At 39.1% G+C, this 67,962-nt stretch overlaps 6 protein-coding genes and 1 pseudogene across 6 annotated transcripts; 2 read left to right on the top strand and 5 right to left on the bottom strand.

Moving 5' to 3' along the window:
• Positions 1-14,139: 14,139 nt before the first annotated feature.
• Positions 14,140-15,171, top strand: LOC102529846 (trace amine-associated receptor 7a-like). The gene has a single exon (XM_015252561.3). The coding sequence runs from the start codon at positions 14,140-14,142 to the stop codon at positions 15,169-15,171; it is 1,032 nt and encodes a 343-aa protein (XP_015108047.3).
• A 5,906-nt stretch (positions 15,172-21,077) lies between these two features.
• On the bottom strand, positions 21,078-22,115 carry LOC102538130 (trace amine-associated receptor 6). The gene has a single exon (XM_006200058.2). It carries the CDS (start codon positions 22,113-22,115, stop codon positions 21,078-21,080), a length of 1,038 nt encoding a protein of 345 aa, XP_006200120.2.
• Positions 22,116-33,174: 11,059 nt separating this feature from the next.
• LOC140697743 (trace amine-associated receptor 7a-like) lies at positions 33,175-34,206 on the bottom strand. Its single transcript, XM_072965936.1, has one exon. The coding sequence runs from the start codon at positions 34,204-34,206 to the stop codon at positions 33,175-33,177; it is 1,032 nt and encodes a 343-aa protein (XP_072822037.1).
• A 4,820-nt stretch (positions 34,207-39,026) lies between these two features.
• LOC102538392 (trace amine-associated receptor 8) lies at positions 39,027-40,114 on the bottom strand. The gene has a single exon (XM_006200059.3). It carries the CDS (start codon positions 40,091-40,093, stop codon positions 39,062-39,064), a length of 1,032 nt encoding a protein of 343 aa, XP_006200121.1. The 5' UTR covers positions 40,094-40,114; the 3' UTR covers positions 39,027-39,061.
• Positions 40,115-50,138: 10,024 nt separating this feature from the next.
• Positions 50,139-53,541, bottom strand: TAAR5 (trace amine associated receptor 5). Its single transcript, XM_072966313.1, has 2 exons — positions 53,529-53,541; positions 50,139-51,232 (listed from the first exon to the last, which is right to left on the bottom strand). The coding sequence occupies exon 2, from the start codon at positions 51,219-51,221 to the stop codon at positions 50,208-50,210; it is 1,014 nt and encodes a 337-aa protein (XP_072822414.1). The 5' UTR covers positions 51,222-51,232; positions 53,529-53,541; the 3' UTR covers positions 50,139-50,207.
• A 3,078-nt stretch (positions 53,542-56,619) lies between these two features.
• On the bottom strand, positions 56,620-57,663 carry LOC140697878 (trace amine-associated receptor 4). The gene has a single exon (XM_072966314.1). It carries the CDS (start codon positions 57,661-57,663, stop codon positions 56,620-56,622), a length of 1,044 nt encoding a protein of 347 aa, XP_072822415.1.
• A 474-nt stretch (positions 57,664-58,137) lies between these two features.
• On the top strand, positions 58,138-58,238 carry LOC116281675 (U6 spliceosomal RNA; annotated as a pseudogene).
• Positions 58,239-67,962: the final 9,724 nt, after the last annotated feature.

Here is a 67,962-nt window from a genome sequence, read left to right on the forward strand (position 1 = left end):
TACTCCCTTGACCCTAATCTTCCAGAGTCTAGATCTGTGCTTGTTTGCTCCCCTGCTTGGCAATAAAACTTTTCCAATCGAAGCTCAGTCTTTGGTCTTGTATTCTTAATTATTTGTTTTTCTTTAGCACCCCAGAATAAAGTAACAAATAAATCAAATCAAAACAAAACAAAAATAGTAACATGGATATTCTCTGAATCTGTCTTTTGATATCCACTAGGTGTCGCTTTTCCTCTTCACATTGGCTTATTAAAATATCTGTCAATGCTTACTGTTTCCTTGCCTTCTCTATCCATTCCCATTCATTCTCAGTCCACTGCAATTTGGATTCTATTCTCAACATTACACCAGAAGAGGTAGAATCATGTTCATCAGTGGTCTAGTTGTAAATGCCAACAAGCAGTTCTTGATTTTTACTTAACTTGATCCGTCATTAACATTGGACACTTTTGGTATGCCCTCCTTCATGAGCCTCTTTCATCCCAGGGGGGTCTGTAAGACCACTTTTTCCTATTTCCTTATCTATATTTCTGTCCACTTTTCAGGCATAACTTTGAAATTGGTACACATCTAGTTCCTTCTATTTTCACTGCATCCACTCTAAACCAATCAAAAATATTTACTGAGTGTCTGATATAGCCCAGGCATTATGTCAGGTGTGTACCAGACAATCACATTTACTCCTATGGCCTCAAAATCACCATTATGCTGAAGAATCCCAAATGATTATATCCAGCACAAATTTTTGTCCTGAGCTGAAAATGTAAGTCTAAATTACTTCCTGAAGAACTCCAGTTTTATGTCCCTCCAATCAATCCCAACTTAACCGATCATCTTTCTCCCCAGATATACTCTTTCTGCTAGATACTGTATCTTTCTTGTTGGCAAACTAAAAACCTGAGAATAACCCTTTATTCCTGCTTCCATCACGCAGCCCTAAACCTCCACGTCCTTTCACTCTTTAAATAATGTATGTCATATTTTCAGAAAATAAGGAGGCAAGGTTACTGAATAAGAGTGGAGTGAAATCAAGTTAGGTTTGAGAACTGAAAGAGAAGAAAAGATAGTATTACCAAGAAGAATTTGGTAGATGATTAACCAAATAATTGTTCTCATGGAACATCTTTACTATCTGTTTTACTTTTATTCCAATGCATTTTTTAAATCTTAATCCTAAATGGCAGATCATATTTCTTATTCAAGTAATGAATATATTGTAAAGGAAAAAATTCTTCATCACTTCTTGTTTGTTTTGTAGGGTCCTTCCTATATACCTTACAGGATCAATGCGAGCAATTTTCCTCAGACTTGAAATATTTCGATGGGGTTTTCAGTTTTTAATCTACCTCTCTAGTTCTCTGAATTCCTGCTAATATTGCAAGGGCAAAGACTCAGTGTCAGGAAAGGCTGGTACTGTCAGCACCGCCTGGCCCTCGGCTCCCGCACTCTCCCATGTGGCAGTTTTGCAGTGGCCTTCAGTTGATTTTCTTTGCTTCATCTCTTAGTTGCTATTACAACTTAGATAATTCAATCTCTGAAGTGAACTAGGCAGGGCCTTTTCTTAGGCTTGTCCATTGGCATAGAGCCCTGCTCTTGGGCTTTGAGGCCTGATTTTTGTAGTCATGGAATTCTTAATCATTTTGTCTTTGAATTCGTGTTTTCTATGTGAAATCCTAAAGGGCAATGGAGCATGTGTGGGGGCTTGGACCCTGGAATCACATGACCTAGGACTGTCATCCATTACACCACCTCCCTTCCCCTGGGATGGGTTCTCAGCTGCCTGCCCCTGATCCCTAGGACTTTGGGCACAATTCAGCCTCTCCTCCCCACCCCAACCTACTAGCAGTGCCATTCCCTCCTCACCCTGTCTGAGGACTAGATATGATGCAGGGAGGGTTCGGGGTCACATGTGCACTGGACAGTCTCAGGACGAGGCATGGTACTGTCATCCCATCTCAGGCTGGTGGGGCTACAGCATATTCCATGGACTGAGCGGGTCCAAACCCCTCCCTCACCCCCAGTTCAGGTACCAAATGGGTTGTGATAGTTGCAGCCCTAGAAGGTCACCTGTCTCCTTTGGTTGAGGTGGCTGGCCCAGGAAGGGGGCAGGTACCTGGCTCAGTTTCCTTGGACCGACCTGGGTGTGAAATATTCAGTCAGCTCTTTGTGGGAAGGGGAGCCTGGCAGTGGGTGGGCACGTGCATACTGAGTCGCAGGGCAGGGTCTCCAGCACCTGTGAGGGGCTAAACTCGCCCTGCTAATATCTGAATGCCCAAGGCAGTGAGTAATCATTATGTATACTCAACTCTCACGTATCCTTAAATGCTCCTTCTTTCCTGGTCTTTTGCAGCATTGTGTTAGATTACTCTGGCTACCATAACAAAGTACCACAGACTGGGTGGCTTAAACAACAGAAATTATTTTTTCCTGATTTTAGAGGCTAAACTTCCAAAATCAAGGTGTCAGTAGGGTCGGTTTCTTCTGAGGACCCTCTCCTTGGCTTGTGGATGGCTGCCTTCTCCCTGTGTCCTCACACGCTCTTTGCCAAGTGAGTCTGGGTCCCAATCTCCTCTCTTATAAAAAACAGCAGTCATAGTTGATTAAGGCTCACCCTTAAAAACTCACTGTAACTTAGTACTTTTAAAAGACCTTGTCTCCATATACAGTTGCATTCTGCAGTGCTGGGGGATAGGACTTCAACATACGCATTTGCGGGGGACATAATTCAACCTGTAACAGCCGCAGCCCAGGCTTGCTGACGGTACCCAAGGGGCTGTTCATTTGCTGCTCTGCTGTGACTCTGTCTCCTCTGCACCTTCCTGGGGCTTCGGGGCAGCAGGTAAGCCTCTCCTGCTTAATGGCTGGGCAGAATCCTGGAATGTTCCCTTGTAACATGAAGGGACCAGTAATTCTGCCTTGGGATCAGGTGTTAGCTACAGACATGACACAGAAGTAGAAACCTGTGGAAAAATGTTTCCACAAAAAGACTGCCATAATGATCATTAGCCAATGGAAAATCTGCAAGTGCAAGAACTATCAGTTATCACTAGCAGTGGCCATTTCCACACCGAATGTTTTCTCTTGTAAACAATGTATAATTCACTTCCACATTCTTCTCAGCAGTTTTCTCACCTAAATAGAGTGAATACTTACTTCCCCTGGATGTTGTGGGGTCAAAAAATTTCATGCTTTTCCTGCCACAAAATGTATATCGAAAAGAGTATAAACAATATACACTGTTAATTTTATATTTTGCTCTCTGGAATATTTTACACTGTTAATTCAATAAAAGTTGAGAAACAATATGGGGTGGAAGGGAGACCTCTGCTGGCTTGGGACTGATGCCGACTCTCAAAGCCCAGAGTAGGCGTTCGTTTTGGGGCATGTCTTTCATGTAAATGTCTTTGAATTGGACTACTTACTGGGATTTACTGAGTAATTAGGTCCCTTCCCAACGAGGGGATGGGGCACTCAGCCACCAGCAAAAACTCCTGTGTAAAAGTAAATTTTTAGTAAGCGCCTTCTTTTTGGCCTTCTGTTGATCCCCGTTATTACACAGGATGGGAGGACAAGAGTCCAGGGAAATCAGTCAGCACAGAGTAGGTGGCTCCCTTATCTAACAAGAAGACAACTTTTTTACCTGCCACGTCAAAGGTTACCCAAGGCTCCTCCAGAGAAATGACCAGGTGTCCTGTGGGAGCCAGGGAGGGTTCCAGGCCCAGTCAGTTTTTGGTCATCTCAGCCATCATTGGTTTGGGAGCTCCAAGCACCCTTCAGGACTGGGGCCAGTCCCACTTCCAGTGGCCTTTTTGTTTGCATAGGGAGCAGGGTCCTGGTGGACTTTCCCCATACATGGGACATTTGTTTTTCCAGTGGCCCTCATGGCTGTACTTAAAATAGGTCCCTTTTCAGTGAGACAGTGGCCCTGAACCAGGCATCATGGATCCTGTCCTCGCCATGGGTCTCTGCGGAGGACCCTGAGGTGGAGCAGGGATTAAGGCTGCCACTAAGAATTGTGCCTTTTGCTGTTGTCCCTGAATCCTTTTTGCCTCTTTAGCCATGTCTCTATTGTTCAATACTTTAAATGCCAGATCCATGAGCTGATTCATGGGGATCTGGGGTCCCTAGCTTGGGGGCCTTAGGGTAGGTGATTGGGAGTCACAGGAGGTAAAAGTTCCTGGCTGAGGACCTCAGGGAGGTGCACCCATAAAGAGTCATCTAAAACATCGAGCTCCTGTTGGGGGAGATGCTTTGAAGGGCATGCGAGCCAGGCATACCCAGCAGGAGTTCCCTAAACCTGGGTCTTGAGATAGGGTCAGAAACATGTGAAAGTATTGGACTCCCCCCACCCCTCGTTAACCTCCTCTTTTACAGAACAGGTCTAGCTGTAAGATGGGGTCATTTAACAACCCATTCTTTGGCCAGACCTCTTGGTCCCCTAGTTTGTGTAGGGGCCATGCAGTATTACAAAGGAAAATTAACTCTGTTTTCCTCAAATTACCCTGTTTAAACTTTTCCCAGTTTATGAATATGTATCCTAATGGGGAGTTCTTTGGGGTACTTGTCCCCATCATGCTTAGGATATCATACCTGTGAGCCTGAGGTGGCTCCTTTGGATTAGTCAGGAGCAAGGGCCAGTGAGAGAAAAGGTGACTGGAGTCCCAGGGTCTAAATCCCTTAGAGGGAAGGAGGAGACCTAGGTCCTGAGTCAGTCAAGCTGATTGCCGGACACAAAATAGCTTCGGAAGGTAGAAATCTAGGACAAAGCGTTCCCGTTTTGTCCTAGATTTCTACCACAACGCTTCCTAGACTAGAGGTCCTTTGGCCCACTGAGGGAGTGCCCGCCTACGACTCCCACTCAGTGGGCTAACAAAATCGTGAAACCGTGACCCCAGGAGGGGTGCACAAACCATGTCCCATGAAGGAAGTGCCCACCTGCGACGCCCACTCAAGGGTACTAAATCCTGTGACCCCACCAAGGGGTGCTGGAAACTGCGATCCGAATGGGGAGTGCCAGCCCACGACTCCCGCCTACGGATGCCCAGGCCATGCCCCCCGAGGGCACTCGGGAAGGGCCGGGCTGCAAATTTTTAAAGGGGATCTCCCAGAGTCCCCTAACTTGGGCCCCCTTTCACAATTCCGGCATCCCGGAACCGGACCAAGGCCGTGCAGAGAAGAGGAATCGGGCTTAGGAACCACGGAGGGGAAGCTCACCTAGTCAGCGACTTGCCACATGGTCTTAGTTTGGATGTCTGAGTGGTCTCCTTGGTGGATCTTCTCAAGTCTGAAGAGATAGAGCCATAGAGGGGAGAATGAGAAAAGACCGAGGGGAGAAAAGCCTTGGGCTCGGTGGGCTCCTTCGCGGCTAGAGAGCTGGTCGCTGCCAGATCCTGCAGGCAGCGTCAGCCGCCACCTACAGGGCTACTTGAATCTGCGTGGCATGGGAGAAGCCCCCTGCCACCATCCGAAGAGAGGGAGCCGTAGCCCAACAGGCGGGTTGAGATTATGCCCTTTGAGTCCCGTTTCTTTATGTAAAAGCATCGCTTTGGGCGCCAGAGATATGATGTTGGAATACAGAAGTGGGGAGTGAGGAGGGCCCTGTCCCAGGTCTCAGCTGAGTCCCTGGGACGTGCTCCGTCAGGTGTGGGTCCTTGGCTTCACGCAGGAAAGAATTCAAGAGTAAGCCACAGTTGAGTAAATGTAGATTTATTTAGAGATATGTCAAAAGGCAAGAGAAAGGCCACGAGCTGTGGGGGTTGGGTGCTCAGATTAGAGTAAAAGTAGGTACACACGCCATAGACAGAGTGCAGGCCATCTCTGAAGGGGGATGGTGGCCACAAATCATCTCAAAGGATTAATTTCTCACCCAATCTGCCCCCGATATTAGACAAAAACTCCAAAAGGCAATGCAGAAACCCAGAGTTACTCTTGGTAAATGCTAACCATTGCTGCCACGGTTTTGTTTGTTTGTTTGTTTTTAATTGAGATCAGGTACAAGAGGCCAAGGCTCAGGAGAAGGGATGCAGGAAAGAGGCTGGGCATGCCCAAATGATTACAGCCCTCTGAGGGCAGCCACCATCCCTAAATCCTTGGCCCCCAGCAGCTTGAGACAAGCCTGATGATCAATACAACATCTGCCGCTGACCTGGTCAATGGGCCAAGAAATGTCCCCATAAGGACAAACTTTCAAGATCTGTTTGGGGTGTAACAAGCAAGGTCATTGGGTGGCCCTCTGTCCCTTGAGCCAAATGGCCCATGGGGGATAACCGGCCTGTCACCTGCAAATGGTTGTCTGGGACTAAAGAAGCCCCCCTTCAGTCAGCCCCAATACAAGAAATCTTCATCACTGGGCTGGAGCCACAGGTATAAACGGATGTGGCAGGTAGGACAGTAACTTTTTGGGGGGTACCAAGACCACCTCCTCTGTCCTAACTTCCTTCTCTGGACCCTTCTTCTCTAGATTCTGTACTGTCATGGGAGTCACAGGTAAACTGACCTTAAGATTCTTTACTCACCCCCTTTGTTGTATATGGGATGAACACTCATTGGCACATTCTTTGTTATGGATGCCAGAATGTCCTAGCCCCCTTTAAGGCCAAGATCTTCTTTACTAGTTGGTAACCCGAGTTATCCTGGGAGAAAATCCTCAAACTTTCACTTCTTTACAACTCTTATTGCTCTCTGGGGAAGGAGAAAAACCTCTGGACCCAGGCCTGGGAGAATAAACTTAATCCTGCTGTCAGGGATCAAGGCATCCCAGGGCGACAAAGACAGCTTCTCCAGTTGTCATCTCTCTCGAAGATCCTACCTGGTTCCCTAATCAAAAACAATATATAACTTACTTATCTGCTCCCTTACTCGAGAACGGGCCATCCAACAGGCAATCCAAACTCTCAACTTCTTGGCCAAGCGGGGATATAAAGTTTCCAGGTCCAAGGCCAAAATGGTCAAACAAGAGGTAACTTATCTAGGAGTTGTTCTGACTCCTGGCAACTGTAGCCTTTCCCCTGAATGAATTCAGGGAATCTTACAACTCCCTAATCCCACTACTTGAAAACAACTCATGGCATTTCTCAGACTAACAGGTTACTGTAGGCTTTGGATCCCTAACTATAAGTCTATAGCCCAACCTCTATATGACAGCTTAAATGGTAAGGATGACTCAGTATATCTCCAGTGGGGTCCTTCCCAACAGGAAGCAATGGAAGAAAGAAAAAATCTCCTAGAAAGGTCCCTGGCCTTGGGGCTTCCAGATCCCACAAGGCCCTTCCAGTTCTATGTTCATGAGAGAGGAGGAGTAGCCTTGGGGGTCCTCACGCAATAGCTGGGTCCTACCCAAAAGCCTATGGGATACCTCTGCAAGAGGCTAGATCCCACTGCTCATTGAGGCTGGCCTCTCTGCCTCAGAGTGTTGGGAGCCCTCTCCACTCTCCCGCAGGAAGCTTTTCAGCTAACTCTGGGGCCTCTGTACAAGCATACGCTAACCATCAAGTTTCTGACCTTTTAAAAGGCAAGGGACACTTCTGGCTCTCAGATGCTTGGCTTCTTAAATATCAGGCATTATTATTGGAAAACCCAGATGTCACTGCCTCTGTTTGTGAGACACTCAATCCTGTTACACTATTACCATCACCAGGCAAGTCTCTTCTCTTTCACCTATGTCATGAGACCCTATCCATTTCTCTAGGAGCTGGAACAGATCTTACAGAACAACCCCTAGAAAACCCTGATGAGATCTGGTTCACCAATGGGAGCCACATATTCTTGTGAACCTCTTAGCAATCTGCTACTGCTTTTCAAGCAACACTCCGGTGAGACTGATCCATTGTCTTAGAGGACTCTGGATTCCTGTTAGATAAACCTCTTTCTTCAATGTCTCCTTGTTCAAATCTTTTCTCTTTTAGGGCCCCCACCAAACTGTTTTCATACTAATTTAAAATGTCTCTGACATTAGGGTCCCTCTTTTGATTCCTCTTTTAGTTCACTGGACTAACACTCCAACATCTGCTTTCTAAAACCTAAACCAACAGAAAGCACAGGAATCAATTTTTTTAAGACCCTTGTTTACCCCTTCCATCCCTTGGCTAGGATTAGCTCTATATATTTGACCTCTATCTTTTCAACCTTCTTATGAAACATGTTTCTTCTCATCTAGAGATCAACTTCAAACGGCTATACAAGGTAATCAACCAATCAGCCAAGACAGCTTGGATATAAGCCCCTTGATGGACACTGACCCTTCCTTCAACACCTGCCCAGTGACAGCCAGCGAGTCTGGGACCCCAACAAGCTCCATGGTCACTCTAGATCAGCAGGAAGTAGCTAGAGCAGTTGTCACCCTCTATATCCCAAATATTTGGGGTTCTGTGACTGGAGGGTGGAATGTTAAGTAGTTAAGCTGGGAATAAGCAAAGGGCAGGAAGAGAGGAAGGGAAAATGAATAACCCAGGACACAAAGAACCTGAGCTGTCAATAAAACAGGGTGCAAAGAAATTCAGTTGTCAGTCAGTCAATCAATCAATCAATCAATCATCAATAGCTTCCAGACTCAGCTGGCGGTGGAGGCATACCCCATGTCATGTCTCTACTTCAAAATTGTTAAAAGAGACTATTTTTTGGTTAGAAAGGAATTTTGAGGCGTGTTCAAGCATGTTTTGATATATGTAGGCAGATAGGAGTGTAGAAAACTTTTTTGATCTGTAGCATTAATTTCCATAAATGGCAGATTGGGCTTGGAAAAATTGAATGTCAATGAGTATATTAGTAGCATGATAACAATGAATAAATATAGTTTCATACTATTTCTTACTATACTCAATAAATCAGACTAGTTCTAGCAGATTTAGGAAAGGACATCATGTTTCTTACTTTTAGAGTATAGAAGACAAACAGAAAGAATGAAGTGAAAAATTGGATAATAATTCCATTCAACAAATGTCCCACATAACTGCACTGTTACTAAATTAAATGATAGATAATGACTATGAGAGAAGTCCAAAAGAAAATGAAAGATTTAAAAAATTTATCTTATGGATAAGCAAAATATTATTTTGTTATGAATGATACCAAAATCTCCAATACAACTCTAAATATGAAATTTATTTTGAAAATGTAGTGAGCATGTGGGACTTCACAAAAGAAAGAGGAAAAAAGAGATTAGATTCTTTCACATACTTCATGACAGTCTTTCCTAATTATGACTACCCCAGACATGCTGATAGTGGTTTTCAAACTATACAAGCATGCAATGCCTTTGTTGGTATATGATAACCTCCTTGGCCTTAGATGACTGAATTAGAGCTAGAAATATGATTCTAGGAAAATTCATCAAATAGGGCTGAATCTATCACATTATCATTCAAGAGAAAAAGAACAAAGACATCAGGTCATATTAATACTAAGAATTGGAATAAAGTTCCTGGATCTTTGCCAACTTCTATTCAAAGTTTTGATTGCTCACTGTTTCCTTAATTAATATGACAAAAAATATATCTAAATGCCAAAATTCGGCACACACCTAGAGGTGAAATTTTAGAAGTATTCTCTAGGATTCAGTTAAAGACAAAATGGTGCAATAATTATTACATTGTATAAGCATTGTTTTATAGGTACTAGTTGATACAATTAGACAAAGTGTATATGAATAGTTATGCAAATTCAAGAAGGGAAAGTTAGAATATCATTACTTGCAGATGATATGACCAGAAACAAATTTGTCTGCTTCGATTTCATTGAGAACAAGTCCCAGACAGCAATACTCTTTCCCTGACATAGAAATAGAGATTACAGACATGTGTTTCCTGCTATACTCTCCCCAAAAGAGTCAGTCAGAGAACAAACATGACAAAGACATCCATCAGATAGCACTTAATTATTAAGCAGAATAAACCAGGATCAAAACAGTTGAAATTAAATACATTACGCTCTACCTTTGTGATGAAATGTTACAAAACCATCAAAAAGCACTAAGAAGTTCTGTATCAATGGACATGGAAAGACAATCACAAAATATTTTTTGACTAAAATCGAGATTAAACAAAACCAAAAAACTGACTCAGATTGTAAAACAGTATATGTCATATGCCCCACATATAAATATATACACACATATATACCTCTATATGCTTTTATAAAGTGTAACTACATACAATGGACAGTGTCTGTGTATGAAGGGGATTTACTTTGTAATTTATCATTTTAATGTGTGTGATAAATATATTAAAATTGATGTTAACAAAATTGATTTAAGCACTGAAATTGTTTTTTTTTCAAATTAAGATATAACTGACACACAGTTTTGTGCGAGTTTAAAGTAGAGAGGAAAATAAATCAATAAAAAATGTTAAAAAAAAAGTAGGCAGCAAAATGACCTAACTTCCATATATAATAAATGATTACCACAAGAAGTTTTGTTAACATCCATCATCTCATCAATAGCAAAAAAAAGGGGGGGGGGATTGTTTTTATCCTTGTGATGAGAACTCAGAATCTACTCTCAACAATTTTCAAGTATATGGCAGTGTTAGCTGTAGTCATCATGCTGTGTGTGACACCCCATCTGATTCATAACAGAAAGTGTGTAAGCCCTGAAATTGTTTTGTCTGTGTGTTTGCTTGTTTTATTTTGGGGGATATCATTTGAGTATATATCACTGATATGTTTTTGTTTTAGCCAATGAAACTAAATTGTAGGTGCATTGGTATATTTCAGAAATTGCATCTTAAAATGATTACATTGTCCTAGGAATTATACCTCAATATTTCAAAGTATTTTTAATATTTTCAGCAGATATATAAGATCTTCCAACTCTTTTCCTCTTTATTAATTATGTGTTGTATTCAAGAGCTATGGAAGCTAGCAAGAAGCATGTTTCCACCTTCCATTTGTGTTTTCTTTCTACTCTTTAGGTAATTTCTTGAAATGTGATAAATAGTGACAGTAGATGTGTTGAGTTTATGCATGTAATTTTGAGAGGAAACTTTACCTCCCAGCAAGGCTGGAAGGAACACTTCCTTTCTTGGAGGGGGAACACTGCTGGGTCTGCTCCTGAGAAGAGGGGAAGTGCATTCCTCAGTGAACAGATCTCAAAGGACACCCACAGAGGCTAACGTGGAGTCTGAGGCCCCTGGGACATGGATGCCACCCTGGGGACAAAGGAGCAGCAGCCCAAAATTTACTGGGGTTTATTTCTAATACCTGGGAGAATATGAGTCTCTAAGCAGATTTAAGAGTATTGCAGAAAAAGAAATCCTATTTCTAGAGTACCTGAGCGGGGGAGCTAAGATTTGTACCTGTCACTGTGGATATTTCATGTCCTCTCCCCTCCCACACACTGACCTTTGCAGAAGTCCAAACTGCTTGGCAAAATGAGGAAGGTGTGGTCAGGCTTAACCTGGGTTAAGCCCTGGATTAAGTGAGGGAATAGCCCCCACCGCCTGGGTCAGGGAATTCCCTGCCGGTTGTTGAGTGTGTATATCCCAGGCATGCATTCCAGAATTGGGGAAATAGCCCTCAGTGGTTTGGGGGACCCAATACCAGGGGCAAAAAATATCTAAGACTATTGATCACCTGACCTTCATAAGCTCCTACTCTAACGCGTGGGCCCCTTTAGCTGATGCACCACAGCAATGTTTTCAGTAATTCTGAATTAATACTAGTTTAGAGCGAGTGCCCAGTAATCTCCTAAAATCTGAATGTTTCTCTTTCCCCAACACACAGTTCCCATGAAAAGAGACTGCATGCCACTTCGGGAAAGGTCAGAAGAAACATTAACACTATATTCTTGGCTCTATAACAGGAGCCTTCCTCAAGGGGACCCAGGCTGGGATTCACTCAAGGGCCTCTCGGTCTGTGAACTGGCTCAATCTGGGAGTTGACTGAGCAGCAGTGACTAGGTGCTGGTGGTTCAAGTCAGTTCTATTCACAAGAAGTTGGGGTTTTCTGCTTACACAGAGACAAATAAGACTTAAGTAGGCTGGACACCCATTTCAGCACTAGGGAGACCATGATCACGTAATCGACATCGTAGGTTTCTGGGAGTCGTGTTATTCTGACCACTGCTTTGTCTCCACTGTCCATGCTGATGAGTGTATTAACCTGGTCTTCAGAGATGAAAAGCCAAATAAGTGCTTAGTAAGTGTTTTTCCACTCTAGTCCATGGATACCATTTGGCTCCTGCCAGTTTGGGATTAATTCATTTTATTTGCATTTAGTGTTCCCAGTTGAATGGTAGCAGCTCCCATTGTAATTTCTGATCTACAGACAAGGAATAACCCAGGAGTCTTTGAGGATGCTAGGCTCCCTTCATAAATTTATTTCTTATATTTGTGGTGATTGTCAGGTCCTCTGGGCCCTGCTGGTTTGGACAAGCATTTTATATATAATGAGGTTGCTCAAGCATTCTAGGTTCCTAAGTCTTTGCATACTATTCTTGACAGGAGAGCAAGGAAGTTCTGACATTTCAGCTTCATCTATTACAAGCAGCATTTTGGTCTATATGTCAGTTAATAAACCAAACAATCCTTTAGAGCTATTCCTAGCTCTTTGAATTCCTATTCACTGCTAACCGGGCTCATATCAATATATTTGGCCCAATTGGATTTTATATTATTTCAATATTGAGAACACATTTTTGATATTCATTCCCACATACATTTCTCAGAGTTCTGTTAATACAGATGTCAAAATTATTCTGTTTCATGTCATATCTTCTGATGCATTACATATTATAACACATTTTGGGGGGCCTGCTAGGACCAGATCCTGATTATAGGTTTAGAGGCAAGGAAACGTGTTAAGGAAGGTACTGAGGGGGGTCAGTGGTGCATCGTTAAAGCAACTACCCCAGGGGAGGCCATTTTTCTTCAGACAAGGGGAGACTGAGCTCCCCAGCGGTGGTGGCAGAAAAGGCATGACAGAATTAGGGCTTGGAGGAAACCAGTTCCATCAGGACCTGCCTCTGTGTCATCGCTCTAACTTTGAGAATCCCTTTCCTCCATACTCAAAGCCAGAATTTTAGTGAGAAATGCTCTGGAAGTTTGAGAATTCCATCTACACTTTAATTCAGGCTGCTACAGAATTATGCTTGAAGTTTGGTTTTCAGAAACTCAGTTCCAGGCTCCAGAAGATAAAGGGTTCTCTCAAGGCATTCATTGAAGCTCTCAGGTCTCTTAGATGGACCTTCAACTAGGAGTTTAAAGCCTCTAATGTTCACCATTTTTTCCTGCAAGTCCTCAAGAACAGTTAAAAGAAACTAACAAATTCATTATACCCCTCTTTTTCACTAAAATGTTGTATGGCAGCAAGGACTTGGTCACCCAGACCTTTTCTTCTGGGGGCACTTGATTACAGGAATCTGTAGGTAGTAAACTGAGGAAATATTCTTGCACTCTAGCCCAGGGCTCCTAGTTCTCTGTCTACCACAGGAAACAGGGTCATTGATAAGAATGTGTCCTAAATAAATGGTTCTAACAAAAGTGAAAAGGCAATTTCCAACAATTAATAACAATAAATAATATGGCTCTCACATTCTGGATAAAACTTTGAAGAATATACACCATTTCTATTTCATGAAAAGGTCAGATGTCATCAGGAAATTAGTAGGGCATGAACTCATTTTAGCATAAACATCATCGTTATTTAAAGTTTTTTTTCCCTTTCTGTACCTTGCACTGTGGGGATTCAGTCTGAAGGGCTTTGGGTATTGGAATCATTTAGCTCCTTTCCTGAGGGGACAGAGTGTTTGGGGCGTTATCCTTGCTCTGATAAATTAGGAAAGAATGTTCATAAAGTGTGGCATTTGAACATGCATCATGTAATAGCTCCTTGAACACCAACAGTTTTCTGATATGAAGAACTAGGTAATGCAAGCAGATTTTTTTTAATTCAGATAAATAGGAGTTTATGTAATGATGAAAAGTAACTGCTTATTCATTTGGAAGTGAATTTTTTTTGAGGTGAGAATATGAGTCACCTTCTAAACATGAAAATAAGGATTTGTTCTTAGAAAAAGATAGAGACAGAATATACTAGCAGTTACTGACAAACTGTATTTATCTTGTTTTAAGAACATTTGAAAACTGGAACGACAACCTGGGCCACAGAGGGTGACAGTTTTTCCAGGAGTCAAAACGGAGAACCATGAGCGGCGACTGGCCGCCTCCCGCGGCTGCGCAGCTCTGCTATGAGCACCTGAACGGCTCCTGTGTCAAAACCCCCTACTCACCCGGCCCCCGCCTGATCCTGTACGCTGTGTTGGGCTCTGGAGCTGCCCTGGCTGTGTTTGGAAACCTCTCGGCGATGATTTCAGTTCTCCACTTCAAGCAGCTGCACTCTCCAGCCAATTTCTTGATCGCCTCCCTGGCCTGTGCCGACTTCTTGGTGGGGGCGGCTGTGATGCCCTTCAGCACAGTGAGGTCCGTGGAGAGCTGCTGGTACTTTGGGCAGCGCTTCTGTCAGTTTCACTCCTGTTTTGACGGGTCGTTCTGTTATGCTTCCATCTACCACCTGTGCTTTATCTCTCTCGACAGGTACCTGGCGGTCACTGACCCCCTGCTCTATCCCACCAGGTTCACTGCCAATGTTTCTGGCCTGTGTATTGCCTTCTCCTGGCTTTTTTCCATTTTTTATTCTTTTTCCCTTTTTGGCACAGGTGCGAATGAAGCTGGGCTGGAGGATCTAGTAAGTGCTCTCACCTGTGTGGGTGGCTGTCAAATTGCAGTGAATCAAAGTTGGGTATTGGTCAATTTCCTATTATTTTTCCTTCCCACGCTTGTGATGATAATTGTGTACTCCAAGATCTTCCTCATTGCCAAACAACAGGCAAGAAAAATTGAAAGTGTGAGCAATAAGACTGTGAGATCCTCAGACAGTTACAGGGACAGAGTGGCCAAGAGGGAGAGAAAAGCAGCAAAAACGCTGGGCATTGCAGTGGTAGCATTTCTGATTTCCTGGCTGCCATACTTTGTGGATTCAATAATTGATGCCTTCCTGGGCTTCATCACCCCCACATATATTTATGAAATATTGGTTTGGATTGCTTATTTCAACTCAGCTATGAACCCCTTGATTTATGCTTTCTTTTATCCTTGGTTTCGAAAAGCCATCAAATTAATTGCCACTGGCAAAGCCTTGAGAGAGAATTCTTCAAAAGTAAGTTTATTTTCTGAGTAGGTTCTGGTTTTAGTTTGGGATAACTGAACAGATTCACACTGGGCAGATAATGAGGAGAGAAAAATTGCTCATAAAGTACAAGACTTTTTAATGTAAAATAATTAAATTGTGGTTCCACTTTACCCAAACACTAAATTCAGGGTCATAGCTCTTTGGTAAACATGACATTAACACCCGTTTTTGATGGGAACAGCATGCCCTTGGAGCCAGAAATGGCTGGAATGCAGTACCAACTCTGCCATTTAACGCTGTGATCTTGGGCAACTTAGCTGTCTCTAAACTTCACTGTATTTCTCTTGTTCATAATCCCTCTTCTGTAGTATTCATGACAGAATTTAAGATAACACATGTAAAGGACATAATATATATTTGTTATTTTAAATCCTCCCTTTAGTTACCTCATAATAGTTCAATCCCTGCCTATATCTTTTCTTCTTTCCTTTGAAATATTTTTCTATGAAAATGTGGATATAATCATGAGATACTTAGTGAGCTGGTGGCTTCTTAAGAGGGCAAAGAGGGCGTCTGCACTGTCCCGTGTTGAGATTTGCAAGCCCCAAATTGTGATTTCAGAATCAGGTAAAATCAGTCAAGATCGCACTGTTAACTACAATATCAATCAATTATTTACAATGGGACTGATAACATTCATTCATTCAGTGAGCTCCTTCCTCATGAGTAAGTCTGCTCATAAAATCACATTATCGTTTTGAAGTTTTACCAGTTAGCATATGTTTAAAACAAGGATTTTTATATTGTCATTCATTATGTTACTTTATTTTTGAATTAATTTATATTGTATTCACTTAAGTGTACATTGTTCTGAAAATTATTTGCAGTGGTTTTTCAGGATACACTTGAAAGCGTAACTTAAAAATATGTTCAAAAGAGGAAACTGGAATGAGGGGCATAAAATGAAGCCAAGACAGATGCTACAAATTGCATTTTCTTATGACTCACAAACTTGGTTCCAAGGCCAAAAACGGGAAATGAATTAGTTATGCAATTCATAGTGGACACATTAAGCCAGTTATTTCAGAGAATTGTTCTTGGTATTAAGCGGGTGCTGTAGGTCCATGAACAATGTAAATCATTCACTTAATTCTATTCTAGTTTTAGTGTTTTTTTGCAATTAGACATCAAGATTTTAAAATCAAATTACTCTATCTTTGGTGCAGGAGTAAATATATATCAAAACATTCTTGCTATATTTAAAAAATTTTTAGCTTAATGTAAAACAACATTATCCATTAGCATGTCATTTCTATTATTACAGATCCTTTAATTGTAAAGATATACTCCAGAAATAGTGTATTTTTTCTGATTATACTGATCTTGTGAGAAACTTGCATCTTTATCTGGTATTACCAATAATTAAAGGTAAAGATTAAGGATAAATTAGCAGTTTATCCACAATTCTTTAGTTCTAACACCGAGTATAATAAATTTGTTTTGATTCCTGAGGTTCAGGATAGCAACTTCTTTCTAATCCTGTTTTGAAATGTATTGATGGAATAAAATTTATGTTTTGACAAGAAAATTTAAGCATCATATACTCCCTGCCCGTGTTGAGATCTCCCTGATGTGCAATGAGCCTCTGTATTATGTCTTAACCAGACCTCCTCAGAGCAGGAATGCCTGCTCAACCGTAAAGATCAATTTTTTCCTTTTGGTGATGCCAGCAGTGTAACTCCTTAAAAGATAAACTTCCTTTCCCCCAGTTTCCGTAAGGGGTCATGGTGACCTATCGCTTGCTTAGTATGTGCTTATCTGGACTATGTATCTTTGGTGAACTTTATGTAAAATGTCAGTGTGTCATTTTGATGTATGTGCCTTTCTCTCAAAAATGTACATGACTGTGCTTTGTGATAGGCTGTCTCCCATATTATAATCCTCAGGTTGCCTCAAATAAAAGTCTCTGTTTCTTCCTTAGATTGATTATTGATTAATGTTTTTCATTATAAAGATAAAAATGCTAAAATCAAAATGTTTAAGAAATCTGGTGAATATTATAAAACTTCTAGAATCAAATAAGCACTTCTTATAGCTACTTCAATACATTTACACTTGTCCTTTTTTTCAGTGGACTTTCTAAAATGTTAGACAAGTCATCTAACTTTGCCACTTCCTTTCCTAGAGCAACATACTATTCTATTTTTATAAATGTTTGAAGACTTGCATTATAAGGAAATAAGCTTCTTCCCTCATTACTCTCTTCTGTGAATTAATCTGATCATGTAGGGGGCTAGTCTCTTGGCCTTTGCTTCAGTGAACATTTATTGAGTGCTTCTGGTATGCAAAGCATGAGCTTTGGAACTGGAAGGATATAACAATAAAAACAATTTAAACCTAAGAATACTTTATCTAAGTTGTGAAACTCTCATTCTGTGCACGGGACTGCCTCACCTGCACTAACGCGATCTTCACAACAACGCTATGAGCCAGGGAATAGCATTACTATGTCATATTATTATTACTTCTATTTCATAAATGAGGAACCTGAGGCATGAAGAGGTAAGTTACATATCTAAGGCAGTGTTATTTGTTAAGCAAGAGAACTGGTGTTCACACCCAGAAAGTCAGCGAGTAAGTCAAGTAACCACTAACTATTCCTCCCTTCTGTGGCCCAGACACTGCAGTCAAGTTGTTGACAGCAATACAGACACAAGGTTTTTACACAAATTTCTATAAAGGAAACATTTGATCATCATAAAGAAAAGTATTAACAAAGTTCTTTGAGAAATGGGGACGTTGGAGGGAGTAATTGATTTGCTATGATATAAAAATTTTTAAATAAAATTTTAATATATTGTTTTCTAATCAGCCTTACTTCTTCATTATTGAAATTTTATTTTATTGTACAAGATTTTCCCCTCTGAGGCTGAGTGGAGAGTCATTCGAATAAACTATATCTTAACTACTAAGGGTAATTATTGGTCTGCACGTCAGGAAAAATCATGATCTTATTGTTTTATATTATTAAGTCATTTGGTCCTTTTGTGCCCTTTCTCCACACAAATCACTTCTAAGCATTGTTGAGATTAAAGGTTTTGTTTAACTTTTTTCTAAGGATATTATCAATTCATTATTATGAGTAACAATATGATTACATTTGCAATTTTTATTGAAATGTAGTTGACATACAATATTATCTTAGCATTAGGTGTACCACATAGTGATTTGATGTTTGCATACAATATTAAGTGATCACCGTGATAAGTCCAGTAACCTGTCCCCATACGAAGGTATTACGTTATACACCATATTCCTTGTGCTCTATATGGCATCCCATACGTTATTTATTTTACAGCTGGAGGTTTGTACCTCTTAATTCCCTTCACCTATTTCATGCCCTCCTAACACCTCCCCTCTGGCAACCACCTGTTTGTTCTCTGTATCTATGAATCTGTTTTCATTTCATGTTGTTTGTTTTGTTTGTTTTTTAGAATCCACATATAAGTGAGAACACACAGTATTTGTCTTTCTCTATCTCATGTATTTCACTTAGTCTAACATCTTCTAGATCCATCCATGTTATCATAACGGCAAGAAAGAAACACATAAGCCTAACTTCAGTGCACAGATAAGAACAGAGAAGTGTATTGGTACTATCAATTTTAACATATTTATTTCTTTACAGACATTTTAAATTATAGAGATAAGTTACAAATGAAATCCCCGCCCTGTATACACACACTGTCTATTATACATAAATTTAGACTTTGTAAAAGCATACATATATGGGGGCCACATTACTTATGCTGTTTTATAATCTGGGTCAGAGTTTTCTGGTTTTGTTTTAGTTTGGGTCAAAAAATATACCGTGTTTGTCTTTCCTTGTCAATGAATACAGAACTTCTTAGCACTGTTTATTGGCTTCAGAACATTCTATTGCATAGTTGGATCATTTTTATTTAACTTACCCCACATTGATCTAGGTGTTTTCCAGTTTGTAATTAACAATAGTACAATGAATGTGCTTGTCACGTTTGCTTCCTTGATTGACTCTTTCCTTAGGATTACGTCAGAAATACAAGTACAGAAGCAAGTGACATGCATGATTTAAACTTTTACATAAATATCTTCATTCCACTCAGAGAGAAGATACTTAATTATATTTTCCCTAGATGTATGTGAGCATGCTTTCCTCTCATGAGAATGCTCAATTTCCTACTTTCTAATTACTATCAGTTATTATTGATTCTTCTAGAATTTGCCAATTTGAGATATCAAACTTATTACATTTTTATAAGCGTTTATGGATTATTTGTACATTTGATATTTTAATGTATTTATTTGGTCTACCTCTGTAAAATTGCCTATTTATTTGTTTAGTGAGATATTTGTCTCCATCTTACCGTTTTATAAAAGGCTTTTGCATTTTTAAGTCTCCTAACCCCTTTTTGTCATGCATGCTGTGGATCGTTTCCAAGTTTGTCTTTTTAGTTTTTTTCCATAACATGGTTTTGTTTTCCTTTGAAGTTTAAAAGTTGAAATTTAGTGCATGAATCTTTATGGATTTTGTGCTATGATCTCACCAATAAAATCATAAAAGAGATATTATCTTCTAGTTTTAACATCTGGAAGAAATCAGTTTTGATTTTGTGAAATACATGAAGCAAGACACAAGAATTTTTCAAAAAGTTATATATCACTTCCACATTTCTAAATTATCCCCTTTTTTCTAATAACTTAAATAACAGTGTTGTTTTTATCATGCACAATGTATAAACTCAAAATAGTGTTATTGAGGGGAAAAAAATGACAAAGTTGCCCTCTATCAAGACTGGAAGATAAAACAACACATCTCATGGAATGAGAAAATGATTACCTAAAAAGATAATCACTTTGCAGAAACTGTACCATTTGCTTCCGGTTATTCCCAGATTACAAAATATCCTCCCGAATATAAAATATGATTCTTATCCTCAGTCTGAAGTGATTGAGGGGTATGGCTAGAGACCTTTAGGAGCTCCAGAAATACCAGACCCCAAGACACAAGGTGCTCAAAATGAAAGTAAACTGAGCCCAAAGAAAGACAGGGAAAATATGACATTAACAGGGAACATGGAATAAAAAAAGCTTTGAAAGTGGAAAAAAGATAAGTTTGGTAGGAAAGGTAAGATGGATACAGGAGGCCTGAAAGAGAGAAATAAATAACAAAGTGCGCAGATTTAAGGAAACTAGAAAATATGATCACTGGGTCAAACATTAGTTAGTACATATGTTTCTATCAAATGCTTAACGATGTTTACTTCACCAAAAAGATAAAAATATAAACAAACGTGATGCTACTGAAATTGAGGTACCATTTCTCCTCCCTAATTTAATGGAACATTTTCAAGCATTGTATTTCATATCATAATTCCAGATCAAGTTCCAATTTTTCAAATCATCAATATGAAATTTATGCTTGTTTAGAAATTAATTTTATGACTGATGAACTCTCCTTTAATATTGGCCAGTTTGATAAGTTTTATTGTTAAAAAAAGTAGTAGTCTGATGAAAACTAATCATAAGGAAATTTTTGACAAGTTGGGAGGCAGTAGAAAATTTTGTAAGAAAAAAAGAAAGAAAATCAAAGACAAAAAAGATATTTTCAGGTTACAAAGGGAAGAGTTAATGGAATAAAAGGAAAAAGGGAGGGAGGAAAGTGTCTGCAGGGAATGGGGTACAGTGAGCTCTGCAGCAGTTAGCAAACAGGGATTTAATATTTACTAGCCAAATAAATGTCCTTAGAGAAGTCACAGGAAAGAGCATAACTTAACAAGACTGAAAATCATGCATTTATCCAATTAAATTTGAAAAGCAATTTGCTTTCTCCTCATTAACAGTCTACTTGATTTTTATAAACTCATTCCATTTGGAAAATGTAAAGATAGCTTCAGTTACCTCAATCCAAAGGCTTACATTTGTTCAGAGAACAAATTCATGTTTGCAGAACTGTTCTTGAACACTTGACCACTCACAATAACTTTTATGGCTTTTCTAAACCAAGGATAAAACAAAGCATAAATCAAGGGGTTCATGGCTGAGTTATAATAAGCACACCAACAGCAAATCTCATAAACATAGGCAGGGGTTATGAAGCCCATAAAGGCATCAATTAATGAGTCAATACTATATGGTAACCATGAAACCATAAATGCTATGACTGTGATACCCAGGGTTTTAGCTGCTTTTCTCTCTCTCTTGGCCACTCTGGATTTATAACTGTCTGATGATGATTCTGTTTTGCTACCAGTATTTTCAATCTTTTTAGCTTGTTGTCTAGCGACAAGAAAAATATTACCATAGAGAATTATCATAATAAGAGTGGGTATAAAGAAGGATAGAAAATGTATCGACACCCAGTTTTGACTTACAACTGCCTGACAACCTCCGACACAGTTGAGGGAGCTAGATAATTCCTCCAGCCCATCATTAGAGGCACCTGTGTAGAACACGGCGCCGCTGTAAGTCAGGGGCAGGACCCAGGAGAGGCTGATGCTTATCCCCGCCACAGACACTGTGAACTTGGTGGGATAGACCAGAGGGTCTGTAACAGCAATGTACCTGTCGATAGAGATGAAGCATAAGTGGAAGAGAGAAGAGTAACAAAATGCCACATCACAGCACGTGTGGAAAGTGCAGAAACTTTGCCCAAAGTACCAGCAGCTCTCCACAGTCCTGACCATGCTGAAGGGCATCACAGTCACTCCCACCAGAAAGTCAGCACAAGCCAAAGAGGCGATGAGAAAATTGGTTGGCGAGTGCAGCTGCTTGAAGTGAAGGATGGAAATCATCACCAGGAGGTTTCCAAACATGGCCAGCAGAGCCCCAAAGCCAAACACTGTGTACAGAATCACCTGGGGTCCTGACGAGTAGGCAGTTTTTACACAGGACCCGTTCACATTCTCATAGCAGAGCTGGGCAGCTGCCAAGGGGGACGAGGTGCTGCTCATGACGCTGTCCTTTACATCCGGAGAATTCTGTCCTTCTCGGTTTTCACAGGGTATAGGATTCTGATTTTCAGTACTCCTGGGGGAAAAACATACATACACTGGGATGCCTGAAGAAACAACTTTCCATTTTATTACAAATCTCAAGTGTATTCCGTAACAAACTAAATACATCAAAATTATACTGTACAAGCTTACTGGAAGTTAATTTCAACTAACTCATGCTTGGTTCTCTTAATTTCATAAAATTCCCTTTTAGTCATAAATTTTTTGTTTGTTTTTTGTTTGTTTACCTCCAGAGTTCCTCTTTGCAACAAGCACTGATGTGGAAAGTAATATAGAGTTAAAGCACCATCTCTTGTTAGGTTTATTTGCATTACTGCCTAAAGCACGAAGTCCTTCCAGATAAATACATGCCACCAATGGGAAAGTCCCTAGAGGAAATCCCTATAGTGCAAGGTGTGAACTTGGAAGGTTATTTTCAATAGTGATTATTGAGAAAGTTATTCTACAAAGCAACTCTTCACATTCAGTTAGATTAGCCATTATGCTTCTTCGGCCAAAGATTTTTTTCCTTAGACATGAATATATGAACACAAATCGTGGAAAGTATTACAAATATGAAAGACAATTGCTTGTGATAGTTCAGGAACCATCTATACAGGCAGGTATAGACAATGGAGTTCCCACCAACAGAGTAAGACAGAAATGCTGCTTCAATATTTGTAGAATTTAATATAAATATAGTAGGAAAAAGGAAATAGGAAAGGAATGAGACAATAGCTGGGGTTTTCTAGCAGAGGGAGACTTAATGAAAAAGAAATATTATGCCAAAACTAGAGAGAGGGAGGGAGATACAAAAGTCTAGCTGTGGCCTGGAAGCAGGAAGCTTCAGGGAGGCCTGAAGCTTGTTCCAGAAAGAACCTGCACAGATTCATAGATCTCCATGAATCAGTTTCTAAAACAAAGAGCTAGATAGCTCCAAATTTTCTGCCAGCTCTAATTTTCAATTATTCTATTATAGCTAATTCTTAGGATATTTGGTCAATATTCTTTCCCCATTTCACCTGTCCCTCACAACTTTCAGGGCCCAGTTTGGGACAGGTTTAGAAATGCAGCTGAAATCAACAGGATCCAAACAAGCTGAGAGCCTCCTGAATTGATTCCAGTAACTGGAACGCGTCCTCAGGAAAGAATCTGCCATCTGATCAATTGCATTGAACTCTGTCAGACAGAAGCATTGACTTATAAATTGGAAAGAGTTAAATTCATTAGAGGTAGAGAAAGAAGCAGCAACCAGTAAGAATATGTTTGCATAGCTAGGAATGCTGCGGCTCAGACTCAACAGAAAAATAGACACAGTGTAGCAAAATATTTCATAGAAAACAGGGAAATAGGACGGGAATTGAAAATAGTACCTTGTTTCAAAGAGTAATCCCAATAAAGGAATGAGAAAGAGCAACCAATGTTATGGATTAAGGATCCTAAATCCTGGGCATGACAGTGGAGCTCTGTGATTTTGGGCAAATTGTTAATATTCTCTGAATTTGCCATCACTGAGTGAGATACAAAAGACCCTAGCACGGATTATCAGTAAGTATGCAACTGCTTGAAAAGGAAAATCAGCAGATAATTCTATTTTCTTGAAAGATAAAGTACCTCCTTTCGGAGATCTCTGGGACAAAATCCCCTCTGATTTTAGTTTGAAAAAACTATCAACTTATTTGTTTTCCTCCTTACTAAGATACTAATCTGTGGACTTGAAGACTCTTCTCTTTTTGTGTTCACTGTTAAAAATGTTTGGCCAAATCTCTGACCCCCTTAACAAGTGTGTGTGTGATTGTGATGGTGATATACATTTTAGCTCCAATTCTGCCTCCATTTAAACCCCCGACTTGGTGTTTGTTCTTCTATTGCCTCTAATTTTAAAATATGCTATTTGTTTGAATTTTATCTTTCTCTGTAAGTTGCATTAAATTTATTCTGGATCAAGGCAGAGCAAAAATTCATAAACCAGAAACAAATAGATTTTAAAATAAAATCCATTATTTTTTAATAATACAAGTTTGGTGTTGAAGAAAGCTGCTTCCATTTATTCTATATCAACTTAAATTGAAAGCATTTCTATAGTCTAGTCTCTTGTATGAAAGATATTTTTAATCAAATTATAGACTTAATTTTTGCTACTGTTATCTTTAATGCTGTAAATAAAGATGACAACTAATAAGCAAGGTTCTTATGACATTTCTTGGTGTTAATCAGTCCATTTAGGATATAGAATCAGATTTCTGTGTCTGAAAATGAATCATCCAGATCTTGAACCATGGTGTCCCAATGGCTTATCAGTGAGATCCTCACAGTTCCCTCTGTAGTGGGTTCAGTGGTGACCTCTCCCCCACCAAAAAAAGATATGTCTACTTTCTAACCCCCCAGAAGCAGATCTTATTTGGAAAAGAGGTCTTTACACACTCAGTTAAGATGAGATTATCCTATATTACCTGGAGGGGAGCTAGATCCAAGAGCACTGTCCTTATAAGAGACAGAAGAGGAGAAACGGAGAGAAGACGGCCACGTGAAGATGGAGGCAGATATTCCAGTGATGCTGTCACAAGCTGAGGAAGGCCTGGAGCTGTGGGAAGCTGGAAGAGACAGAGGGGGGCTCTACCCTAGAGCCATGGGAGGGAGCATCGCCCTGTCGATACCTTGGTTACAGACCCCTGACCTACAGGACTGTGGAGAATAAAGGCAACACGTTTGTGGGAACAAGTTATGGCAGCTCAGAAAACTGAAACTCTCTCCTAGACATTTTACATTTCAATGATATAATGGTTAACAAAGAAGTTAGAGCAAAGGCTCAAGGGGTGAAAATCAACATAATTCATTCAAAAATCTGCTTTCAGAGCTCTGAGAGCAAACTGCAAATAATGAGAACTTCTACTGTCAGACATTCAACAGACACAACCTATACTAAAGGTATGATTAAGCCCATTAAAAAAGAGTATTTTTAGAGTAGTTTTAGGTTCAAAACAAAACGGTGTGCAAGGTACAGAGATTTCCCATCTACACCCTCTTTCGACTCATGCACGCTACCCCCCACTTCTACATCCAGTCTATTTTGAAATGAGACAAATGATAGAGCACTTCTGTGACAGAGATGAGAGAGAGGCATTCAGGCCTGCTTCCAAAGCCCTTGCTTGTGCGGAGAGTCACAGCCGCCGCCACCAAAACATCAGCTGAGGCCGGAGTCGTGATGAGGACGTAGGCTGGAGAGAACGGCTGCTTGCAATGAGGCCAGTGAGGATAGCTCCTAGGATTTTGGAGAGCTTTATTATCAGTCTCACTACTATTTGGATAAGTTTTTTTAAATTATTCTTCTCCTTGGGTTTTATATCTATAGTTTATGTCATTTTTTGGCAAGTACTAAACAAAGAGTAGATGTGTTGGACATAAGCTTTTGGGAGAGCCCATGTTCTCAGATGGGAAGGCAGTGTCCCTAGAGAATCATTGCACAGGGGTTTGAATCAGAAAGCACCCAAGATAAAACCTGGCCTTGTGATCTTAGACAACTTACCTAAACTCTCCCAGCTTCAGATTACTCAGCTCTAATTTGGAGATAATATTACCCACCATATACAGCTGAGTGAGTGGAGATAATGTAGGGAAAGTACCTAGCTTATGATTAGAACTGAGTTACTATATAATAACAATTAACATAGTACAGTAAAGTAGAATATGGAATGATAGAGAGAGAGATATAATAACAATTAACAAAAATAATAAAACAAGTGCAGGATCTTTTCTTCCTATTTCCAACTTCACGTCTCAGGAGTGATTAGAATGATGGTGTTGGCATTTAAGGTGGGTGAGGAGGACAGTGATGAATTCTAGCAAGTAAGAGGTAAACCGTGACTTGTGGATAACTTGCTAGAGCAAGTGAGCCTGAAAGGCGGGGCTCAGGGATCAGATACCCACATTGGAGGGATTTCAGGTTTTAGTATAAGTTCACATTCTGAAATTCCAAAAGCTAGAGCATTGGAAGTCTGTGTCTCATTAATTTGGTGACAAACACTGACATGAGTTTACTTCTAGTGTTTACTTCTTACCATTCTGTCTGAATGTTCATACAGAGATATTAATATTATTTGAATAATAGTGCAGAGATTATCCATTGCTTACAAGTGTTTCATATACTTATTAGTATATTCAAAATATTTAATGGATATGTCTTTTTAAATTAAAAAAAATGATTTCCAGGAGTTCGAAGGATTTCAGATTAAAGATTGTAGCCTGTAATTTAAGGTCCTAGGTTATGACTGAGGGAGGGTGGAGGTGATACCCATGAAGGAGAGGATATCTAGGAACTGAGAGGCAGCTTAGCACATAGTCAAGAGCATGGATTCTGGACTCAGCTGGCTAGGGATGAACCCAGTCTCTCCTCAACTTCATAAATTCCCTCGGCCTCAGTATTTTTAGCTGTGAAATGGGGACAATGATATTATCTTCTTCAGAGGGTTATTGTGATGACTATTGGGGTTAATATTTCTAAAGCACAAGATACAGTTCTTACTATAGCAAGTGTTTATGTTTTAAATGTTATATGTATATTGAGAGTAGAATGGGAGAGAATGACAGAGTGCTGGGTATTAACATTAAGATATAAGAAGGAAGAAGGACGCTGCAGTCAGTGTTGAGAGTGTGGAAGAGAGGCAGGACTGGAACAATCTGATGACCTTGGGGATTTTAGGGAGGATGGAGGGGGACTGCTCCATCGCGAGGAGGAACACGGAGGATGCCCACCTCCTTGCTCTGCCTGCTGAAAAGCAGAGAGGAAGGACAGGTTCCTAAAAGGTACAGGGAACCTCCACAGAAGGAAACATGTTTCTCAAGTTATTTCTGAAATGTTATGCATTTTAGTGCTGTCTTCAGATCCTCACAGTCTGACATTTGGTACTGAACAAATGGTACTCTCATTGGTTAGAAGAAGATGAAACAAATAAGAACAATGGCACATGTATCTCATAATATTTATTCAATTTACGGAACTGCCATTTATTCTTAAATAATGTATTTCTTTTATTTTTGATGTTAAAACATACTTTCCTTTTATTCAATTATGCCAAAGTATATAAAGTTTTCCCTGCTGCTGATGCTGTTGCTTGTGATGTCCTTGGTTGGTAAAGTTAATTTTGGCAATTATCTGTTGGGTCCTTGAATTTTCTCACCAATTTTATTATTTCTGAAACCCAAGTTTCTAGGAACCACCATCCTGACCCATTAGTCTTTTTAATAGCAAAGGTGGCATTTTAGCCGGTAAGCCTTTTATGTCCCTTCAGAATGAACCAGGGCAGCCTCTGGTCAATTCCAAACACTTGAGACAGTGAGATCTCTTCTAGTGGAAGCCAACATCCAAGAAATCAACTACCCAGAGAAAGCAACATCTAATATCTACTATGAAAAGCAAAGAGTTATCCTAAATTTTTCTACTTTTTTTTTTGCCACCAACAAAACTTATTGGAGGAATCTAGGTTATTTGATACTCTCATGTTTGAGATTAGTCAATGAAGAAGAACTAGCCCTGTGCTGAGATGAGATGTAAATTGGAGGCAATTCCTAAGGTCTCTAAAATTCCTGCCCATACATGTCTCTTCCTATCTTGCTTATACATCTTGAGTAGGTGATTTGCATCAGATAAAGATCAAGATCAGGCAGTAATCACATTTCTCAGGGGGTTATGATTCTAACAACAAGGGCAGTATTTGGAGGCAAACTGGCTGTTTTGCATCATCCAAAGTTTTCAGTCCCATATCTACATTGGTCCTTTAGTTTGCAGGTCTTGAAAATCTCAGGCTTTCTTAAAATTAAAGTCCATTAACTAAACAATTTCCCCAATGACCGACAGTGTGAGGCATTCCTCATTATGATGAAAGTGAGGGAAAGATGCATTAATGATGCTCTGTGGTCTTTCCTGTGCCCAAAGAAAGAAGCCTGCTAATGAGAGGAAGGGGAGAGAAATGTTTTGTAGGCTTCTCTGTTTGGATTAGAGGCTAGAAGTAACCAAACACAAAGCAGGGTCAAAGCATTAAACTGTAAATGAACCACAGTTGGTATTGATAACACACAAGTATATTAATTGTATCTAGTAATGTTTTAAGCATTTTTTTTCAAATGAGTGTAAAACTGAGTCAGTTATGAACTTGACTCTTTACATAATGCACTTATGTTTAATAGATGTTTGTTAGAAATATATGTTAACCTCTTGTGGAGTAGTTTGAATGGTATGGGAAATGATATGACATTATTTGTCTCCCATCACAGACTCCCAATGTGCTCTACAAATCTTCCTTCTTCGTCCCTCATTAGATCTCAGGCTGACCCCAAAGCTGTCCAGTCACTCTGCATGTTAATAATTCAATTTTGACAACACCAGTTCCAAACTACAATTTAAATGTAAAAGAGTATCCACATTGCTAGCCAGGTCTGAACTTAAAAAGTCTGGTTTTAGGGAAGAGGCATGTCTGATTTTTCATTCCTTATCCTGCCCCTTCTTCTTCTGCTCTATCCCATTGGGAGAAAGAGAGAGTAGAAAAAGGGAGCACAATCATTCTGTACCAATTTGACCTCCTTATATAACCTTCACTGGGTGGTCATGACCTCTGTGCAGTGAGCCTTCTAACACTGCTCCCTCGTGCAGTGCATATCTGGGTTCCTCAGGCACCCCTGAAGGTGGCATTCCCCTCTCCAGTCCCTGACGCTTGTGATCAGTGCTGGTTTGATCTTTCCCACCATCCTCCTCAAGTCCAGTCAGATATGTCACAGACTCATGATGCACCTTCAAAAGGGAGACCAACAGAAGGGCCAGATGTGACTGGCGCCCATGCAGCCTCCAGCTCTCATGAAATTCATGCATATTTGGCACCTGAATCAGTGACAGTATGGGCTTCTGTCCCTGCTGACCCATTTCTCCTAACCATCCGTCTCCAATGCTGCTTTTCTCTACTCAACATGAACATGGGCAAGTCAGCAAGGCTACTGAATAAGCAGAGCTAAAGGGGCAATCAGGCTTGAATCATTTTGCCCTGGACAAAGAGACTGCAGAAGAAAAACCTGTGAGGTTCCCTCTCATGGACAGACTTGAAGAAGCTGAAAGAGGTCAGCTGGAGTGGTTCACCCACATCAGGAAACCGGACAGCAGGCAGGCTCCCCAAAGGGAATCCCATGTTGCTTCATCACAGAGCCTCCATTTGGGTGCCTGCACAGTCAGGACATCGGCCATCAAGACTACGACCCTCCCAGGCATGAGAACAACTTCTGTCTCATTATTAATATTCTCCTTATTCCATTCCTGCTCTACCCTGGAGGGTGGTAGGGGCTCCAAGCAGAAAATAAAAGTGGAGGGAAGAGTGAAAGAGCAGACCTGTACCCTTCCCTCCTCTGCGTCCCCGAGGCCTCAGCCTGGATAGCACTGACTGGCAAAGGAAAGATAAGATTGCTAAACTGGAAATGATTTTAAGTTTTTTAATTCTTTTTTTCAATTGAAGTATAGTTGATATACAAGGTTGTGTTAGTTCCAGGTACATAACAAAAGTTATTCAGATATATATATGTGTGTGTATGTATTCTGTTTCAGACTCTCTTCCATTACAGGTTTTTACAAGATATTGAATGTATTTTCCTGTGCTATACAGTAGGTCTTTGACGTCTATTTTATGTATAGTAGTAGTATGGTTAATCCTGAACTCGTAATTTATCCTCCCCCAATACCTTAAAGTTTTAATATGAATTAAAAATATCTTACTTTGACTTTATAAATCCTGGAAATTGAGTAGAAAGCAGTAAGCTCTGTCCAGAGTGTCATTAAAGATGGAGAAGGGAGAGTCAATAAAGCAAGCCTACCTGCCCAAGTAGATAAAATGGTAGAGCTGTCTTAAGTTTGTGGTGACCAAGTTTGGACTGTCCCCAATCTAATGACATATTCAATGGGCCAGGCTTCATAACCAGACTAGAAGGATGGATGAATCTAATGACTAGAGTTCTATTTCTTCATGCTTTTCCTGAATAATTTGAAGGCTGCTTCCTGTCATCCCACCATACATTTTGGGAGATCTCGTTCATTTCTTAGAAAAAAAAAAATTGCTTAAGCAAATCACTCAGTACTTCTAAGCACATTCTTAAATTTCCCCTATTTATGCTTTCATGATCAAAAATAGATTTATTGTTGAGGAAGTGCTCTTCAAAATGTGACCACTTGATTTCTGAGTCAATATTCAGGGTTGATAATTCAAAACACTAAAAAACCAATATAGCAAGATGTGGACAATAACTAGTTAGAAAGGGTACTCTTCTGAGAGGCAGATCAAGCTTTGGAGACATCCTCCTTAGCCTTGCATTGATCTTTCAATGCTGGATCCTGTGGAGGCTTGGGAAGTGCAGGAGGCTGGGGCAATAGATATTTACCAACATGTATTTAAACATTTCATCATTTTCACAATGGAATGGTTGAATTCATACTTTCCACTTGAGATCAGCCCTATCAAGATCACAGAATACATAGTTTACTTTACATACATACCATACATAGAATACATAGTTTACTGAAATTCCAGTGAGAGACTCCAAAAAGTATTTCTGAAAGATAAAAATCGATGGGATACAACCAACGGAAAAACCATGGTAGAGAAAATACAACCCACATTATACACAATAGAAGTTTACCAAAGAGGTAAGAACTGTTCTTTCCTATAGAGCCTGGGAGAAATTCTTAATCCCAGAAAAAGCCATCAAAGAATGAGGAGAAGAAAATAGTAACGATTCTAGAGAAAGTTTCTTCTAGGCTAAAGGGTCTAAACTTCAAAAGCAAGGTGAGAGGCTATAGCTCAGTAGTAGAGTGCACGCTTAGCGTGCATGAGCTCCTGAGTTCAATCCTCAGTATCTCCATTAAATAAATAAATAAATAAATACCTAATTACCTCCCCTCCCCAAAGAAAAATGCTAATAATCAACAAATGCAAAAGCTTGCCAAATGCAAGGAGGAAAAATGAAAAGACACAGGGACTCAATACAGATAAATATAAAGAGAAATTCTTAAAAGTTCCTAGGAACAGAGGTCAGAAGGAATGAAATTAAAAAAGATGAAAAGAACATCATACTGGCATCAAACTTCACATCAGTATACAAGGTCCAAGAAGGCAATGAAGACATGTTTTTGAAGTTACCAGGGAATTTATTTTTGGAACCATAATTCTAGTTAAAATTAAAATTATAATTGAAATCCTATGAAATTCTTTGAAACTAATTTGGAACTAAAATATATATAATATAAAATTATCTGTATATATAATATACATCTCTCTATATTATAATTCAATATTAATATATAACAAATAGTTTTTATTACATTAAATTATAATGTATATATTATTATACATGCTTATATAATATAAATGTATATGTATATAAATTTGCATAAGTATAAAACGGAGCAAGGAATAGATGGTTGTGGATCAATAGAAGCAGACAAGCCGCATCTAAGGAAGCAGAGGTGAAGCAATTCTTAGAAAGAAGAGGTTGTGCCATGACCAGAGGGAGCAGTAGATGGGGGCAGAACTCTGGGCTGTCCTGTTACATTAGAGACCAATCCAGCCTGACACCTGCTGGAGGGAGTCCAGCTCCCCATTGTGAATTCACAAGACTCTGGCTATCTGACCTACTCACGTTACTTAAGCCATGGCCTGTATCTAAAAAGGGATGGTTCAAACCCAACATCAATCAATAAGTCCAAAGAATAAACAAATTATGGTCAATCCATACAGTGAAATAGTACTCAGTCAAAAAAAAGAGAAACTGAATATTGATTCATGCTTTGACATGGATTATTCTCAATATTATTTTGCAGAGTAAAATGATTCAGACAGTAATAAGTATAAAATGTATGGTTGCATTTACAGACAATACTAGGAAGTACAAATTAATATATAGTGACACCAAGTTGATCAGTGGCTGCCTAGGGAGAGGAGGGGGCTGAATGTGGAGGGGTGGGCAAGAAGGACATTACAATAGACATGAAGAAACTTTGGGTGATATATATATGTTCAAGTGTCTTGATTTTGGTGATGATTTTACAGATGTATACAAATGTCAAAAGCTGTCAAGTTGTATATTTTAAATGAAATCTTCATTTCAGTTTTCTATTCTTTTAGTACATTTAAATTTGGACTTTCATGTGTTATCATTGAAAACCATTATAAACCATTTTTGGAACAATGCAAAAGTTAAGTGAGTAAATATTAATTTAGGATAAAGTACAATAATGAGTACAATCCTAAAACCTTTGCTCTAAACATACGATAACTGCTAAAATTTCTGAACTCAAATGAAACTTTACCAGCCAACTTAATCACCAGGAGGAAACTCACTGAATAAATGAATGTTACTTATGATACCAATTATCTTCTCCACAGTAAATATTTGAATCGATGTTATACTCTATAACTCTATCTCTGGATTGATTTTACCTGACTCTGAAATCACATTTTTGGACTCACAAATCTGAACACCGACAGTGGAGACTCACTCCCCTGTCTTCCCTGAGCAAGAAGCCCCACTCACCAAGTATCTCTCAGCTGCACTTACATTTTCATAGAAAAGTATTACAAAGGAACAAAGAGAAGATGTGGTCAGGGACTAATCTATTATAAAGTAATGACAGGAAGATTTAGCATAACAAATATATACTAGATCCTTTATATATTCTCATAAATTTTCTCAAGAATACAAGGGATGCAGTTACGAACCAGAGAAATTGAGTGAAGTTCCGAGAGTAGTAAACAGCCCAAGTGTGAAAATGTGACATTTCTGGTTCTAAGGCTGTGTTGTTTCCACTACAATCAGGTTTTTATGTTATATTTACCAAAGAACTATGATCTGAATTTAAGGGTTTAGGTCAAAGTTGAAGCATAACTGAATTATTTTACATTAGAAGATCTTGTACATCTATGATTAATTTTTTTCTCCCCAGTAGGTTCACTGTTAATCTATTTTCAATTCCTCAATCTAAAATATGAACTTAGCCAGAAAATAAATGTATGGTTGAAGAATTCTCTCTCAAGACTTTGCCAGTGGCAATTAGTTTGAAGGCTTTTCGAAACCAAGGATAAAAGAAAGCATAAATCAAGGGGTTCATAGCTGAGTTAAAATAAGCAATCCAAACCAATATTTCATAAATATATGTGGGGGTGATGAAGCCCAGGAAGGCATCAATTATTGAATTCACATAGTATGGCAGCCAGGAAATCAGAAATGCTACCACCGCAATGCCCAGCGTTTTTGCTGCTTTTCTCTCCCTCTTGGCCACTCTGTCCCTGTAACTGTCTGAGGATCTCACAGTCTTATTGCTCACACTTTCAATTTTTCTTGCCTGTTGTTTGGCAATGAGGAAGATCTTGGAGTACACAATTATCATCACAAGCGTGGGAAGGAAAAATAATAGGAAATTGACCAATACCCAACTTTGATTCACTGCAATTTGACAGCCACCCATACAGGTGAGAGCACTTACTAGATCCTCCAGCCCAGCTTCATTCGCACCTGTGCCAAAAAGGGAAAAAGAATAAAAAATGGAAAAAAGCCAGGAGAAGGCAATACACAGGCCAGAAACATTGGCAGTGAACCTGGTGGGATAGAGCAGGGGGTCAGTGACCGCCAGGTACCTGTCGAGAGAGATAAAGCACAGGTGGTAGATGGAAGCATAACAGAACGACCCGTCAAAACAGGAGTGAAACTGACAGAAGCGCTGCCCAAAGTACCAGCAGCTCTCCACGGACCTCACTGTGCTGAAGGGCATCACAGCCGCCCCCACCAAGAAGTCGGCACAGGCCAGGGAGGCGATCAAGAAATTGGCTGGAGAGTGCAGCTGCTTGAAGTGGAGAACTGAAATCATCGCCGAGAGGTTTCCAAACACAGCCAGGGCAGCTCCAGAGCCCAACACAGCGTACAGGATCAGGCGGGGGCCGGGTGAGTAGGGGGTTTTGACACAGGAGCCGTTCAGGTGCTCATAGCAGAGCTGCGCAGCCGCGGGAGGCGGCCAGTCGCCGCTCATGGTTCTCCGTTTTGACTCCTGGAAAAACTGTCACCCTCTGTGGCCCAGGTTGTCGTTCCAGTTTTCAAATGTTCTTAAAACAAGATAAATACAGTTTGTCAGTAACTGCTAGTATATTCTGTCTCTATCTTTTTCTAAGAACAAATCCTTATTTTCATGTTTAGAAGGTGACTCATATTCTCACCTCAAAAAAAATTCACTTCCAAATGAATAAGCAGTTACTTTTCATCATTACATAAACTCCTATTTATCTGAATTAAAAAAAAATCTGCTTGCATTACCTAGTTCTTCATATCAGAAAACTGTTGGTGTTCAAGGAGCTATTACATGATGCATGTTCAAATGCCACACTTTATGAACATTCTTTCCTAATTTATCAGAGCAAGGATAACGCCCCAAACACTCTGTCCCCTCAGGAAAGGAGCTAAATGATTCCAATACCCAAAGCCCTTCAGACTGAATCCCCACAGTGCAAGGTACAGAAAGGGAAAAAAAACTTTAAATAACGATGATGTTTATGCTAAAATGAGTTCATGCCCTACTAATTTCCTGATGACATCTGACCTTTTCATGAACTAGAAATGGTGTATATTCTTCAAAGTTTTATCCAGAATGTGAGAGCCACATTATTTATTGTTATTAATTGTTGGAAATTGCCTTTCCACTTTTGTTAGAACCATTTATTTAGGACACATTCTTATCAATGACCCTGTTTCCAGTGGTAGACAGAGAACTAGGAGCCCTGGGCTAGAGTGCAAGAATATTTCCTCAGTTTACTACCTACAGATTCCTGTAATCAAGTGCCCCCAGAAGAAAAGGTCTGGGTGACCAAGTCCTTGCTGCCATACAACATTTTAGTGAAAAAGAGGGGTATAATGAATTTGTTCGTTTCTTTTAACTGTTCTTGAGGACTTGCAGGAAAAAAAAAAAAGTGAACATTAGAGGCTTTAAACTCCTAGTTGAAGGTCCATCTAAGAGACCCGAGAGCTTTAATGAATGCCTTGAGAGAACCCTTTATCTTCTGGAGCCTGGAACTGAGTTTCTGAAAACCAAACGCCAAGCCTAATTCTGTAGGAGCAAGAATTATAGTGCAAATGGAATTCTCTAAATCCCAGAGCATCTTTCACTAAAATTCCTTTTCTGTTGATAATTTTTTTAATTTAGCTTGAGTCATTCTGTATGAAAAATTGATGTAGTAATAATTTAAGGGCTGAAATGTTATAATGTTCTCTCAGAGAAAATTTCCACTTGTTCTGCATTGGACTAAGAGAACCAGCAATCCTGGCCCATCCTAATCTGCATTATAGGAGTTAAGAAAACTTGAAGTAAAAGTTTACCAAAATGTTTAAAGAATGATAGTTTTCAAGGCTTTAACCAAAATGATTGGTGGTGGGTGTGTGACCTGGGCTCATCTTTCTTGTTAGGATTTAAAATCGAATAGTTTCCAACTGACCCTTTGAGGTTGTCAAGAGCTCAGCTTAGCTTTTTATTTTCTCTGATGTTTCTTCTGGAATTAGCTGATGTATATTGAAAACAATTGCTCTAAATGTTAGATTCACCTTTCTGAATCTTCTTATTTCTCTGAATCTTGGATAATTCTTAGCTGCATTTAAATGTCCATAATATTTTAAAGATTTTTTAAAATAATTTTTCCAAATTTTCCTTAGGAGGAGGACTGGTCTACAGAATCTAGTCCACCAAGCCCACCGTGCGGGACTGGAAGCAGATGTCCTATAGAACTTTTAACAAATATAATAGAAAATTTTTCTTAGCTGATATAGGTAGTATAACCCAAAGTCACTGAGTCTTTTTACATCTTAAATAGATTAAACAATTATAGGAAATATATGTCTGTAGTCTTTATCTCCATGTCCAGGAAAGAGTTATTGGTGCCTTGGATTCATTCTCAATGGAATCAAAGCAGATTAGACAAATTTGTTTCTAGTCATATCATCTGCAAATAATGATATTCTAACTTTCCATTTTTGAATTTCCATATCTATTTATATACCTTGTCTAATTGTATTAACTAGTATTTATAAAATGATGTGTATACAATGTAATATTATTGGACCATTTTGTCTTTATCTGGACAAAGAGAATGCTTCTAAAATTGCACCTCTAGGTGTGTGCTGAAATTCAGCATTTAGATATATTTTTATTATATTAATGAAGGAAACAGTGAGCAATCAAAACTTTGAGTAGAAGTTGGACAAGATCTAGGAACTCCATTCCAGTGCTCAGTATTAATATGACGTGATGTCTTTGTTTTTTATCCCCTGAGTGATAATATGATAGATTCACCCTACCTATTTGATGAATTTTCCTGGAATCATGTTTCCAGCTCTAATTCGTTCATCTAAGGCCAAGGAGCTTATAATGTGGTACCAACAATGGCATTGCATGCTTGTATAATTTGAAAGCTACAATCAGCATATCCAAGGTAGTCATATTTAGGAAAGATTATCATGAAGCATGTGAAAGCATCTAATCTCTTGTTTTCTCTTTATTTGTGGAATCTCACATACTCACTATGTTCAAAATAAATTTCATATTTAGAATTGTATTGGAGATTTTGGTATCATTCATAACAAAATGATATTTTGCTTATCCATAGATAAATTTTTTAAATCTTCCATTTTCTTTTGGACTTCTCTCATACTCATTATCTATCATTTACTTTAGTGACAGTGCCATTCTGTGGGGCATTTATGGCATGGATCTGTTATCCAACTCTTTCTCTTCATTCTTTCTGTTTGTCCTCTATACTCTAAAAATAGGGAACATGATGTCCTTTTCTAAATCTGCTACAGCTAATCCGATTTATTGAGTATAGTAAGTAATAGCATGAAACTTTATTTATTGATTGTCATCATGCTAGTAATCCACTCATTGTCTTCCAGTTTTCCCAAGCCCAGTCTGCCATTTATGGAAATTAATGCTACAGTTCAAAAAAGTTTTCTACACTCCTATCTGCCTACATATATCAAAACATGCTTGAACATGCCTCAGAAGTCCTTTCTACTCAAAAAATAATCTCCTTTAACAATTTTTAAGTCCTCAGGACCTGTAATAACAGGCAGGTGAGAAGACAATGTTACAGGAATGACCAATACTAAAGCACCAGCCTTTTGATGGCAGCTAGTTCTCAGCTCCCAGGACTCAGCATTTGTGACATCTTCCTGGGCCTCAATAACAATAATTTAAAATGAATTGTCCATATTACCTACAAAATTATTTTCCTTGAGGGAAATACTGGGAAAGAACACGTTTTTCATCCTTAGCCACATCCTTGGCACAGGTACTTGCGTGTAATTAATGGTCAATGTTTGTTTGAAAACAATGAAAAGACTTCATGAAAACCAATGAGAAGAAATTACTTCAATCATTTTAACTGAATGATGCCACAGAACAACCAAAAGAAAAAAGAAACAGAAAAAGGCTTACGTGCTACTACGTTACTACAATTTAGCTTCATTATACAAAATACTCCAGACATGCATTCCAGAAAACTTTTATTGAATCAACAATGTAAAATGTTCCAGAGAGCAAAATGTAAAATTACAGCATATACTGTTTATACTTGTTTTGATATACTTTTTTTTTTGTAGTAAAAGCATGGAAATTTTGACCCCATAACATCCTGGGGAAGTAAGTACTCACTATATTTAGGTTAGAAAAAAGCTGAGAAAAAACAGGGAAGTGAATTACACATTGTTTTCAAGAGAAAACATTTGGTGTGGAAAAGGCTGCTGCTAGTGATAACTGATGGTTCTTGCACTTGCAGATTTTCCATTGGCTAATGATCGTTATGGCAGTCTTTTTGTGGTAACATTTTTCCACAATATTCTAATTCTGTGTCATGTCTGTAGCTAACACCTGATCCCAAGGCAGAATTACTGGTCCCTTCATGTTACAAGGGAACATTCCAGGATTCTGCCCAGCCATTAAGCAGGAGAGGCTTACCTGCTGCCCCGAAGCCCCAGGAAGGTGCAGAGGAGACAGAGTCACAGCAGAGCAGCAAATGAACAGCCCCTTGGGTACTGTCAGCAAGCCTGGGCTGCGGCTGTTACAGGTTGAATTATGTCCCCCGCAAATGCGTATGTTGAAGTCCTATCCCCCAGCACTGCAGAAAGCAATTGTATATGGAGACAAGGTCTTTTAAAAGTACTAAGTTACAGTGAGTTTTTAAGGGTGAGCCTTAATCAACTATGACTGGTGTTTTTTATAAGAGAGGAGATTGGGACCCAGACTCACTTGGCAAAGAGCGTGTGAGGACACAGGGAGAAGGCAGCCATCCGCAAGCCAAGGAGAGTGTCCTCAGAAGAAACCGACCCTACTGACACCTTGATTTTGGAAGTTTAGCCTCTAAAATCAGGAAAAAATAATTTCTGTTGTTTAAGCCACCCAGTCTGTGGTACTTTGTTATGGTAGCCAGAGTAAACTAACACAATGCTGCAAAAGACCAGGAAAGAAGGAGCATTTAAGGATACGTGAGAGTTGAGTATAAATGAGAAAATCAATAGAGATCACACAACCAAAATGAGAGTCAGAATTCAATGAAATTGGAAGAAACAAGTGCACGTGGTAAGGACGTGAACAGAGCTTTGAGACAGGTGACATAGGTGACGCACTTTATCATTTATTACTTAGTGCAATGGACATCTTTACGATGTAAATATTTTTACAATACCTTATAAATGAAAGTGCCTCCCTGTGACTTTGTTCCTAGCTAATTTGAAAGCATAATAAATTTCCCCAATCTCGAAAGATATTATTCATTTCTTTTATCTAATTTCATCATAAATTCATAATTTTGAAAATATCCTTACATTTCTCAACTTAGTGCTTATATTTATTCTGAAAATAAACTAATGGTTGATGAACTATCCTTAAAAAGTCCCCCCCTTAAAATAACTTTTATGGCTTTCCTAAACCATGGATAAAATAAAGCATAAATCCAAGGGTTCATGGCTGAGTTATAATAAGCACCCCAACAGCAAATCTCATAAATATAGGCAGGGGTTGTGAAGCCCATATAAGCATCAATTAATGTATCCATTGTGTATGGTAACCATGCGATCACAAATGCTACCACCGTGACCCCCAGGATTTTGGCTGCTTTTCTCTCTCTCCTGGCCACTCTGGCTTTGTAACTTTCTGAGGATGATTCGGCTTTGCTACCAGTATTTTCAATTTTTGCAGCTTGTTGTTTAGCTATGAGAAAAATCTTACTGTAAAGAATGATCATGACAAGAGTAGGTATGAAGAATAACAGAAAATCTATCAAAACCCATTGCTGATTTACAACAATTTGACAACCACCTATACAGTTGAGAGCACTTACTAATTCCTCCATCCCATCGTCACTGACACCTGTGTAGAACACGGCACTGCTGTAAGCAATGGGCAGGACCCAGGAGAGGCCGATGCATATGCCTGACACAGACACCGTGAACTTGGTGGGATAGACCAGAGGGTCCGTCACAGCAATGTACCTGTCGATGGAGATGAAGCACAAGTGGAAGACAGAAGAGTAACAAAATGCCACATCACAGCAACTGTGAAGGGCACAGAATCTGGCTCCAAAGTACCAGCAGCTCTCCACGGACCTGACCAGGCTGAAGGGCATCACAGTCACTCCCACCAGAAAGTCAGCACAGGCCAGAGAGGCGATGAGAAAATTGGTTGGAGAATGCAGCTGCTTGAAGTGAAGAACTGATGTCATCACCAAGAGGTTTCCGAACACAGCCACTAAAGACCCAAAGCCAAACAGTGTGTACAGAATCACCCGAGAGCCGGGTGAGTAGGGAGTTTTAATACAAGACCCATTCACATTCTCATAGCAGAGCTGCACAGCTGCAGGTTGGGAAAGATTGCTGGTCATGGTTCTGCAGAGTGATGCTTGCTGTGTTTCTGCCCTTCAGAAAGAAGGTTTTCAATTCTGAAAATTAAAAAAATATATAACTGCATATTTAAGTGCTGCTTTTAGAAACTGCCTCATATTACATCCATTTCCCTTCTTACTATGAAGTGCAATTAAAAGAATTTTTAAAAACTCAGAATTTTTTCTTTCTGTGTTCATATAATGATTACTGTAACTATGTCTAAATCTCATAGATCCTTAACTCTAAGCAAATCTACTATGAATTTTCACCAGCTCCAGAAAACACATTATCTGAATAATTGAAATACTTTAATTTAAATACCTGATCCTTTACACCTGTGAAGTTCTTCCTTGCAAAAGATAATTGCATATAATAATTGCATATTTGAATCTTAATAGACTTTCACCTTCACTTTGAGAAGTTAGCACCTAGGGTGCTTTAGGAAGCCAGCCAATAAACTTAGCCCTTTGTAAGTTCTCACCAGCAATCCCCATAGTGTGAGGTGTGAACCATGAAAGGAAACTCACTTTTGAGAATTATAATTAAAAAGTTCTTCTACAAAACATCTCTCTGTGTGCTCTGTTACTCTACAAAACTACAATTGTCACAACTAAGATATTTCTTTAAGTTCTGTCCTGAAATAGCCTCACCCAGAATTGGACAGTAATAGTGCCTATTCTCTATTTACAAGACTTGCTATGTAGTATGTAGGACCCAGTGAAAAATAAAAATATGGGAATTTTTGTCCAAATATATAGAAAAAGGCACCCTGAAGGTACTAAAATATGCAGATATTTCCTTTCTCTTGCAGTGTCTTCTGACCTGCCGTGATTTTTGATTTTTGCTGTGGAATATCTTACTTCCTTGGGCATGCAGGTATTAGGAGGGCTAGTGCAGACCCTCGAGGATGCCTGCAGACCCTGCCCTGCTGGCCCACCCACTGCCAGTCTTCCTCCCCTACCAACAGCTGGCACAATACTCCACCCCAGGTAGGGCCAAGGAAGCTGAGCCAGGCATCGGCCCTCTTCCTGGGCTGGCCACCTCAACCAAAGGTGACAGGCAACCCATCTTGGACTGCAGCCACTTGGGACTTGAATTGGGGGTGAGGGAGAGGCTTGGACCTGTTCAGAGCATGGAATGTACTGTGTCTCCACCAGCCCAAGATGGGATGACAGCACCATGCCTTGTCTTGAAACTTCCTAGTGTGCACATGATCCCAACCCTCCCCGCATAATATCCAGTCCTCTAAAAAGGTGGGGATCCCAGCATCCTTGAAAACTTCTAGGTAGCCACCGTCTGTAGGTTAAAAACTATAGTGTGAACTGCTACCGTACAATTAGGATCCCTAAATGCAATGAGGATAGTGGGATCTCAACCTGGCAGGGACCAAATAATAGCACAGTAGATCCTTGAGCAACACAGGAGTTAATCCAGGTATAATTTATAGTCAGCCCTCTGTATCCATGGCTCCTCAGCATCTGCAAATTAAGTTAACCAAGGACCATGTAGCACTGCAGTATTTACTGTTGAAAAACATTCACCTATAAGTGGACCCACATAGTTCAAACCCTTATTGTTCAAGAGCCAATTGTCTTGTTCTTTCATCTCCAAAAGCCAGGTGGATATAGTTATCAAAATGGACAGCAGAGTCAAAGCAGTAGTCAGCTTACATGACTTGCAGAAATCTATGACATTGACTAGTTGATCATAGTCTCCCTAGAGCTGAAATAGCCAGCCTACTAAAGCCTTACTCAATCTCTATATGCAGAAAAACTCTAGTTCTCATGAACAGAAGACTGATTTGAATTCCCAACATAGTGTCTTTGCTACTCAATCAATTCCCAGAATTACCCAATTCACGGACCTAGAGCAGCTTGAGTAAAAATAGACAGTGCCCTTGAGGAAGAACCTTGTTTTACTGCTAAGAATTTATATTGTTAATCTTCCTTCTAATCTTTCCCAAAGTGGCATGCAGTCTCCTAATAGAGGATCTATGCACTGGGGTAAGGGAAATATTCTTATTTTAGGGGATAATTGGCTGCTTGTTCTAAACTGTCATTAATTCTGAAATACCCAAAATGTCACTGTGATACACTGGTCAAATGGTCCACCAATTAGGGTAGGTTATGGAGGTCAGGTGATCAGTGAAGTTATGTCTTAAATCATTTTCACAATGAGCCTAGTGTGTCTCCCAAACCACTCTGCTATTATTTCCCCAGTTCTGGAATGCATGCTTGAAATATACATACTCTGCAACTGACAGATGCCCACATTGGTTCCCTGGACAGTAGAACGAGGGCTATAGGAAGGGCCAAGTAGAAGTCACTTAAACTGCCTCTACCCTCAAAAATAGTAACCCAAATTTCATATTGCATTTATGGAGGAATTTCATCAAATAGTGTCACTTTCAAGATGGAAGAAATTCAGAGGTGTTGGTTCTTACCATATTTGCATTCAACTAGCCAATTCGAGTGTGCAGAAGACAAATGTATCTTAGAGAATGACAGTGGAATATCATAAACTTAGTAAGACCATAATTCCAATTGTAGCTGCTATTCCAGACATAGTTTTGCTTGCTTGAGCAAATTCACATATTCCCTGGAATCTGGTAAGTAGCTATTGATCTATCAAGTACTTTTTTCTCTATACCTGACTAGTTGTTGTAACTAGCACAACAGTGTAAATCAGCAGTGCTTCAATAAAAATTTTAAAAATCGGGAGACATCTTAGTGAGTGTGGGGGAAATTTGAAACTGTAGACGTCATCTTGAGCAGGCTGTTATCGTAAACAAAGTGCTCCCATCCATGTGATTATTTCCTTCCCCAGTAGAGGAAGACGAAGCCATTGTTCCACCCAGGTGACAGGATGATTATTTGGTTGCTCTTCTTTCTACTTTTATTACCACTGGAAATCGTGTAATAGTTGGTAAGGATTGCCCTAAGTGCTATGCTACTGTCTTCACACACATTGAACACTACTTGTCCATTCAAGGAGAGTCTCTTTTGAAAGCACTCTCTAGTTTTCTTTCCTTTTCTGCTCCTCAAAACTATCAAGGTCATCAAAAATAAGCAAAGTAAGAGAAACTATCAGTTTAGAGGAGCATAAGGAGACATGACAGCTACAGGTAATGTGATGTCCTAAATGAGACACTGGAAATGAAAGAGGACATAAAGGGAAAACTGAGGAAAGGGAAAACTGACTAATGTGTGGACTTCTATTGATACATTAATAATAATATATCAGCATTGCTTTGTCAATTGTTAACAAATGTACCATACTAATGTATTAATAATAAGAGAAATGGGGTGCTGGTATGTGGAAACTCTCTGTACTATTTTTGCAACTTTTCTGTGGGCTGAGGAATCTGAGAAGGCTCCATGGAGAACTCAGAATATAAGCTGAGCAATAGAGCACTAGTTTAAACAGGAAAAAAATGTAGAAAAGGAATTTCTAGGCAGAATAAATATTTCATCAAATGTATAAAGTTAGCAGCATGCCAAGCACAATTAAGCCTCCAGGAAGGAGAGTTGACAGACCAGCCTAAGGCAGAGCATTTGGATAGAAGATTCTCAATCAATCCATCCATCAACCAAGATGCTATTTTAGGCTCTCTGTCTGCACCATACAATATGATAGCCCCTAGCAATATGTGCTTATACAGCACTTGAATTGTGGCAAGTCTGAATTCAGATATGCTATGAATAGAAAATACACATCAAATTTCCAAGACTTAATAAACACAAACAGAAGAATGTAAGCGAGCTCATTAATTTTTTATATTGATTACACATTGAGATGATCAATTTTTGGATACATCCAGTTAAATAAAATATATTAATAAATTAATTTCTCTTTCTACTTTTTCGGTTTGGCTACTAGAAAAAATTTTTTTTAATTTTAAATTACAGAGGGGAGAATGTAGCTCAAGTGGTAGAGCACATGCTTAACATACACAAGATTCTGGGTTTAATCCAAGTACCTCCTCTAAAAATAAATAAATAGGTAAACCTAATTACCTCCCCCCCATAAATAAAATAAATAAAGTTTAAAAAAAAGAAAATTTTAAATTAAAAATGCAACTCAAATGATATTTTTATTGTACAATATTGTTCTATAGAAAATAAAAGTGAACCACAAGACCCAGTTCTGTCCCTTCAGGGCTTAACATCAAAATAGAGAGACAATGCATGAACATAAACAAGTAAAAATATATAAAACAATGATAGAAGTTAAGTGATATTTATTTAACAACTTTTGTGTAAAAACATATATAGAGAACTCATGTTAATCCAGTATTCTGCCCATTTTAAGATAACGAAACTGGGTCTCAGAGAAGTAAAGTAATTTGCATGACGTTATATAGCTAGTAAAAAAAAAAAAACTTTTTGCCACGCTTTAAATCCAAATCATCTAGATTTTAGCCCAAATTTTTTCCTCTACATGGAAATGAGAGTTTAGGGCAAACAAGAAAGAATGTCACAAAGGAGAACAGTTAAATAAATGCTACCCAAAAAAGATATTTAGCATTTAGGATTTATCCTGTAAGTCAATGGTTCTTAATGATTTTTAGATCATAATTACATTGAAAAATATGCTGAAATCTACCTTCCCTCATCTCAGGAAAAGGTACACATAATCAAATAAATGTAATATTTGGCATACAATTCTGGGTATTCCCAAATTATAGTTGAGATCAGTTATAGTTCATGAATATACTGCACCTGTCAGGATAGGGTAGACTTTGCTTCTGTAAAAACAATCTCAGCTACCTTTGTGCTTGCTGTAACAAGTTTCTTTACTGCTCCAGTGAAATCCAGTCTGGACCTGGGGAGCTATTCAGGGCAGCTGTTCTCAATGCAGTGACTATGCAATGCAGGCTGCTTTGATTTCCTGGCTCCATCTTTTTGAGAAACTTCTATGCTTCAGCCTAAAAGGACACAGCAGCCCATTAGCCAGAACTAAGCAGACAACCCCTTGTAATGGCTGGGAAATGTAGGGGACCAAGTGGAATGGGCACGGCCCCCTCTTCCTTCTGCCACACAGGGCTGTAGTGAATGAAGTGTCAGACTATGTTAAGGTATATCTCTCAGAGTTTGAATTTGGCAGTAAATGTGTTTACCCATTAGGATTTATTTTACTTAAGCAAAACAAAGTCTAAATGAGGCAATTTCTGGCTGTGAGTCCATGACTCAAGTATGCTAGAGTCAAGGGTGCTGTGATTTTCTTCATAATTCTTTAACGGTTCCAAAATGGCTGCTGGAGTTCCAGTCAAACCACACATATTCCAGGAAGCAGCAAGGAGAAAGAAGCAGAGAGGAGGAAGAACCAGTAAAAGAGAACTTTCCTGAAGCCTGATTCAGCAACCTCAGCTTCACCAAAGAAAGGAAATTTCTGATGCTATGAGGGAAGGAAAAAAATAGTTATTAGGTGAGAAATAAAGCATTTCTGCCCCATGAAATAATCTAGAAAATGAAATCTAGTAAGTGGAAATAAAATTTCTTGCCAAAATCCTCTGAAGGGATTTGCTCTACAAATCCAGAAGTGAACTGAGAAAGGGAAAATGAGAAAATATCCAAGTCTTCCTCACTGACCTCTCTACCATCTTTTTCTTAAACTTCTCCTTTAGTATTGTTCTTTTATTTTTTTCAGCCAATGAACATTTAGTAGATACGTGCTTTGTAGAAAACACTCTGTTGGCCATGCAGAAGACATGGCAATGAATGAGACTCAGTCACAGCAATAGAGTTTCCATTACAAAAGCTAGCCCCAGAATTGGAAGGTAGTCTCTAGGCTCTGTGAATGGCTCATAAATCAAAGTCCAAAGCCTGATTCCCATACTACTTAGAATCAAATTCTAACTCTTTACTATGACATTTGAGATCTGACAGAGTCTTAACATACAAAGCTCTTTAACTATATCCTTGCCTGAGTCAGCTGGCACTTTGCAAGGATGTCTCCCATGGTATAAAGTGGAGCATTTTGAAAACCGGGGAAGAGGGGAGAGTAGGGAGGGCTGGAGGAGGGTTAGAAGCCCGTGATGGAGGCCATGGCGGCCAGTGCCATGACAGAAGTAGAACATGAACCTGAGTCCCGTGGAAACAGTAGTGGTAGAACCCAAGGAATTGGTCCCTCCTGATACCGAGTTCCTAAAATGAGGAAACATAGTTCCTGGATTGAACTGGGGGAGGAGCAAGGCAATGGAATGGGTTGCCATTACCAAACTGTATGGTAACTGGGTCATAGCCCTCTACAATTTTATCTCAGCTACTGATTGTTCCTGAGGCTGGCGTTATCCAGGAAACTGGACTCAAGCTCATTGAAATGCCTTCCTGCTCAAAATTATGATTACAGTCAACCCTTGAACAACACAGGTTTGAACTTAATATGGGAGGGTCCACTTAATATGGGAATTTTTTTCACTAAATAGGTACTCCAATACTACATGATCTGTGGTTGGTTGAATCTGCAGGTAAGGAACCCTGGATATGCTGGGATATGGTACTTGAGCATCCTCAGTTTTTGGTATCCTCAGTAGGTTCCAGAACCAATCCTCACAACTGTGGATACCAAAAACCGTGGACACAACTGTGCTTCAGTGTTGGTAACAAAGTGTGCTGTGCTTTCAGGCACATTGCTTCAACCTAGAATTGAAAATGTGTAACTGTAAGTCAAGGAAATTCAGTTGTTAAGTCAAGGGCATATGGGAATGTGTGGCCTCAGCAGTTCAGATTTTAATGCCCTGGATAGTGAAACTATAAGATCTTGGATTACATAGAAGAAAAGGGAACACTAGGTGTCTGTGATATGCAGAACAATGGCCCCCCAATGATGTCTGTGTCCTAATTCCCAGAATCTAGGTGATTTTCCTTATATGGCAAAGAGGACTTTGCTGATGTGACCTTGAGATGGGGAGATTCTCCTGGATTGTCTATGTGGGCTCAATGTAATCACAAGGGGCCTCATGAGAGAAAGAGGAAGGCAGGAGAGTCAGAATCCGAGGAGATTTTAACTCTATAAAACCCACATCAGACTTCTGACCTCTAGAACTGTAATAAATTTGTCTCATTTTAAACCACTAAATTTGTGGTGATCTGTTACTGCAGCAACAGAAAACTAATGCGATGCCTTTAATACAATCATCTTCTGGTTAGGCTGTTCTTAAAGGCAATCCCATTTCCATCCCTGACATGCTGGGATATCTGGGATTCTTAGTTGAGTGTGTCACTACCGCTCTCTCGGATATCAAGAGGATGAACACCTGACATGTGAACCCATCAGCTCATGCTGCCCTGTGTGGTGTCCACCCCAGACGGGATTCTTGTTCTCATTCCACCTGGTTCATTGGCGATACATGCATTGCGCCATGACACTCAGGTTCCAGTGGTTCTGTGACTCTTGCTTTTGAATTTTATTCCTATTCACCGGTTCATTGTGTGCTTCAGCTGTTACAGAAGGTTGGTAATGTCCACCCTGCAGCGTTTATGGGCAGTAAGGAAGATGCAGAACATTATAGATTCTCAGCAAATGTTAATTCTTTTCCTTTCCATCTTTCCTCTCTCTTCGTCCTGTCTCAGATAATGCAGCCTTGTCCACTGAATGGAGAGCAATAAGATGTGAAAGAAGCAGAATCATTTCCTGCTTCTGTGGGAGTGACTGACTTGCAGAGTCCCACCTTGTGAGGCAGCTAAGTGTTCTTACTTCCAGGCAGATATTGCCATACCTAATGGATTAGGAATGGGTGTGGGTTTATTCTAGGAAGGTAAAAGGAAAATGTGTGTTTTAAAGTAGTGACTGACTTATATTTTGCAGATTATATTTATTGCTGTATCTAAAGCACAGTGTTCCAAACTTCTTAAGGTTTCAAAACTGTATGTACTAAGATAAATTTGAATTTATCATTTATTTGTAATTTAATTATCTCATGATGCTTAAGAGTTAAATGCAAAAAAAAGAATAATTACTTTTAAAGAAGAAATTAAGCATTAAAAAGTAGACTGAAAAATATTTTTACAACAAATATATTTTTAGACTCACAAAAAAGAGTGGCATCAGCCATAAAAAAATTCAACATAATGCCATTTGCAGCAACATGGATGTCCCTGGAGAATGTCATTCTAAGTGAAGTAAGCCAGAAAGAGAAAGAAAAATATCATATGAGATCACTCATATGTGGAATCTAAAAAAAAAAAAAAGAACATAAATACAAAACAGAAACAGACTCATAGACATAGAATACAAACACACAAACTTATGGTTGCCAAGGGGGATGGGGTTGGGAAGGGACAGACTGGGATTTCAAAACGTAGAATAGATAAACAAGATTATACTGTGTAGCACAGGGAAATATATACAAGATCTTGTGGTAGCTCACAGCGAAAAAGAATGTGACAATGAATATATGCATGTTCATGTATAACTGAAAAATTGTGCTCTACACTGAAAATTGATATAACATTGTAAACTAACTACAAGTCAATTTTAAAAAATGTTAAAAAAAAAAAAGAAAAAGAGTGGCATCAATAAAAGTGATCTCTATCAAAAAACAAAAGAAATAAATCCATTGTAGCAATTGTAGCAAACTTCTGTGCCATAATATGACTTTACTTCTTTCTTTATTTACTGATATGTCTATATCCGTATCTGTATTTATAATTACATTATGTACGTATCTGTACTCCAGACACCTCAGATTAATTTACAAACAGGTTTTCCAAATAAGCTATTATTAATTTGAAAAAATCAGTAAGATTCCACAATAAGTGTTATCATATGGTATATTACTTATATATGTAATCTAAAAAGAAGACACAAATGAACTTGTTTACAAAACAGAAACAGACTCAGAGACCTAGAAAACAAACTTGTGGTTACCAGAGGGGAAGGGAAGGGTGGAGGGATAAACTGGGAGTTCAGGATTTGCAGACACTAACTACTATATATAAAATAGATAAACAACAAGTTCATACCGTATAGCACAGGGAACTATATTCAATATCTTGTAATGACCTATAATGAGAAAGAATAGGAAAAGGAATATATGTATGCATACCTATGACTGAAACATTGTGCTGTACACCAGAAACTGACACAACATTATAAACTGACTATACTCCAATTTTAAAAAAAGGGAAAAACATCAGTGGAAGTAGGGTGACTAAAGACCTGCAGGAAAAGATTGAGGAAGAAAACAGAAACAAGATGTACAGAGAAGATACACCTTTCCTAGTAATAGCTCCTGAGAAGCATTTGGTTTGGTTTTGAGCAAGCATGTGGCATAAGTTCTTGTTTCCCCAAAGAAAATCATATACTGCTGTCCCTGGAAAGATCGTAGGACTAACTTGTGTGATGTCAAGAAAGGAGAAAATATTAAAATAATGAGATGTGGATCACGGTCACTTTACCAAACCTGCCACATATTTTCATGTTGCAATTATTAAAGAAAAAGGGAGAAAATATTCTTTCAAGAATATAATGCCTGTACTCAGTGAGCATTGAAACAGACAGACCTGGTTTACCAACCTGTTCAACGGCTGGGTTCCAAGGAGATGGAGGGTTTTTAAAAGGAACATTTTGAAAAAGCGACTTTCCAAACACTTGACCATGGTTATGAAAGTGATACAAAATTAGGATACAAACAATGTTTCCCAAAGTTCAATTACACAATATTTGAGCTCAAGGATGTCTCAGAGAGCCAACAGTACAAACCTTTAATTTTCTTGATATGGAAACTGTGATAGGAGGAGGGTTCAAAGATTGCCTAAGTAGCCTAACCTGGCGCTGCCTGTTGGCAGGACCAGGACAAGAACTCAGAAATCTGACCTCAGTGCTCTTTTTCCTCCACCTCTGCATCTCAGTTGTCTTGAGGAAGTAATAAACAAGGAGCCTAATATTTGCATAGATTTTTACTTATCCAGTAAATACTTAGATGACTTCACTCTCTCCGTTTCCTACGTTCTATAGAAACATTGAAGGAGTGCTGTATCTCCTTGTTTTTGCCCCTCCACTTAAACCCTGCTGCCCCGGAAGCCTGCCCACAAACTCCTGACACCACACAGCCCACTGCCACAGCTCCACTCATCCTTCCTCAAAACCGCACCCCTTGCCTGCATTCAGTCACTCTTGGTACAAATCGACAGTGGGTGTCCGCAGTGAGAAGATCTCCCGACTCAGGATGAGCTTCAGTGCCTTCCTGAACCACCGGTAGGAAAAGACGTAGATGATCGGGTTGCAGGCTGAGTTGAAGTAAGCAAGCCAGATGAAGAGGTCGAAGACCAGTGGTGGCGTGATGAAGTTAAGGAGGCTGTCGACCATTGTGTCGATGGTGAAAGGAAGCCAGCACAAGAGGTACACGCCCACGGCGATGCCCAGGGTCTTGGCAGCTTTTCTTTCACGCTTGGCAGCCCCAGCCAGGCTTTTGCTTAAGCTGTTGATCTGCTGAGCCTGCCTGCTAGCAACCACGAAGATCTTCACATACAAGCTGATCATGATGAGGCAGGGGAAGAAGAACATAGGAAAGTTTAACCAGCCCCAAAACTTATTGAACAGCAGCTGACAACTGCCCACACAAGGCATCTCTTCCAGCCATTGGCCGAGCCCTCTCTCCACCACGTCTGCGTAGAGTAAGAAGGCAGTGTATGCTGCTGGCACCCCCCACCCTGCCAGGATGTACCTGAGGGCCACCCTGACTGTGACCTTGGAGGGATAGAGCAGGGGCTCACAGATGGCACAGTGGCGGTCAATGGAAATGAAACAGAGATGGAAGATGGAGGTAAGGCAGAAGAGGGTGTCCAGGTAGGTGTGCAGGCGGCAGAAGAAGTCTCCGAAGAACCAGCAGCTCTCTACTGAGCGGACGGTGCTGAGGGGCAGCACCAGCAGACCCAGAAACATGTCAGCCAGGGCCAGGGAAAGCAGCAGGAAGTTGGTGGGAGTGTGAAGCGCTTTGAAGTAGGACACAGCGAACACCACAAACAAATTTCCTAGGACCGTAATCAGCACGCCTGCTGCACAGGCCAGGTAGATGGCCACCTGGATGCCCAGGGGATGGACCGTCCTGGGACAAGACCCATTCACCTGGTAGCAGAACGTCATGGGGTGTTTTTCAGCATCTTGGTTGAGGACGACACTCATTTATGGTCTCTCTTACCACCTGTCCCACCCCTCAAAAAATTATTTGCTAAACAACTAGAAAATGAGATCTAGAGGAAGAACTAAAGGGCATTTTGAATCAAGTGTGCCCTGGAAATCAAATACAGCATGGGATTTGAGGTCCCACAAGAGTTACTTCTGTTAGCCCTGATCTGTCTGACTAAGCACTTTTGAAACTAGTGTAGATAATATCCTTAAAAAAAGAGAAGAAAGATGGAAGCAAATGTTTTTCAAAGAAAAAGCTAGCTATGTCACAGTAGGGAGTATAAAATTATTGAGAGGTGCGTGCCTTTTCCATTTTGATAACATACCTTTTGTCAAATGTAAAGTATGATTTAAAGTTATGAGAAGGAACTGGATGAAAGCAGGCAAAAAGTACAAATCTCCAGTTATAAGATAAGTAAGTACTAGGAATGCAATGTACAACAAGATAAATGTAACTAACACTGCTATATGTAATACATGAACATAAGAGAGTAAATTCTAACAGTTCTCATCACAAGGAAAATTTTCTTTAACTTCTTTAAATTTGTATCTGTGTGAGATGATAGATATTTACCAAACTTATTGTGGTCATCATTTCACGTTGTACATTAAGTCAAATCATTATGCTGAACATCTTAAACTTACACAGCATTATATGTTAATTACATCTCAATAAAACTGGAAGAAAAAAGAAGTTATGACTCTGAACCAGGGAAGAATTAATTCTTGTTAATAAATCATTACTTAGGGAAGAAGTAACTTCTGGATCCCCGCCCCCTTTAAGAACTAAGTAAATTGGCAATAAAATCTGCAGATCAAGCTTTTCAATTCCATGCCAGCTTTTTCCAAGAAAAGAATTCAGCATACAAGTAATGAATAGAATTACCCTATTTCAGTTTTTCATGCTGCCAAATTTCTAAAGGTTACACATGGTGTTTACACATCCTGGGAGAACTATCAGATATGAAAAAGTATTTATCTACCTAGTTTGATCACTAGTCTGTGAAATTTTAAACAAATCCTAATAAATTGAATTCAGACCTTCTAAGCTACTTACAGAAGTAAGAATCAGAATCATTTCATTGGAAGGAGTCCTTATGGCAGGTGGACATAAGGTGTGTAGAATCCTCTTCCATCAGCAAAGTTGACAGATGTGCAATCAGTTAATGATTTTATACTCCAAATAGAAACTACTCCTCCCTTTGGCATGTAAAACAAATTAGCACTGAAGTGTACCCAGGGACCTAGTTTGCACTATTCACAAGTCTCAGTAGTTTAAAGTTCCTTCTCAATACGGAATAATTTATCCTGCCAATTCATTAGAGATGGAATTTAAAGACAATAGATTTTGCAAACTTATTTTTAGTAAGTTCCATATATCCCTTTTGCACTAAAATTGTTGGTGTGTATTTCTCGCAGCATGAGAAATAATTCGAATAATTGATCATAACCCTTTGGTTTGTGACTCTCACACTGAGTTCATCATGATGTCTTTTTAAGCTCTCTGTTTTGTGCCAGTTAAAGAAATCATGGTAGATGAAGCAGTTCACCTGGATGCAGTTAGATTTTTGTTCTGCCGCTTCCTGGCTCAACGTTTAACCACTTCCTCCCCTCTGCTCCCCCTCTGGTAAGAATACCTGCAATTTAGCCTCACCGTCTGTGCCTCACAGAGATAATACTGAGGAAAATAGCATGTTCAGTCATATTCTGCTCTCTCTGTTTCTTGATACCAAGCCTCCAGAGGATAAGATGTCTCTTTATGGCCTTGGAAAAATCATTCCACAATATAAGTAAAACTGATGTTGCAAAAACGACAGAATTCTGAAGGTAAAAACAGATGACATCAGCCAGCAGGGTCTGTAGAAGGTGGGCAGATCACTAAGAAGGAAGGAGGTTGGCAGGCATGTACCGCCCCCCTTCTCTGCAAAGCCGGGGCTGAACCCGGTGGTAACTGCTGGAACTTGCCTTGTATCAAGTCCACATGTGTGCAGATAGATTTCTCACTCCAGAATTTAGTCAGACAAGGAAGAATCCTGCATTGCCATGTACCATGACACCCTGTAGCCTACAAGCCATAATCCAGGTGCAATCAGCTAGGGAGTTTATGGGTCAAAATCTAATTTGCCCAAGAATCTGTGGAAAATAAGGACAAATGTCTTACAACTAAAGTAAGACCTGAAGAAGGAAACTCTCAAACAAAGGCTTGGGTTCTGGGACGTATAATATCAAAACTGAAAAGCAATATACAATCCAAATATATGTAGAAGTGGAGAATTTTATAACAACTGTTTCTAGTTATGTGACTCCTATGTCTGAGTTTAACCCAGCCCTTCTGTGCCCAATTTTCTCATCTATTAATTAAATGTAATGCAATCCCTACATTACGGCTTTGTTGTGAAGATGAGTGAGCTAAAGTTCGTAAGGTGCTAAGAGCAGTTCCTGACACATAGTAAACGGTGTCGGGCAGACCAGAGTGTGAATGGATATCTAGTCCAGACCCTCTGTTAACCTTCCAAAGTTAGGTCTTTTATCTCTTCTTCTATTGACTTTCAGACATACATTACAGTTGCATAATCAGAAGGAGCAACAGTAACTGGATTTCGGATCTTTTAAATTTTCCTCCTTACATCCTGAGTCACCGATGCAGCATTTATGTGGCTTTCCTCAAAGTGGTTGTGTTTTACTAATGCAAAATAAGAGTTAGGGACATATTTATAAGGTAGTCAAAAGTATTGTTCAGGATTAAGGGTGGAGGAAATCCCCTACAGGATTAAATTACTGTCATCAGAAGAGAATAAATCAGTACTATGCTAAGATCTTAAAACCCAGTTTTGATTTCAAATACTATCCTGTGATAACAGCAATTTACTGAAACATCTCAGAAACTAAATATGCCATATTCACATTATCCAATTCCAAATACTGACCTTGGGAAGTTATAAAGGTTCAACAGAAAACATAGATCAAGAGGGTGTTGGGAATTAATTCCTAACTGAATAATGATGTTATTAGAGGTGTTTTAAAGTAATGATAGTTTCCCAGTAGATAGATGGAGCAAGGGTGGATTCAAAAAAAGCAAAAAAGTTTCATAAAAGCATGTAGGATTTATGTATATGAACATTGGAAACCTCAGGATTAGCTGTCCTACGCAGAGGTGTAGTGTTATTTGGCCAGCACAGGGAATGGAGAGGGTTTGGTTAACCAAATATTCTGATACTACTATAAGAATTACTACAGTAGAATACACTTAACGCTAAAACCCATGCTAATGGGAACAAGCTTTCTCTCTGCAGCGTATCAGTGTCTTGCGGTTATTGTTATGAAAAACAACCTTACTTTCTGCAAAAAATAGGCTAAAGTTGATAAATAAATTGCTCTAGCCACGTGTAAATAGATTTCAGGTTTGTGAAGATGTTCTATTTGGGCTGGAAGAGTCCTTCTATTAATGATTTACATTTAAAAAGTCCCAATCTGTCAGTATATGTATTAGTGAACAGTATGTCTACACCACCAAACCTTTCCATAAAGCACATGCACTATTGAAGCATTAGGAAAGGCGAGACCTAATTTCTATTCTCAGAAATTTCACTATATGAGCATGAAAGCTGCAGTCTGAATGTTGCAATGTTTCTGAGTTGATGAGTCACTTTCCACTATATGCCTCTGCTGACCCTGTCCCCAGGTTTCCCAGCACAACATTGTGCACATACAACCAAAGCCCATTAGAACAAGAATTCAATTCAATTCAATTTTTTCTTTACAAGTAAGCTTTTTTCTTCATCTTCCCTCCTGAGAGAAGGAGCCCTGCTCTGTTCAGCATCCTTTGTTTTATCATTGTTTATTTCTGTGAATTTGAGTAACTCTCTCCCATTGTTCTCAAAGTTTCTATGTTTTAGTTATCCAGTAAATGTGTCCAGAGATTTTTACAGGAAAGGAACCAGGAATAATATAAAGGCATAGTCTTGCACACAAGAAGTTTATACTCTAGACAAGGAACCAGCACATTTGAGCACACTCGACCCCTGTACAAAGCAGGAAGCAGAACAGATAGGTTTGGGGCGATGGGGTGGGCATAGAAGGAAGGTGCTGCATGTGTTGAGTGTGAGATCTTGTCGGGGCATCCAAAAAGATACTCTAATGATAATAAGAAATGCGTAACTCAAATTTGTGAAAAATGATAGGGCTGAAAATAAATATATTTGAGAGAAATCTAAATAGAAGTCGCAATTGGAGCTGTGAGGCTATGTAAAATTAGAGCACGGTTTCTCAACCATGGCACTCTTGAAGTTTGGGGCCAGATAACTCTTTGTTGTGGGGCTGTTCTGTGCATTGTAGGATGTGTGGCAGCACCCCTTCCCTCTACCCTCTAAATGTCAGTAGTACTCCCTCCCTGGTTGTAACAGCCAAAAATATCTCCAGACATTGCCAAATGCACTCAAGGTGCAAAACCGTCCCTGGTTGAGGGCAACTGGGTTATAGAGACAGAGCGATGGTGTGAAGGATGAAAAGAAGACTGTAAAGGACAAAATTTGGTGAAATGGGTTTGTGGGGTAGTAGAAGGAAGAGAAAGGCAAAAGGAAACAGAGAAGAGACCATCACTGAGACAATAAACATTATCCAAAGCATGGGGGAAGGGAAAGGACTTCAGTTTGTGAATGAAGCTTAATCTTGGTGAATAATTAGTACGTGCACACACACAGCCAAGAGATGGACATAGCACCCGTATGTGTACATGCAAGCCACATTTATACATAGATCACAAGTATATATTGAGAGAAAAAAGAATGCATTCCTAAACTCTATCTTTATCCACTTTTCTCGTTTAATGACAGTCCAATTTTATCAAACTATTGCAAACCTTATATTAGTAAAGAGGTTTAAATCAGAATTAATAAACTTGGAAGTAACTACAAATGCCTGCTTCCTTCTCCCTTTCCAAGTCATTCACATGCTCCATATTGAGGATCCCAGTGTTCTGAAGCTCTCCCCATTCCCCAGTAATCTCAGGAAATAGTTAGATAAACTCTATGTGCTCTCATGAGTGTGAAGACCAACTGTGTCTCCTCTTCTGTTGTTTACAAGAAGAAGAGAAGGTCCCCATCTGAGTTATGCCAACGGAATGAAATTCTAAATCTCTAAATTTCAAAATTCAGGAATCAGCAAGACTTGGGAGAGAGTTTCTTTTGACTGGAGGTGCCTTCCCCAAAAGTCCAGAAAGTGATCACTTTGGTGATTCGGGCATGCCCAGAAATCTAGAGCTATTGATTCTACTTAGGTGTCTATTACACCAACTGAAACAATATCTGTATCTAATCAACCCAAGCCCCTACCCTTCTGAGGAAGGAGCACCCAAGTTTCCCTAGCAGGAAGGGATTTTAGAAAATGGAGAGCATTGCTAAGCACGTGCAGGAAATAGGCTTAGAGTGGAAGAGTCAGGGCAGAAGATCATTCCTGAGACAATCATCCTCAACGCCTTGCGAAACCAAGGGTAAAACATACCATATATAATGGGATTGAAAGTGGAATTGAAATAACCCAACCAGAGAAAGACATTGTACAAATCTTCGGGAGTTGTAAAATTAATGAAAGGGTCTGTGATCGTCAAGACAAAAAAGGGCAGCCAGCACAACACAAATACTCCCATGACTATGCTTAAAGTCTTGGTGGCCTTGCTTTCTTTTTTGGATGATAGCTTCATTTTGTTTTCTGACACAATCTGTTCCACCATGGACCCCATGCCAATTTGCTTAGTGTGCTTCCTGGCTACTGTGTAAATATGTATGTAAATCCCTACCATTACCATCCCAGGGAGAAAAAAGGCTATAAAGGAGGCCAGCACCCCCCAGAGCTTGTTAAATATCAACACACACAAGCCTGTGCAGTCAGTGGCTGCAACAAAGTCTTCTGCACCAATTATGTTTAATTCTGAGAATACCAGGCCAAAGGCAAAAACGATTGGAATAGACCAACTGATGAACAGAAAGACCCCTATGACAGGCATGGTAATTTTGGTGATATAATGTAAAGGGTCACAAACAGCATAGTAGCGGTCCACCGAGATGAAGCAGAGGTGGAAGATGGAGGTGGTACAGAGCATGATGTCACAGCAGCTGTGGACTTTGCAAAAGAGATCTCCAAAGTACCAGCAAGACTCAATGGACCTGATCATACTGAAGGGCATGACCACACAGCTCAGCAGGAAGTCAGTGGTGGCCATGGAGAGAATCAGGAAGTTGGTTGGGGAGTGGAGCTGCTTGAAGTGGGCGACGGAAATGATCACAACCAGGTTGCCCAGCATGGTCATCACTATGGCACCAGTCATGACAACGTACATGGCACAGACACTCAGCCCAGACCTCACGTTTCTAGGGCATGAATTGTTAACCAGAGCAAAGCAAAATTGTACTTCTGGGGGGTTCCAAAGGTCCAGTGAATTCATTGTTTGTGTCTTGTGGGTACTGTGAGTCTTTTGCAAAAGTACTATGTTCCTTCCCTTCCCTGTGAAAGAAAGAGGAAGAAACAATAAAAATCATGGGCTGTGCAACTTTTCAGAGTGCCCAGCTAACTGCATTTTCAATCCCCAGTTGAGCTCCCTACTGACCATGAGCACTGCTGATATTTTCAAAATACAGATTCTAATTCTGGGTGGGGGGCTGAGAGTCTGCAATTCTCATGGGCTCTTGGGAGATGCCAGTTCTGTTAGTCTAAAAACCATCTTTGCTAGGAAGGGACTAAAGACAATTGAGTGCATGTTGTCACCCGGCATCTAAGTAACCCAGTTAAAACCATCTAAGTAATCCAAGTAAGTGCATGTTCTGATTGTACTAATATGTAACACTTACCTAGGATTGTGAATCAAGAATTTTCCATGTCCCACTTTCATTCATCAGTTTGCTGGATAAAAGTCCCTCAAGTGCTTGCTTCGGCAGCACATATACTAAAATTGGACAAAGAAGATTAGCATGGCTCCTGCGCAAGGATGATACGCAAATTCGTGAAGCGTTCCATATTTAAAAAAAAAAAAGTAAAATTCCCTCAAGAATTACCAGGACCTGGGGAACTATTATTTAATGTTCAGCTTTAACAGTAATTGTGATCTAAAGACTGTGCTTCTTCCTCTTGCTTTTGTTTTTTAGTTTCTTTTGTGGATATTTGCAGATGCTTTGGATCCTGCCACTTAATACTTACTCTTCAATTAAGGAAAAGTTTTTCTCTTCAATTTGAACAATATAGTTTTTAGAATTTAGAGCAATATATGATAAACTAAAAATATGCTAAAGTCTACAAGATTATACAGGAATAATCTCAGAAAAGAGAGGAAATATCTCTAATGATAGATTCTGTAAATCTTGCAGATCATCTCCTTTCATTTGGCAGCCACGTTCAGTCATGAACTCAAATTCAGGTTGAGGTCATCTTGTCCACAGATTTCAAGTGTCACATTGGTAACAAAGTTGACCTATAGGCCTGTTCGTTGTTTAAGCTGTCACTTCTTATAATTTATGTTGTTGTCCTTAAAATGTGTAAATAATGGAACTGACTCACCCAGAGTATGACATGGGTTTGATTTGTTTTTCCAGGGCCAGAACTGGATGTGTAACTCTGAGGACCAATGACTAGCATTAGTGGGATCTAAGGCCAGTTTGGACAATGGACTTTGGCCTGAGAAGAAATTAAAACTCACTGGTCCACTAGGAAAATGAGCCTACAAGCACGTCCTCACTAGATTTACTCAGAAAAGATATTAATGAGAATACATGTGTCTTTGAAAATAATATTTACAGTATTTGCTACTACAGCTCAGCAATTTTTCTCAATGTGCATTATTTGAAACCTTAATATTATGGTACACTTTATTTGCTCTGGATACAGTGATTTAATTTCTCACATTAGCATTTTTCTTAAGATATATTTTAATTATACCAATCAACTATTACACAATTAAGATGAACTTGAGAAACCAAAACATACAGAGTAAAACGTAAGAGGGACAAAGACTTAATTGTTTTATAAACTGCAGACTATCAATGTTGGAACACACCGCACAAATTATTTGATTACTTGCCACTTCAGTTCCTAAGCAATAAAATACTGAATGTAAAGAAATTTAAAATGCCTAATTAACTTCTTTAGTAAATTAACTTTACTAGCTTTTTATCTTCTTTACTTTTGTGAATTAAAAATTTTTTCTTTAATTCTTTTAAAAATTATCTTGAAAGATAGCTCACAATAACCACAAAATAACTTATACATTTATCACTGTACATCTGTAGACACAGCATTCTTAATACAAAACACTATACTCTTCAGTACTTCATGGTATAATTTTTCGAGTCTTAAGTTTTACTTTTAAAAACCTAATCCCTGAAAGGATTGATATAATTTAACTTCCTAGATTTGTAAAGTGAATTTTGTTTATTTTATTTTATTTTTTTGGAGCACATGGTATGAAACAGCTACTAGAAATTAATTGTATTATCTCATGTTTCTGATGAATGATCATAAATATTAGAGAACTATTTAAACATTTAAGTATTAGATTAAGACAAAACAATAGAATAAGACACATATTTATTTCAAAAGTTATTACGTGGGTGATTTGTTAAGGTGATATTGGAGATAATAGTACTTTTAAGCCCTTATCTTAAACTCTTAGCCAAAAATTACAAAAACAAGTAAGTAAATGCATAGATGGATGCTGGTCCACTGCTTTGTTAAAAAAGGAAATTGTCATGAAATTAAATGCACTTGAGGTTTTGTTTGTTATTTAAAAACTTAGCAGAAGAGAGATCCCTTTCCTTTGAAGATTCACCTCCAAAAATGACACTAATTTTTCTTAATAAAATAAAGTTAAAACCTCTGTGACATCTTGCTTTTGTCATGGGACATTGTTGCTATGCCTTTTTTTTTTTCTTTTTACCAATAACATCTCAACAAAGGACCGAATTAATGACAACACTGCAAATAATGACCTAATGAAAGCATAGAAAATTGTTAATTAAAATTGTTAATTATTTTTGCTAGGAGGTAAAAAGAAACATTTGCTGTCAATTCTGGAGAGGAGCAAAAATTGCATTATTTTTTAGCTCAAATTTAGTTCTTCCAGGGGGAAAAAATTACAGAATAGGGAAACAGACATGAGGAGTCTGAAATAACAATTTTAAAAATGTAAAAGTTCTTCAGCATTTCAAGGAAAAAATGAAAAAAGAATTGTATAACAGTTTTCCTCAAATATTAAAAGCTTCAAATTCTATAAATGTGTATGTGTTTCCCTCCAGTAAGAAGGAAAATAGCCGACAAGCTCAATAATATGTTATAAATAAACTGGAAAAAATTAGGGAAGAACTCATTATACTTGCTTAATCATGTGCAGTTTTTCTCCTCTTATGGGTTTACAGAGGTCAGACACTGCAAACACAATGAGTCCTCTAACAACAATGATTTTTATCTTGCTTTGATATATCTCGCTTATGCAATAATTTCCTAGGTAGGGGAGGTTCTTTGTGAATTAGATGTAAGAAAGATCTGCTATGGGTCTTTCTATCATTGCCTCTTCAGAATTTCAGTGATTTTTTAAGTGATTTCAGATTTATTTTTATGGATCAGGATTTTAAGTTTGGTTCTTTTCAACATGAAATAAATAAATGAATCAATCAATCAATCAACCTGATCTTTTTCCTCTCTTAATAGATTCTCATTTAGCTTACCAGAATTTGTTTGGCTAATTTGGTAATTTGGAGCTAAAAATCATTGAAAGGTGACATCTGTTGTGCCAAGGTTTCTTACCATGAAAACGAGCATTTGCTTCACCACTCTCTTCTCTGCTGATTCCCCCTACCCCCCAGAAAAGGAATTTAGGCCTGAGTGCTCATTGGAAGACTGACTCATGGCAGGCTGTGTTGTCATCAGTATTTATATAAAAAAATACTCTCCTGAGATTTATTACCTGTGTCCTGCTTTTGACAAATGTGTTCTTTAGCAATTTCAGTGTGCTGTCAGCAAAAAGGTTACACCAAGTCACCAGAGAATTGGCTCTGGGAGAATGAATCCATTTTGTGCTGTCGTCCCCATGACTTCCAAGGGACAATGTGGACTAGCCTCACACAAGGCCTAATTGGGGAAGAATGAAAAAAAAAAAAATGAAAGAGGGAGGTGGAAAGATGGGATGGAGGAGGGAAGGAGAAAATTAGTTAAATACAATAAATGCTCCCTCTACTTAATACCAAATACTAGATACTTTCAGACAGTGAGTTCTTTAATTCCTGTGAAAATTTGATTCATTTATATCTTTTGCTGGCACGCACAAGTCAGTGAAATACATTCACGTTGTAGTGCTTTAAGTCTATGATTTCCCTAGTCCAAACAAAAAGCAGTAAGAACCATGTTTCAGAACAACCAAGTGAAAAGTGAAAACTTCCATCACCACGAGGGTATCTTCATGATCCCTAGGGGAAGGTATATCCATTAGTGCGCCATAGTTCCAAACACTAAGCTTCAAGTAGTTTACATTGATAGTTTTATCATCCATCAAGGCTACAAAATCATTATATTCAATCGCCCAATGTTTGGAGAGCATCAAAACTTATATGTTTATAAAAATAGAATCAAATTATCTATTAAATTAACTGGTAAAAATTAGCTTTACAGACTCTGAGGATTTTCTTCATGAAGTGAAAAGAGCCTTGGTGAATGCGAGAGGTTAAAAAATACTGTTATCTTTACATGCTCATCTGGGTTTCCAAAACTCTTTCCAAACTTCTTCCCAGATAGAGAACTAATAATTCTGTAGTATATTTTTTTATAAATTTTGACTGCAACAATCAGGGTTCAGTCAGGAAAAAGAAAAGGAAAATTATTTTAACAAAAAGAAGTTAATTTAGGAAATTGTTTTAAGAGATATTGGAGGACTTAAGCTCTATTAATGGCTTTTGGAGTTTGCCCAGGCTCAGATCCAGGCAAGAACTCAAATGCTTCAATGGTGTTTGGCTAAATGAAATTATTTAGCATGCAGATAATCCCTGCTTCTGAGCTTCTGACCTGACAAACTGACTTTTGGAATACCAGGACTTAATCATTACTAAACGTTGGAACTTAATTTGCAAAAGGAAAAACAAGTGCATGCCTTTGACACTAAGAAGACAGGTTCTCTCCTTGGCATTAACGTACCACTCCCAGTTGCAGTCCCCCAAGATGAGTAAATTATATAGAATAAAGTATAAATAAGAATAAAGTAAATAAAAGAAATAAGAATGAAGTAATATAGAACTAAATAAAGGTAAAAGAATCAAGAAAATACAAAACAAAGTTTTGGTTTTTTAAAGAAAGAAAACACACCAGACCAACAGGTACTTATAAACCCAAACACTTGATGTTTTTAATAGGATTTTTCTTATACACTAAATAATAAATAGACTAAATTAAACAGCAAATTCAGAAAGTTTAGGTTAGGTATATTATTCTTTCATGATCAAAAGCCTAGCAAAATATACATTCATCTGTCCATATGTTTCATTTTCTTCTACAAGGACTCAGATTTCTAGAGAACAGTGTTTAATTCTCATTTAACACTGTGTTCTGTACTCTGTCTCTCTGGGAATGCATCAGTAACCATGCACAGTACTCAGTCACAAAAAGTGGCATGCTGTAATCATTGAGATGCAGTAAAATAAATTTCAAAAGCAGCTAAATATTTACTGATATACTCGCATGAGTAAGTGTGTACTGACATGGATATTTATTGCAACATGATTTGTTATGGCGAAACTCAGAAATAGTAGGGATCTATTAAATTAATTATGATACTTCCAAATAATGGAACATTCTGCAGACTTTTTGAAAGATCAATTTTGAAAAATTATGTTTCCTGATATGGAATGAATCTCTAAGACATACACTAAGTGATTAAATTTACAGGAGTTATTTAAGTATTAGGGAAGGTTTTATGTATTCGTCTGACAATTAAATTATCAAAAAAGGAACTTGAAATTTTAATTTGATAAAGACAAATAAAATATTAAGGAAATTCAATTACCTAGGCTTTAATCACCCCTTAAAGATGTTAAAATTTACTAAGTATAGAATAACATATTCTGTTTATAAATGAAACAAATTTTATAAATTATGAGTTCAATAAAAGTTGTAAGTTAAATAAGATTTTCCAAAAGAGAGCTAGGTTTTTCAATATTATTTTATAAATGAAATATTAATTCTAAAAGCCAAAATTACCACAAATAATCTTTTTTATACACAAAAAAGGATACCAGAAATCTTGAACTGATGACCGATCTTCAAAATAAAAAGAAGTTTGCCAAGTCGAGGAGGAGGGTGAGTAGCTCCCAGGTAGGACAAATGAGAAGAATGACTTACCGGGGGGCCAATAATTCCTTCAAAGGAGGGTAGACCCCAGAGGAGTCACTAAATGTAAAAATACAAAGAAAGGCCAAGTTGGGCTTACCGACTTGAAATTTTGGGGGGAGAATTTTTAAATTTTATCTCAGAGCAATGAAAAGCTATATTCGCATGTGTCTGGCAGGAAACAGATGGCACCATCAGCCTGGGTGATTGAGGAGAGCTTGATAAAACAATTTACAAAGATGTGGGCAGTGTTTAAGGAAATCAGCAAGAAACAGAGTAGTACCTAGAGGCAGCAATAGCGAAGAGTCCACCTTGGCTGGACCCAGAGTGACAGAGGAAGAGCGTGGTCACAGGAGTCTCAGAGGATGGCTGTATGCAGAGGGACTCCACATGGCCTTTCCTGGAGGACACAGCCAGCCCCAGGGCAATCTGGCAGAGAGGTTGTGTAATGGCGCAGGACTCTCTAGGGCTTTCCTGGGACAGACCTCTCCCACCCCATGTCTTCTGCCTGCCTTTTGTCTGTAGAAAAACTTTAGCCTCCTAGGCTTCCCCAAGTTCCAAAGAATAAACTTAATCATAGAAGTAAGAAAATGCAGAAACAAAGGACAACAGTCAAGCAAGACAAACAATAATACCAGTTTAACCATTAAACAAAGTCAAGGACCTTTAGTTCTTCCTCAAGGGCTATAGATAATAATCTGAGCCAAGTCCTGTGAGCTGTTTTGTGGATACTAAAACCACCACCAGTTGGAAAAAGTTAACTGTATGCTGCCCAGAAGCACTCAGACCACAGGCAGGTCAGAACCAGAAGGCTGATGACATTGCTTCCTGATTACCTCACCATCAACCAATCAGAAGAATGTCCACAGCTAATCATATACCCCACAACCCCTCTCCTTCACCTCTGTCTTCAGAAACCTTTCCTAAATGCCATCAAGGAATTAAGGCCTTTAGAGCATTAGCTGTCTGGACTCCTTGCTTGGTGCCCTGCAATAAATGCTGCACTCTCCTTCACCACTGTCTCGTGTCAGTCGGTAGGTTGGCTTTATTGAGTGAGGGCTAGAAGTCCCAAGTCTGGTTGGGTGACAGTTGCCCAGGTTTAATACCCTGATTTTATCCTCCTTCTGTCTGTGGATCTCCTGCAGGTGCTTCCCATTGATAAAATGTCATCTATCAGACACCTCAGGATAAGAGAACCCCTTAATCCTAGTCCTAATTTGTGCTTCCTGCCCAGAGGGAGTGGGGAAGTCTCGGGAAAACCCAAGGGATCTAGCTTAGAGACCATGTAAGATTTTTAAGAGGAAAGTGTCAACTTTAGGCAACTGTGCAGAGTGGATTGGAAAGCTCTGAAACAGGAAGCCAGATCACTAGCTACCATGGGTGGGAGGGGAGGCATGTAAAGGATGAATTCCAACTAAATATTTATATCCCTTGCTGAGTGCTCAGTATCTATCTTAGTGAATAGAGAAAATTTTCCTGTAGCCTTACAGCTATATGTTTCATGCAGCTAGCTGGTTAAGTCTATTCAAACAGATTATCCCATTTGTATTTAGATAGATATATATCTTTAGTCTAATAACCACCTGCTAAAATCTCACATACTGAAGCTGGCCTTCCCTAAACTGCTCCCTCTCCACTTTGAATACCCTAATGGTGCTTCTGTGAGAAGCATCACACACACACACACACACACGCAGGACAAAGACTCTCTCCTTTGACCAAATTTTAATCAGGCTCCTTTGATCCCTCTGCTTGACTAGATCAGACTTGGACTTTGCTCTTGGCCCTAGTAGAATCCAGGCTGAGCTAGAATCGTGCTAAGTCAGTTTAGCAAAAATCCCCTACCCTTGGTATCTGACCAGCCTCCATATCTTATCACTCTAGCCTGTCCTCAGCAAGAATTCTGATGAGTCAGTCTAGCAAAAATCCTCCTTGACCCTGATATTTCCTCTTAGTAATTTTCCATCCACTACCTCCAATCCAGTTCCTTGGGTATAAATCCCCACTTGACCTTGTTGGAGTTGAGTGCAACCTTGTGACTGAGCAGGATCCTAGGGTGTCTTCCTAGGACAGACCCCCACCATGTCCTCCACCTGCCTTTTGTCTGTAAAATTTTAACCAAAGAATAAATTTAACCAGAGTACTGAGAAAATGCAGAAGCAAAGGAAAATAGTCTAATAAAACAAAATAATAATAGTTTTACTGTTAAGCAAAGTCAAGGATCTTTGATTCCTCCTCAAGGGCTATGGATAATATTCTGAGCCATATCCTTTGAGCTGTTCTGCAGATACTGAAACCCCAGCCAGGTGGAAAAAGTTAACTCCATGATGACTAGACTATAGCCATGATATAAACTGCAACATCTTACACAATTCCAAGAACTGGCCTCAAGGAAGTGGGAAGAAAACTGACCCAGGAGTTGAGGATTAACTGTACTCAAAACAATCAAGATGATGCTCATCATACTGCCACATGGCCAATTTCAAAATGATTGTCAAAGGTGACTGTGCTGTTCTACACGCAGCCTCCCACCCCTGATTGACAGTTGGGAGTTGGTTCTTTGGGACTTGAGTCCATCTTCTCCCCAAGTTTCCAGCCTCCTGAATAAAGCAACCTTTCCTTTCCAACCAACACTTGTGTCTTAAATATTGGCTTTTGAGTGGCAAGCAGCTGAATCTGAGTTTGGTAACAATCTCGCTCCCCCTCTATAAAACCCATTGTAGTAGCTTCCTTTGAATAAAGTCTGCCTTACAGTCTTTAACAAGTGTCATGAATAATTTTTTCTCTTAACACACACGTATACACACACACACACATCCACACCACCAAGTTTTTAGAAAAAAGAAATAGTTCAGAAGTAGAGAAACAAATGAGAATTTTAAAGGCAGGAACTCAGAGGATGCCAAAATTGGCAAAGGAATCAACGGACATGAAGTGTCTGTCACTACTGAAGTGTGGCAAGTCAGTTTTAATGTCTTCATCTGTGAAGAGAGAGGCATGATTGGGTGACGTCCACGATCTTGTGAAACTCTCAGGAAGAAGGATCCTGGCTGTGCGTCTCACAACCTAATGTCTCTTCCCAGATGCGGCCAAAAATGTTCACTTCAAGGACCAGCAGTCAGATTGAATTCGTGAACATTCTTTGGTAAATATGAAAATATCTCACTTACTATGCACATTTGCTTCTCTATGAACAAGTACAGGGAAAGAAAACTGTAAGGATGGTGAGGGAGGCAGTCCCTACTGAATCACATTATGCTTCAGGACACAAGTTAAGCCTGTATTAGTAAACTATATTATTAAATTATAGTTGGATTTAGGACTACTCAGGGAATGTGGAGAGCAGGGCTTAGAAGAGAGACAGAAAAAAGCCAAAATTAAATTTTCCTATTCAAAAATAGCCCCAAGCCTGAAGTTGGATTCAGGAACAGTCTACTTTCCTTCCATTCCCCCTCTTCTCCCTCCCATAACGTTATCCCAGGTATCAGGGGATGTGGACAAAAGTGTCACATGTAGTCATGTGCTTTCCGACCTATTAAATAAATGAAAGTTTCTGTTTATCTCTTAGTGTTTTATAGAAAAACCACTGGATGGATTTTCACCAAATGTTAATAACCTGGCTTAAATCATCGATGTGATGTGGATGAAATTTATTTGGCTGGGCCCTAGGGCAACATTCAGAGAAAATGGTTAAACAAGTACAATGAGAGGCCTTATGATTTCTGGTTGATGGTGTTGACACATCAGGCAGGTTAAGAAGATAAGAGACAGAAGACACAGGAAGTCATTTCAAATATAAACCACAAAGTGAAAAGTCAAAAGGATAAAAGCTGAAACTGCATGGGGTGATTTGTAATCAACCGCTTCTCCTATGAGCAGCTCTTTGCAGTGAGCTTCAAGGTGCCAGGAAACAACTGAATAATTTACACAATGATGGTTAATAATTCTCCCAAGTCACATGATAAGGTGGATGGCTAGTTGAGAGTAAAAATCAACCTATTCATACTTCCTCTATGGATCCTCAGGTCCCGGTGATCTTCCCTTTTCTGAATCCCTAAAGTGGAACCAGACAGGAAATAAAATCATTATCACTTTATTTTCTTTATTCTTATATTGGTCTTTAATTGTCTCATGTGTGTAAATCAAGGCCAATCTATTCTGAACTACATGTTATGATTCCTTTGTACATTTCCCCACTTGTCAGAGGTGATTATTGATTACATACAGAGTTCACAATTAATAAATGATTGATTGATTGATTGGTTGGTTGGTTGATGGATCAAAGATAATGAATGTAGCTCTTCTGCAGGTTACAGAACACTTACCTAGATTACCAAAATGTAATAGAATAATATTTTCAGTGACCTGGGGATGTAAGATATGT

Source organism: Vicugna pacos, chromosome 8, assembly GCF_048564905.1.
Source record: "Vicugna pacos chromosome 8, VicPac4, whole genome shotgun sequence".
NCBI classification, from domain to species: domain Eukaryota; kingdom Metazoa; phylum Chordata; class Mammalia; order Artiodactyla; family Camelidae; genus Vicugna; species Vicugna pacos.

Coding starts and splice junctions, on each gene's coding strand:
- LOC102538392 (XM_006200059.3), bottom strand. CDS start 40,093: ATGACCAGCAATCTTTCCCAACCTGCAGCTGTGCAGCTCTGCTATGAG.
- LOC140697878 (XM_072966314.1), bottom strand. CDS start 57,663: ATGAATTCACTGGACCTTTGGAACCCCCCAGAAGTACAATTTTGCTTT.
- LOC102529846 (XM_015252561.3), top strand. CDS start 14,140: ATGAGCGGCGACTGGCCGCCTCCCGCGGCTGCGCAGCTCTGCTATGAG.
- TAAR5 (XM_072966313.1), bottom strand. CDS start 51,221: ATGAGTGTCGTCCTCAACCAAGATGCTGAAAAACACCCCATGACGTTC.
- LOC102538130 (XM_006200058.2), bottom strand. CDS start 22,115: ATGAGCAGCACCTCGTCCCCCTTGGCAGCTGCCCAGCTCTGCTATGAG.
- LOC140697743 (XM_072965936.1), bottom strand. CDS start 34,206: ATGAGCGGCGACTGGCCGCCTCCCGCGGCTGCGCAGCTCTGCTATGAG.